This window comes from Triticum urartu, chromosome 1A (genome assembly GCF_056163025.1).
Source record: "Triticum urartu cultivar PI428250 chromosome 1A, HENAU_Tu73, whole genome shotgun sequence".
NCBI lineage: Eukaryota > Viridiplantae > Streptophyta > Magnoliopsida > Poales > Poaceae > Triticum > Triticum urartu.
The window spans coordinates 353,335,064-353,407,152 of NC_141873.1; the positions used below are offsets into that span (position 1 = coordinate 353,335,064).

A 72,089-nucleotide genomic window follows, 5' to 3' on the forward strand; every position below is an offset into this window, starting at 1 on the left:
TACCAAAAAGAAACGGTTTGCATTCCACCAACATACACTTGATAAGGATCACAAGGTGAGTGTTCTAAGAAAAATAGGATAGCCCCCCAGCATTGTGCATTAAAGAGAATTTGCATTTGAATACAAAAAGCACAAGATGGGATCACCACTTTCACTATATCTATACAAACACTAGACAAGCTCAAGGAAATAACAAGATCCACAAGTGGTATGGAATACAATGGGAGTTGACACAATCCTAGGCACGAGATAAGGCAAATAAAAGCAAAGGCCAATGTAAAGATGATCAATAATTTCTACCACACATAAGTGAGTACTAATTGTCAAAAGACAAGAAGTATTTGGAAATGATTCCCGTTGGTAGATAGCAAGGATAACCAACATCATCTTCACACCGAACACAAGCAAAGTGCAACTTGTAGAGCTAACATGCCACCTAAGAACAAGATAATTTACAATATCAATCCTAGGTGACAATATCTCAAATGTACACATTTTCTAGGCTTGTAATATGCACATAGCATATTACTCCCCCATAATGCGATACCAATAAAAACTTAACAAGAGGCAATAAGAGAATCCAACAAGAGATAATTAATGGACTATTTAGAATTTGAATTTCTTATGAGAAGACATACCACATAGCGACTAGATAATCTTGAAATATCAATACTAGATGGTATTACTCATGTACACACATTTATAGGATAGTGAGGTGCACAAAGCACATCACTCCCCCATAATGGGATATTCCATTAATCTCTCACAAGAGCCAACTAAGATACAAACAAGATGCACAAAGGCCCAACGTATGACACACATGTACATGAAGTGCAAACCAACACACACATACTTGATTGCTCAAGATAATCAAGTTGGAAGCACAACATATACAAACACATGCAAGGAACAAAACCAAACATGCAAGGGGGTAAGTAACTTTCAAGTAAACAATTTAAGCACGAGTTACCGCAAGGAGGAACATTGGATATAAGATAGAAACTTGATACCCCAAATGACTTGGCTTGAGACAATAAGAATGATGAAGTCCCCTTAATTCTTCATAATGGAGCCAAGTCTCCAAAGACCTCCAACAACACCTATTGATCAAGTATGAGCTAGTTGGTCCCCAACCAAGTTGGGTCCTAAGAGGTTAGTCACAATAGGCTTGGCTACCCAAATGGTTCTTTTCTTGACACCACTTTGAGCACCAACAAATTTGGCAAACACATTGCTAACCTTATCCTTCCAAAGAGAATAGATATCATCAATTAGAATAGGGTTGGATAAGGTACCATTTGTGCATGAAGAAGCGACGTGACCTTTTTCACGACATAGGTAGCAACGTCTACTCTTTACTTTCTTCTCACTTGATTTCTCAACTTGAGAAGCATTAGCTTCAGTCTTCTTGGGAAGAGGCTTTTATTCAACTTGAGGTTGAGCATGAGAATGAACTTGTGGCCTCATCCCTTGTTGCTTGTCATTAATGGCCTTCTTCTTCAAAGGGCAAGATCTAACATGATGCCCTTCAATTTTGCACTTGAAGCAAATGATCTTGGTCGAATTCTTGACTCATTTTTGGCCCGTCTTCTTGTTGCTCTTGGACTTCTTCTTCTTATTGGAGTTGAATCCAAGTCCACCTTTGTCATTGGGCGATTTTTGCACACTCAAGATATTGTTGAGTGTGGCATTCCCTTCATGACACTTTTCCAACTCTTTCTTCAAAGAAGTGACTTGGGCCTTGAGCTCTTTGATTTCCTCTACATGGTTAGTCTCAACACAAGCACTAGAGGAAGTATAAGCTTCATCTTTAGAACAACAAGGCAAGGAAAGCAATTCATCACAAGATGTACCAATGTTATGCATGGATGAATCGCGAGGACTAGCACAAGGCAATATAGCATTTTGAATAAAAGTAGTGCTAGTATCCACATGAGGCTCACTAGATGTTACCTTAGCAAGCATGGCCTCATGAGATAACTTTAGAACATTATGGGATACTAGAAGATCATCATGAGAGCTTGTGAGCTTTACATGATTTTCTTCCAACATCTCATAAATGCTAGATAGCAACTCAAGTTGAGCCTTTAGCTCAACATTCTCCTTCAATATGGATGCTTCACAAGAGATAGAGTTAGTAGCACAAGAATCATCATTACCAACAAGAGGAGAAGGCAACTTGGCAAGCTCTTTTGAATATGAAGCTTTAAGTTGAGCATGAGACTCGGTGAGTTTGATGAGCTCACTCTTAATGACCCTTGAGCCATTTTCGAGGTGCTCAAAGTCCTCAAGGAGTTTAGCATGCGCAACTTCAAGCTCCTCATTTTTAGTTTCAAAATCATTGGCCACCTCAAGAGCTCTATCACGAGATTCCCTCACTCTAGATAGTTCTAGAGCAAAAGTCTCCTCAAGAGATTCCTTGGTGGTTTGTTCAAGTTCAAGAGCTTGAGAGAGGTCCTCAATATCATTAGCATAATCACGCTCATGACCTTCCATTTTATCAATGGTGACCTCATGCTCCTCAAGACGAGATTCAAACTCATCAATATATTTCTTGCCTTCAATGGCAATAGACATGATTTCCATGAAGTTGGAACGAGCAAGTTTATTTTTGTGAAGAGCTTTAAAAATCATTCCCCCCTTAGTTTTTAAGGAGGCAACATTATCATTCTCTTCATCATTATCCTCATCATCATTAGCATCAACATCAGCATCACGAGACATATTGGAGTACAAAGTAGGAGATACCTTTGACGCCTTAGCCATGAGGCAAAAAGCAATAGATGATGATGTAGGATCCCTTGAGGCACCATTAAACACCACATCATGTTCCATGGAGTGTTGTGTTTCCTCTACATTGTTAGCACAACAACTCGAGGAAATACAAGCATTTTTATCATGGCAACAAGACATAGCAAGCATATCATCATGAGATTTAGTCAAGCAATTTGTACATGATATGCAAGGACTATCAACACAAGCATGTGAAAACATTTGGAATGCTCGAAGTGCTAGAGTCCAAAGATGAAGCATCGCAACAAGAAAGTGATGAAGGATTATCAAAACTAAGCCCACTATCATCATTGCAATGAACACCACTACTCACCATGTCATTACCTTGTGGCAAACCACATGAAGGTGAAGTAGAAGAAGTTGAGAACACAACACGGCCGGAGGTGGAGGGAGAACAATCATCCCCACAAAACTTGGACACGCCATATTGATCTTGAAGCTTTGTCCACAACTCATGAGCATCCCAGAAAGGCATGAGTTGAAATATAACTACATTGCTCAAAGCATCGAAAAGCACATTAGAAGCTTGAGCATTGAGATAAGAGTTTTTCTCATCCTCTAAAGACAATCTTTGGGGATCCTTTGGAGGAGAAAAACCCATATCTACAATTCGCTCTAAATTTGGGTCCATAACCCTAAAGAGATTAAGCATGCGAATTACCCAAACATCAAAATTTATGCCATCAAAACTAAGAGTGTGAGAGAATCCTAATCCCCTAGTCGACATCTTTACTCTCTAGGCGGTTAAGCCTAACAAAGAGAGACGAGGCTCTGATACCAATTGAAAGATCGTGGATGTCGCCTAGAGGGGGGTGAATAGGCATTTTAAAATAATTACGGTTTAGGCTTGAACAAATGCGGAATAAACCTAGTGGTTAATTTGTCAAGCACAAAACCTACAACAACTAGGCTCACCTATGTGCATCAACAACTTATGCTAAGCAAGATAAACTACTAGGTGATAGCAAGATATATGACAAGAAACAATATGGCTATCACAAAGTAAAGTGCATAAGTAAAGAGCTCGGGTAAGAGATAACTGAGGCACACGGAGACGACAATGTATCCTGAAGTTCACACCCTTGCGGATGCTAATCTCCGTTTGGAGCGGTGTGGAGGCACAATGCTCCCCAAGAAGCCACTAGGGCCACTGTAATCTCCTCACGCCCTCGCATAATGCAAGATGTCGTGATTCCACTAAGGGACCCTTGAGGGAGGTCATCGAACCCGTACAAATGGCAACCCTTGGGGGCGGTCACCGAACCCGTACACTTTGGCAACCCCTGGGGGCGGTCACCGGTACCCGTCAAATTGCTCGGGGCGATCTCCACAACCTAATTGGAGACCCCGACGCTTGCCCGGAGCTTTACACCACAATGATTGAGCTCCGAACACCACCAACTGTCTAGGGCGCCAAGGCACCCAAGAGGAACAAGCTCTAGGGTGCCCAAACACCCAAGAGTAATAAGCTTCTCAAACTTCACTTCCACGTATCACCGTGGAGAACTCAAACCGATGCACCAAATGCAATGGCAAGGGCACACGGAGTGCCCAAGTCCTTCTCTCCCAAATCCCACCAAAGCAACTAATGCTAGGGAGGTAAATGAGAGGAAGAACGAAATAAGAACACGAAGAACTCCAGGATCTAGATCCAAGCGGTTCCCCTCACTTAGAGGAGAAAGTGATTGGTGGAAACGTGGATCTAGATCTCCTCTCTCTTTTCCCTCAAGAACTAGCAAGAATCATTGGAGGGATTGAGAGTTAGCAAGCTCGCAGAAGGTCAAGAATGGGGGAAGAACACGAGCTAAAAAGGATAAGGTTCAATGGGGAAGAAGACCCCCTTTTATAGGTGGGGAAAAATCCAACCGTTATGCTCACAGCCCGCACCGAGCGGTACTACCGCTCCAAGGAGCGGTACTACTGCTAGGGCGGTAGTAGCCCTTTGAAACACAACAGCGAGGAGGCAAAAAAGCCAGAAGAACCGTCGGAGCGGTAGTACCGCTTGACATCACGGTACTACCGCTAGGGGTAGCAGTACTACTGCTAAGGGTAGCGGTACTACTGCTTGCGAGCGGTACTAAAAAATTACATCCGTGCCTACCACCGCTGGACTTGTGACGAGTTTTTGGTCCCGAGCAGAAGTAGCCACGGAAGTAGGCGCGGTAGTACTGCTCCAAGCGGTAGTACCGCTCCCAAGAGCGGTAGTACCGCTCCCAATGGTGGTAGTAAAAAGTTACTTCCGCTCCTACCCGCGATAGTACCGTTGCAGCCTTTTCAGAACACCAAAACTACCACAACTTCTGCAAACGGACTCCGAATTCGACGAAACCAAGTTTGCTGGAAAGCTAGCGACAAGGGCTAACACAATCTTGATAGAAATACCAATAATAAGCAAATGAGAAAAGGCCCAAAATAAAATGGTGAGAACCCTTCCTTAGATAAGACCGGTAAAACCTCCAACACCGAAGACATCATAGAAGACACATGCAAACTCCGTTTTTGATGAACTCAAGCTTGTCATCAAGATGACCATAAGATCTAAGACTCACAAAGAGAACCAAACAAGAACCAAGAAACATGATGCAAGTATGCAATGGTTTGAGCTCTCAATCAACGATATGATCAAGCTACTCACTTGAGAGCCCCCCTTGGTAGTACGGATATCGATCCTATAACCCGGTCTCCCAACTACCACCATGAGACCGGTAAAATAGAAAACCTATCAAGGGCAAACCTTTGCCTTGCACATGATCCACTTGAGCTAGATGATGACGATCTTGTCCTCCTCAAGATGGACCACCTTTCTTGATTGCGTTGTGTCGATGGAGACTAGATGATTGCTCCCCCATACTCCACTATGGGTGAGCCACTCTTCGGCACATCTTCACAAGTCCATTGACACCACAATGGATGGCAAGCTTCAAGCACTTGATCTCTTCGTGATGCTCCACTTGAACTTGCACACGGCAATCTTGATGACGATCACCACTTGATGTCATCCTTTCCATGGGTTGTATGATATCTTCCTCTTGACGCAAGCCCATGGACACGTACCTAACCCCACATAGACTCTCACATAGACCATGGGTTAGTACACAAAGTGCAATGGACAATGCTTACCATACCATGGGATCACTTGATCCCTCTCGGTACATCTTCTACGCTTTGTGAGTTGATCAACTTGATTCACTCTTGACTTAGTCTTGATCAACCTTGAATCTTTCCAACTCTCTTCGTTTGGATGATGTCTTGAAGGTAAACATGAATGATCACACAATCTTCTTCTTCAAGACATGCTTGCAATAAGCTCAACACTCACATGACCAATCTTTGGATAATTCCTTAATAGCACCTTGGTCAACCCATAAACTCCTTGAAACCAACACATGGACTTCAAGAAATGCCTATGGAAAAATCCTTCAAATATAACTCAATGCAACCATTAGTCCATAGAGAATGTCATCAATTACCAAAACCACACATGGGGGCACCGCATGTCCTTTCACTCGCTCCATTGTTCCGGAGAATGGAGTCTTAGTCATCTTGCCCATGAGGCATGGTTCGCAAGCATCAAGTGATTCATAATCAAATGATTCCAAAAGTCCATTAGCATGGAGTTTCTTCATGCACTTTACACCAATATGACCTAAACGGTAGTGCCACAAATAAGTTGCACTATCATTATTAAATTTGCATCTTTTGGTTTCAATATTATGAATACGTGTATCACTATGATCGAGATCCAACGAACCATTTTCGTTGGGTGTGTAATCATATAAGGTTTTATTCATGTAAACAGAACAACAATTTATTATCTTACTTAAATGAATAACCGTATTGCAATAAACATGATAAAAGCATATTCATGCTCAATGCAAACACGAAATAACACTTATTTAGGTTAAACACTAATCCCGAAAGTATAGGGAGTGTGCGATGATGATCATATCAATCTTGGAACCACTTCCAACACACATAGTTACTTCACCTGTAACTAGTCTATGTTCATTCTACAACTCCCGTTTCGAGTTACTACTCTTAGCAACTGAACCAGTATCAAATACTGAGGGGTTGCTACGAACATTAGTAAAATACACATCAATAATCTGTATATCAAATATACCTTTGTTCACTTTGCCATCCTTCTTATCCGCCAAATACTTGGGGCAGTTCCGCTTCCAGTGACCAGTCCCTTTGCAGTAGAAGCACTTAGTCTCAGGCTTAGGACCAGACTTGGGCTTCTTCACTTGAGCAGCAACTTGCTTGCCATTCTTCTTGAAGTTCCCCTTCTTCCCTTTGCCCTTTTCTTGAAACTAGTGGTCTTGTCTACCATCAACACTTGATATTTTTCTTGATTTCTACCTTCGTCGATTTCAGCATTACGAAGAGCTTGGGAATCATTTCTGTTATCCCCTGCATATCATAGTTCATCACGAAGTTCTACTAACTTGGTGATGGTGACTAGAGAATTCTGTCAATCACTATCTTATCTGGAAGATTAACTCCCACTTGATTCAAGCGATTGTAGTACCCAGACAATCTGAGCACATGCTCACCGCTTGAGCTATTCTCCTCCATCTTTTTAGCTATAGAACTTGTTGGAGACTTCATATCTCTCAACTCGGGTATTTGCTTGAAATATTAACTTCAACTCCTGGAACATCTCATATGGTCCATGACATTCAAAAAGTCTTTGAAGTCCCGATTCTAAGCCGTTAAGCATGGTGCACTAAACTATCAAGTAGTCATCATATTGAGCTAGCCAAACGTTCATAACGTCTGCATCTGCTCCTGCAATAGGTCTGTCACCTAGCGGTGCATCAAAGACATAATTCTTCTGTGCAGCAATGAGGATAATCCTTAGATCACGGATCCAATCCGCATCATTGCTACTAACATTTTTCAACATAATTTTTCTCTAGGAACACAAAAAACTGGGAGCAACATCGCGAGCTATTGATCTACAACATAGATATGCTAATACTACCAGGACTAAGTTCATGATAAATTAAAGTTCAATTAATCATATTACTTAAGAACTCCCACTTAGACAGACATCCCTCTAATCTTCTAAGTGATCACGTGATCCATATCAACTAAACCATGTCCGATCATCATGTGAGATGGAGTAGTTTCAATGGTGAACATCACTATGTTGATCATATCTACTATATGATTCATGCTCGACCTTTCGGTCTCCGTGTTCCGAGGCCATATCTGTTATATGCTAGGCTCGTCAAGTTCAACCTGAGTATTCCGCGTGTGCAACTGTTTTGCACCCGTTGTATTTGAACGTAGAGCCTATCACACCCGATCATCACGTCGTGTCTCGGCACGAAGAACTTTCGCAATGGTGCATACTAAGGGAGAACACTTATGCCTTGATAATTTAGTGAGAGATTATCTTATAAAGCTACCGCCGAACTAAGCAAAATATGATGTATAAAAGATAAACATCACATGCAATCAAAATATGTGACATGATATGGCCATCATCATCTTGTGCCTTTGATCTCCATCTCCAAAGCATCGTCATGATTTCCATCGTCACCGACATGACACCATGATCTCCATCATCTTGATCTATATCAATGTGTCGTCACATGGTCGTCTCGCCAACAATTGCTCTTGCAACTATTGCTATCGCATAGCGATAAAGTAAAGCAATTATTTGGCGCTTGCATCTTATGCAGTAGAGAGATAACCATAAGGCTTTTGCTAGTTGCCGATAACTTCAACAAAACATGATCATCTGATACAACAACTTATATCTTATCACGTCTTGACCATATCACATCACAACATGCCCTGCAAGACGTCCTCTACTTTGTTGTTGCAAGTTTTACGTGGCTGCTACGGTCTGAGCAAGAACCGTTCTTACCTATGCATCAAAACCACAACGATAGTTTGTCAAGTTGGTGTTGTTTTAACCTTTGCAAGGACCGAGCGTAGCCACACTCGGTTCAACTAAAGTTGGAGAAACTGACACCCGCCAGCCACCTGTGTGCAAAGCATGTCGGTAGAACCAGTCTCGCATAAGCGTACGCGTAATGTTGGTACGGGCCGCTTCATCCAACAATACCGCCGAACCAAAGTATGACATGCTGGTAAGCAGTATGACTTATATCGCCCACAACTCACTTGTGTTCTACTCGTGCACATAACATCAACGCATAAAACCTGGCTCGGATGCCACTGTTGGGGAACATAGTAATTTCAAAAAAATTCCTACGCACACGCAAGATCATGGTGATGCATAGCAACGAGAGGGGAGAGTGTTGTCTACGTACCCTCGTAGACCGAAAGCGGAAGCGTTAGCACAACGTGGTTGATGTGGTCGTACGTCTTCACGATTCGACCGATCAAGTACCGAACGCACGGCACCTTCGAGTTCTGCACACGTCCAACTCGATGACGTCCCTCGAAATCCGATCCAGCCGAGTGTTAAGGGAGAGTTTCGTCAGCACGACGGCGTGGTGACGATGATGATGTTCTACCGACGCAGGGCTTCGCCTAAGCACCGCTACGATATGATTGAGGTGGATTATGGTGGAGGGGGGCACCGCACACGGCTAAGAGATCAAGAGATCAATTATTGTGTCTATGGGGTGCCCCCTGGCCACGTATATAAAGGAGTGGAGGAGGGGAGGGGCCGGCCCTCTCTATGGCGCGCCCTGGGGAGTCCTACTCCCACCGGGAGTAGGATTCCCCACTTTCCTAGTAGAACTAGGAGCCCTTCCAAGTAGTATGAGTAGGAGGGAAGGAAAGGGAAGGGAAAATGAGAAGGAAGGGGGCGCCCCCCTCCCTAGTCCAATTCGGACCAGTCCATGGGGAGGGGTGCGGCCACCCTTTGAGGCCTTTCTCTCCTTTCCCGTATGGCCCATTAAGGCCCAATATGAATTCCCGTAACTCTCCGGTACCCCCGAAAATATTTGAATCACTCGGAACCTTTCCGATGTCCGAATATAGTCGTACAATATATCAATCTTTATGTCTCGACCATTTTGAGACTCCTCATCATGTCCCCGATCTCATCCGGGACTCCGAACTCCTTCGGTACATCAAAACACATAAACTCATAATATAACCGTCATCGAACTTTAAGCGTGCGGACCCTACGGGTTCAAGAACTATGTAGACATGACCGAGACACGTCTCCGGTCAATAACCAATAGCGGAACCTGGATGCTCATATTGGCTCCCACATATTCTACGAAGATCTTTATCGGTCTGACCGCATATCAACATACGTTGTTCCCTTTGTCATCGGTATGTTACTTGCCCGAGATTCGATCGTCGGTATCTCAATACCTAGTTCAATCTCTTTACCGGCAAGTCTCTTTACTCGTTCCGTAATACATCATCCCACAACTAACTCATTAGTTGCAATGCTTGCAAGGCTTAAGTGATGTGCATTACCGAGAGGGCCCAGAGATACCTCTCCGACAATCGGAGTGACAAATCCTAATCTCGAAATACGCCAACCCAACATGTACCTTCAGAGACACCTGTAGAGCACATTTATAATCACCCAGTTACGTTGTGACGTTTGGTAGCACACAAAGTGTTCCTACGGTAAATGGGAGTTGCATAATCTCATAGTCATAGGAACATGTATAAGTCATGAAGAAAGCAATAACAACATACTAAACGATCAAGTGCTATGCTAATGGAATGGGTCAAGTCAATCACATCATTCTCTAATGATGTGACCCCGTTAATCAAATGACAACACATGTCTATGGCTAGGAAACTTAACCATCTTTGATTCAACGAGCTAGTCAAGTAGAGGCATACTAGTGACACTCTGTTTGTCTATGTATTCACACATGTATTATGTTTCTAGTTAATACAATTCTAACATGAATAATAAACATTTATCATGAAATAAGGAAATAAATAATAACTTTATTATTGCCTCTAGGGCATATTTCCTTTAGAGGGGAATAGAGGTAGATAAGCATAGGGGTAGTTCATACTAGTTCATAGAAGTTCATAGGAGTTCATACATGCAAGATCGGAATGCATAAGGTAGATTTCAGGATTGGGGGATAGAGGAATAGGGGGAAAGGGGGTACACAACGGACTCCGGCTGACCGCGGCGGCCGTCACCGGCGTGCGGAGCGGCTGGTCGAGCCGCTGGCCTTCTTCTTCATCGCTGTGCCGGCCGGCGGGTCGTCCTCATCGTCCTCGGCGGAGTCGAGGTTGATCTACCAGGTTGGAAGGACTGGCTCCGGCGCCCTAGCTGGCATGTGCACCGCCTCTTCTTCCTCCTCCTTAGGCTCCCCGCCGATGACCGCCGGCGGCGCGATAGCCGTCTCCCAGTACACTGCGGCACGGTGGTCATTAGGAGCCCAGTAGGTCTTGTACTTGCACCACTTCTTCCTATGTTTAGGGTCGTCGGAGACAGCCTGATTCATGGCCCAGCGAATGATGTCAACTTCCATCACGCCCTTCGCTGGGTCAGGAATCAGCGTCTTCAGCTCTTCTTTAGTGGCCTTCATGACCACGGCATTCGATTCGTTCTGCATGTCAGCCATGGAGCCGAAGTTCGAGCACACCTCCATGGTGTTCTCGAACTTGGTCCGGTCACCAGCCGTCCACCCGAGGAAGAAGGCCCTCCAGCCGATACCCCAAGGGAAAGGGTTGGCATTGGAGCTGGAGCTAGAGCTCATGGCGATGGGGAGGAGGAAGGTTGACCATGAGAGAAGAGAGGGGGTGGGTAAATAGTGGTGGGCAGGGCGAGTAAATATAGGGGGATGGAGAGGAGGAGAAGAGTGACAGTCATGCCGTTTTAACTACAAGCTCTTGAATTAGCCATGAACTCTGTGCAATGCCTGACTCCATGACTTGTGTGCAGATCGAGGACACGAAGGTGCTCCCGACTGTTGACAGCAAGGGCAAGCAGCCCCTTCACCCAATGCCCGACGAGGTTGAGCTGCCGCCCACCGCCGAGGACAACCTGAAGATGCGTGAGGGTGGCGACGACGAGGGCATGGAGGAGCCCCCAGCAACAAGCGTCGCAACTACGGCCACTACCATCAGGAGGATGGCCCAACTCACTTCTGCAAGGTCATCCTTGCACCGAAGCTTGAGTGCATCCCCATGCCCCTGGACTTCACCAAGCACTTCGTCGAGATGTCGACGGAGTTCAAGCTCAGGAACAACACCGGCTGCTCCTGGAAGGTGACGGTCAAGCTGATGAACGGCAGGGTGACCCTGGATCAGGGTTGGGCCACCTATGCAGTCGTTCATCAGATCAAGATCGGCTACATGGTGACGTTCAAGCTCCTCACTCCCGACACCCTCAAGGTCATCATCTTCGACGACGATGGCATTGAGGTCGTCAACAAGTGCGGGAAGCACGACGACGCCTTCGCCGCCAAGGAGTAGGGTCGGGCCACCTCTTTCGAGCGTACTATCGAATTATGCTATTTGATGGTTTATGCGTTGAACTGTTATATCTGTGGTACTGCTTATATCTGAATTATGCTAGTTGATGCTCTGTTTATAGTCTGTTGTGCTTATGATGTGTGCTGCCGAAGTGTGGTGGTAACCTCACCAACTAGCCAAAGAGGTTACCACACATCAGGCCTTGCATACAACCAAACACCATGCCTTGGGTTTGTGGACTAACATGCAGGCAACCAAACTGTAACACCCCGGATGTAATTTACCTTATTTGTACTCCAACTCTTGCCGTTTCCGGCACTAAGTTATTTTATTTCCTCATTGTCGGGTTTTGTCTCCGTGTGTTTTTGTCTTTGTCATGCATCTCATATCATGTCATCATGTGCAATGCATTTGCATACGTGTTCGTCTCATGCATCCAAGCATTTTCCCCGTTGTCCGTTTTGCATTCCGGCGCTCCTATGTCCTCCGGTGTCCCTTTCTACCTCTTTTCGTGTGCGGATGTTAAACGTTTTCAGATTGGACCAAGACTTGTCATGCGGCCTTGGTTTACTACCGATAGACCGCCTGTCAAGTTTCGTGCCATTTGGACTTCGTTTGATACTCAACGGTTAACCGAGGGACCGAAAAGGCCTCGTGTGTGTTGCAGCCCAACACCTCTCCAAAGTGTCCCAAAACCCACCTAAACCTCCTCCATCATCTAGATCATTCGATCACGATCGCGTGGCCAAAAACCGCACCTCATTTGGAGTTTCCTAGCTCCCTCTACCTCTATAAATAGATCACCCTAAAACTTTCGGATCTTCCCCTACCCTAACCCTAATTTTCGCTCCTCCGTGCACCGGATGTGTCCGGCCCACGCCAAACAACGTCCGCCGCCGCCGCCAGCCAATCAGGGGCCGACACCTGTCCCGCCGCGCGCCCACTTCGCCGTGCCGCCGCCCCGCCCGCTCAGCCCGCGGGAGGCCCCCGCGGCCCGTTGCTACAGCGCCGCCCGACGCCGCTTCGTTCCCGACGCCGCTCCGCCGCCTGCCGGCGTCGCTCCGCCTCGCCGCCGCAGAACCGGCCGCCGAAACCCGCACGCGGAGAACTCCTCCACCGGCGCCGCTCCGTCTCCGGCGACCGAGCCCGCCGCCGCCTGCCATCGCCGCGTCGGCGCCGCCTCCTCGCCGACCTCACCGCCATCTTCCTCTCCCTCTCCGGCCACAGGAGCCAGGTCCGGCGACGACCTCCTCTGTCCGGCCAAGCTCCGGCGACGATGAACTCCGGCGACCCCGATCCGCTACAGTGTCGATCCCGATCCAGATCTAAAATCCTCGGTTGACTTTTTCTCCCTGAAACCTTAACTTTTTGCATACTTTGACATGCCATAACTTCCTCATCGTAGCTCCGATTCGTGCGTGTAGCATATCAAAATGTTCGCCTCGACGAGTACATCATTTCATCTCATTGCATCATTTTCATTTGAGCTCATCTTGATGCCTGTAATGCTGTTGGAAGAGGGCTATGTGATGTTCGTTTCAGATCTGTTTCAGCAAATGCACTTTTGTCATTTTTGCCATGATTAATGTGTGCATGCTATGATCCTAAGCTCTACGTGTGTTTTGAAATATGCCATGACATCTTTACAGGGGTGTATGCCATGTATTTTTTATGATCTTTGTGGTGACTAGCACATGCATGCAAAGTAGCTTACTCAATGATGCTGATTTCAGGGACTTGGAATTTCACCAAGTCCTTGTCCTGTTATTGTTTTTATGCCATATGTTCATGTTGTTTCCTAGTGATCCTTGCATCTTTTGGGCATGATCAGTAAGGATGTTTTGTAGATATTGTGGTGCTCTATGCATCCGTGTCTTTGTTTGCAATTATGGAGCACCCTAACTTGAGTCAATCGAGCTCTACTTTTGCTATAAAGTGTTCCTGGCAGATTGTTAACATGTTTTGCAATTTTGCCGAGCTTGTTGTTGTTGATTCCGTGCATGCTATGTTGTTGTTCTTACCATGTCTAGCTTCTATGCCATGTCTACTTGCTGTGTGTATGCTTATATTATCATGCCATGCTTTGTAGTGAGTGCATCGAGCTCGTAAACATGCCTACTTGTTAACTGTTTTGCATGCTCTAGTTTTTCACTAAGTCTGAATCTGTTTATGTTTTTGCTATGTTCACATGCTTGCAATTGTATTTTCTGATCCCTTTTGGCTCATGGTCACTAAGGGACTTTTGTTATATGCTTTGAGTAGCTTCATGCCATGCCTTGATTTGCCATGATATGTTCCTGTAACTTGTAGTTATCGTGCTCTAAACATTGCTTCCTGATGATAAATTCCTGACTTGTTAATTTCACAAAGTTTGAAACCTGTTATCTTTTGCACTTTTGCCATGCTTGTTTGAACCTGTTAATGAGTGAATTAGCTGTAGCTCAGTGTTCATATTTTGTCAAGCATCATGAGTGGATCCCTGCCATATATTTTGTTGTCATGTTGGAGTGTTGTAGCTTGTTGTTCTTGATGCATTTAGGCGGTCTCATGCTAATTATCGCAGACCGGTGCCATATTTGTTTTGCTTGCCATTTCCAAACCGTGCATCCGATTCCGGTGATCTTTATATCGATTTCAACCAAAATCAACTCCTCTTTCCAGTGGCACTCTTGGATTTCCAAGTTGAGGCCAGGTTCATTCATTTCTTTCCAAATCTTGCATATGCATCACATACCGCATCCCGCATATCATACCATGTTTGCATCATGTTGCTTGAGCATTGCACATGGTTGATTGTGTTCCTTTTGCTTGTTTTTCTTGCTTTGGGTAGAGCCGGGAGACGAGTACGTGATCGAGGAGCTCGTTGAGTATGCTTACGAGGATAAAGGCAACTCTGAGAACTTTGCAGGCAAGATGATCATACCCTCGAAATCACTTCTATCTTTGCTTGCTAGATGCTCGCTCTTTTGCTATGCCTATGCTATGATACCTACCACTTGCTTCTCATGCCCCCCATATTGCCATGTCAAACCTCTAACCCACCATGTCCTAGCAAACCGTTGTTTGGCTATGTTACCGCTTTGCTCAGCCCCTCTTATAGCGTTGCTAGTTGCAGGTGAAGATTGGAGATCGTTCCTTGTTGGACCTTGTTTATTGTTGGGATATCACCATATTATCTTGTTTATCATAATGCACCTATATACTTGGTAAAGGGTGGAAGGCTCGGCCTTATGCCTGGTGTTTTGTTCCACTCTTGCCGCCCTAGTTTCCGTCATACCGGTGTTATGTTCCCGGATTTTGCGTTCCTTACACGGTTGGGTTATAATGGGGACCCCTTGACAGTTCGCCTTGAATAAAACTCCTCCAGCAATGCCCAACCTTGGTTTTACCATTTGCCACCTAGCCTCTTTTTCCCTTGGGTTTCCGGAGCCCAAGGGTCATCTTTATTTAAACCCCCCCAGGCCAGTGCTCCTCTGAGTGTTGGTCCAAACTGAGCTGCCTGTGGGGCCACCTCGGGGAAACTTGAGGGTTGGTTTTACTCGTAGCTAGTATCATCTGAGTGTGCCCTGAGAACGAGATATGTGCAGCTCCTATCGGGATTTGTCGGCACATTCGGGCGGTGTTGCTGACTTGTTTTACCATTGTCGACGATGTCTTGTAACCGGGATGCCGAGTCTGATCGGATTGTCTTGGGAGAAGGAATATCCTTCGTTGACCATGAGAGCTTGTGATGGGCTAAGTTGGGACACCCCTGCAGGGATTTGAACTTTCGAAAGCCGTGCCCACGGTTATGGGCAGATGGGAATTTGTTAATGTCCGGTTGTAGAAGACTTGAACTTAACTTAATTAAAATGAATCAACTGAGTGTGTAACCGTGATGGTCTCTTCTCGGTGGAGTCCGGGAAGTGAACACGGTGTTGGAGTAATGTTTGACGTAGGTTGTTCTAGGATCACTTCTTGATCATAGTTCATCGACCGTGCCTTTGCTTTCTCTTCTCGCTCTCCTTTGCGTATGTTAGCCACCATACATGCTAGTCGCTTGCTGCAGCTCCACATCATACCTTTTACCCTACCTATAAGCTTAAATAGTCTTGATCGCGAGGGTGTGAGATTGCTGAGTCCCCATGACTCACAGATTCCTTCCAAAACCAGATGCAGGGACCGATGATGCCATTCCAGGTGATTCGACAGAGCTCAAGTGGGAGTTCGATGAGGACTGAGGACATTACTACGTGTCTTTCCCAGATGATCAGTAGTGGTGCCCAGTTGGGGCGATCAGGGACTATGTTGCATTTGGGGTTTATCTTCATTTTGGTTCTGTAGTCGGACCTTGAGTGTATTTGGATGAATGTAATGCTATTTATGTATTTGTGTGACGTGGCGAGTGTAAGCCAACTATGTTACTCTATTTCCCTCATTGTATTACATGGGTTGTTTGCGAAGATTACCTCACTTGCGACATTGCTTTCAATGCGGTTATGCCTCTAAGTCGTGCTTCGACACCTAGGAGATATAGCCGCATCGAGGGCGTTACAAGTTGGTAATCAGATCCTTCCCCGACCTTAGGAGCCCCCTGCTTGATCGAATTCTTGGCGTTGTTGAGTCTAGAAAAATGTTTTGAGTCATTTAGGAATTATATATATCAGAGAGTAGGACTTCGTTTTACTCCTCAGTCCCTTTGTCGCTCTGGTGAGACATCCTGACATAGAGTTTTGACTCTTCTCTTCTCAAATTTCACTAAAAAAAATTTAGGATCACGCGGGTATCTTGGAATCGTTCCGATGGTTTTGTGACGAGAACATTGTTCTTGGTGCCTCCTGACATTTAGGGGTTGTGGCAGTGTCCCGGGGAGTTGAGCTCCGAGGTGTTGTCGTCACAATTTTATCGTTGATTTCTGGAATACCTGAGTTTCGCTGACATCAAAAATCTCTTTTATGCAGTTGTTGGTGAGATAACCTCGATGCCACCCAGTACTGGGGCGCGAGTTTGGGAGTATTTCCATAACTCGTATAACAGATGCTTTTCGAAGGTTGAGGTAGATGATTTCCAAATGTTTCTTGGTTATGTGTTGAAGGATGGATACAGCTGGATGTAGGATTTGCTAGCTTTGGGTGAGATATTATGCTTCCCCTGTATCCCCAACACCTGATTGCATAACCGGAAAGGTTCGGGAGTTTCATAGGTGGGAATTCTTGTGGCTCTAGTATTTCTTCCGCGGATATTTGGTTTGCGATTGGGTAATCCTCACCAAGTATATGTTCTTGTCCGTACCTTGTTGTTTTATTCTTCTACCTCTATCTAAGTGGCTTCACAATTTATGGAAATGTGACCATTTCAATTGGAATGCATTCGTTCATTTTGTTCGGATGTGAAGACTTTATGTTGCAATTTCAATCCGTTTGGTTCAACTTAAATATTTGTCTGTCAAGATGCTAATGGATGTCACCCTCTTCAGGATGGCTCCTCCAACACGCACGACTCCGAATCCTGATCCGCCACCACCACCTCCACCTCCGGAAGCATGGCAAGCTGTGATGGCCACTACCAATGCAAACACGCAGATGCTTTTGCAAATCTTGCAAGAGCACAACCAAGGGAATCATGGCCAGGGCAACAATCAAAATCAGTTTGCTACACTAAACCAGTTCCTCGCTAATCAGCCAAAGACCTTCAGCAACTATGTTGAGGCAACAGATGCTGATGATTGGCTCGTGGATATCTGCAAGCATTTCAAGTGAAGCAACGTCAGGCCTGAGGACTTTTTCAAGTTTGCCTCGTTCCAACTCAAAGACCAAGCTGCAGAATGGTTTCAGCAATACAAAGATTCCAGAGGAGGCCGTGTGATTACCTGGGATGAATTCCGTCAAGACTTCAAAGCTCATCGCATTCCTCAGAGTGTTGTTGAGAGCAAGCGTGATGAATTCCGCAACCTGAAGCAAGGCACTTTGTCTGTTTACCAGTACAACATCATGTTTCAGAAGCTCGCCCGTTTCGCTAAGCAAGACGTCCCTGACGAGAAGAGCATGATATACCAGTTCAGAGGTGGCCTCAGAGAAGAACTCCAACTAGCTCTCGTCCTTTTTGAGTCGAAGAAGTACGATGAGTTTTACAACATGGCAATGAAGCAAGAGGCTGCCCAACTGAAGTGCGATGCTTCCAAGAAGCGAGTCAGAGATGTGACTTCTTCTTCCTTAACTCAAGTGGTGCCTAAGCAGCAAAAGTATTGGCTGCCTCCTCCTCCGTTCTGTCGGCCTTATCAGCAGAAGAGCAAAGGTGGCAGTGGATCTTCCCACCCACCCAACCCAGGCTTTCAGAACAAGACTTCGTCTCAAGCTCCAAGATCAAGTGCTCCGTATCACTGTCCGCTTTCAGAGGTCACGTGCAACAAGTGCCAACAGAAGGGTCACTATGCCAAAAAATGCTTCAATCAGAGGCGTCTTCTTCCCCCTCCTCCTGTGAGATCTGCCAGTACCGCAGTGGTCCAGCATAACCCCAAGCATGCCAAGGTCAACATGATGAATGCAGCTTAGGCAGAGGACTCGTCAGATGTCATCATGGGTAACATTCATGTTAATGATATTCCAGCAAAAGTTCTTTTTGACTCTGGTGCATCACATTCTTTCATGTCATTCCCATTTGCATCGGAGAACAATTTTGGCACTAAGGCATTACCTAAAGCATTGCAAGTTGTTTCTCCGGCTAAGCGTCTGAGTTCTAGCATGATGGTCCCGGATATTTCTATCATGATGGGTGATTTCAAGTTTCTGGCTTCTCCAATGGTCCTTGGTAACTCGGATATCGATCTTATTCTTGGAATGGACTGGCTTTCTAAGCACAAGGCTCAGCTTGATTGTGCGGCCAGACAGATTCAATTGACACATTCGTCTGAGGATGTAATCGTCTTTGCCGCTCGTGATAATACCATCCGTCTGTTTTCCCTCAATGAGAAGGGCGAGCTGGATGCCATCTCGCAAATTCCAGTCGTTTGCGAATATCAAGATGTCTTTCCAGAAGAGCTTCCAGGAATGCCTCCGCACCGGCCAGTTTAATTCGTCATCGATCTTGAGCCTGGCACGGAACCTATTTGCAAACGTCCTTACAAGCTTGGACCTGAAGAGTTGAAGGAGCTGAAGAAACAACTCGATGAACAAGAGTGTATGGGTCTCATCCGACCTAGTTCTTCTCCGTCGGGTTATGGAGTTCTTTTTGTGAAGAAGAAGGATGGAACAGAACAACTCTGTGTCGACTACTGTCCATTGAACAAGAAGACCATAAAGAACAAGTACCCACTTCCCAACATCAATGAGCTGTTTAAACAACTCAAAGGTGCTCAAGTATTCTCCAAGCTTGATCTCCACATTTCGTGAAGAGGATATCCCCAAGACATCATTCAGAACAAGCTTTGGTTCATATGAATACACTGTCATGTCTTTCGGCCTTGTCAATGATCCAACTTTCTCTCGCATGATGAACTTCATCTTCAACGCCTACACAAATGACTTCGCCTTGGTCTACCTCGATGACATTTTGGTCTTTTCCAAGAACAAGGAGGACCATGCCAAGCACTTGCGTTTGGTGCTGGATAAGCTCAGAGAACATCAGTTCTATGCGAAGTTTTCTAAGTGCGAGTTTTGGCTCAATGAGGTTCTCTACCTTGGGCATATCATTCCTGCCAAGGGCATAGCGGTTAATCCTGAGAAGGTGTCTGCAATTGTGAATTGGGAACCACCTCAGAATGTGAAGCAACTCCGCAGGTTCCTTGGGCTCGCAAGCTATTTGAAGGAAATATGCCCTAGAGGCAATAATAAAGTTATTATTTATTTCCTTATATCATGATAAATGTTTATTATTCATGCTAGAATTGTATTAACCGGAAACATAATACTTGTGTGAATACATAGACAAACCAAACGTCAGTAGTATGCCTCTACTTGACTAGCTCGTTAATCGAAGATGGTTATGTTTCCTAACCATAGACATGTGTTGTCATTTGATTAATGGGATCACATCATTAGGAGAATGATGTGATTGACATGACCCATTCCATTAGCTTAGCACCCAATCATTTAGTATGTTGCTATTGCTTTCTTCATGACTTATACATGTTCCTATGACTATGAGATTATGCAACTCCCATTTGCCGGAGGAACACTTTGTGTGCTACCAAACGTCACAACGTAACTGGGTGATTATAAAGGAGCTCTACAGGTGTCTCCAAAGGTAAATGTTGGGTTGGCGTATTTCGAGATTAGGATTTGTCACTCCGATTGTCGGAGAGGTATCTTTGGGCCCTCTCGGTAATGCACATCACATAAGCCTTGCAAGCATTGCAACTAATGAGTTAGTTGCGAGATGATGTATTACGAAACGAGTAAAGAGACTTGCCCGTAACGAGATTGAACTAGGTATTGAGATACCGACGATCGAATCTCGGGCAAGTAACATACCGATGACAAAGGGAACAACGTATGTTGTTATGCGGTCTGACCGATAAAGGTCTTCATAGAATATGTAGGAGCCAATATGAGCATCCAGGTTACGCTATTGGTTATTGACCGGAGACGTGTTTCGGTCATGTCTACATTGTTCTCGAACCCGTAGGGTCCGCACGCTTAAGGTTTCGATGACAATTATACTACGAGTTTATGCATTTTGATGTACCGAAGTTTGTTCGGAGTCCCGGATGTGATCACGGACATGACGAGGAGTCTCGAAATGGTCGAGACATAAAGATTGATATATTGGAAGCCTATATTTGGATATCGCAAGTGTTCCGGGTGAAATCGGGATTTTACCGGAGTACCGGGAGGTTACTTGAACCCCTCGGGAGGTATATGGGCCTTAGTGGGCTTTAGTGGAAGAGAGGAGAGGTGGCCAGGGCTGGGCCATGCGCCCCTCCCCCCTAGTCCAAATAGGACAAGGAGAGGGGGGCGGCGCCCCCCCCCCTTCCTTCTCTCTCTCCTCTTTCCCCCTCCCGAATCCTATTCCAACTAGGAAAGGGGGGAATCCTACTCCCGGTGGGAGTAGGACTCCTCCTGGCGCGCCCTCCTCCTGGCCGGCCACACCCCCCCCCTTGATCCTTTATATACAGGGGCAGGGGGCACCCCTAGACACACAAGTTGATCTTCGTGATCGTTCTCTTAGCCGTGTGCGGTGCCCCCTTCCACCATAATCCTTGATAATATTGTAGCGGTGCTTAGGCGAAGCCCTGCGACGGTAGAACATCAAGATCGTCACCACGCCGTCGTGCTGACGGAACTCTTCCCCGACACTTTGCTGGATCGGAGTCCGGGGATCGTCATCGAGCTGAACGTGTGCTAGAACTCGGAGGTGCCGTAGTTTCGGTGCTTGATCGGTCGGGCCGTGAAGACGTACGACTACATCAACCGCGTTGTGCTTACGCTTCCGCTGTCGGTCTACAAGGGTACGTAGATCACACTCTCCCCTCTCGTTGCTATGCATCACCATGATCTTGCGTGTGCGTAGGAATTTTTTTGAAATTACTATGTTCCCCAACACTATTATCGAAGGTTCGTTGAGAACTTTTCAAAGATCGCGAAGCCTCTTTCCAACCTTCTCCAGAAGCACGTGAAGTACATCTAGTCTCCTGAATGTGACATCACTTTCAACACCCTAAAAGAGAAATTAGTCACTGCTTCAGTTCTGACTCCTCCTGATGAATCCAAACCGTTCGAGGTCTTCTGTGATGCTTCCCTTCAAGGTCTTGGTGCAGTGTTGATGCAAGAGAAGAAAGTTGTGGCTTATACCTCTCGCCAGTTGAAGCCCAACGAAAAGAACTACCCCACTCATGACCTCGAGTTGGCGGCAGTTGTTCATGCTCTTTTAACTTGGAGACATCTCTTATTGGGACGAAAAGTGGACATCTTCACTGATCATAAGAGTCTCAAGTACATCTTCACTCAGCCTAATCTCAACCTCAGGCAGACTCGTTGGGTCGAAATGATTCAAGAGTATAATCCGAGTATCGAATATACTCCAGGAAAGGCCAATGTAATTGCTGACGCATTGAGCAGGAAGGCTTACTGCAACAGTCTGATTCTCAAGCCTTACCAACCCGAGCTTTGTGAAGCTTTCGGCAAACTCAATCTTCAAGTTGTCCCTCAAGGTTTCCTCGCCAACCTCCAAGTCTCTCCTACTTTGGAAGATCAGATTTGCGAGGCTCAACTTCTTGACGATGTGGTGAAGAAAGTGAAAATTGGGATTGCTAAGAGTCAACCCAAGTATAAGTGCTATCGTCTTGATGACAAGGATACTCTATTCTTCGAGGATCGCATTGTTGTGCCTAAAGGTGACCTTCATAAAGTCATTATGAACGAGGCTCACAATTCACTCCTCTCTATTCACCCTGGAAGTACAAAGATGTACCATGACCTCAAGCAGTCGTATTGGTGGACTCGAATGAAGCGCGAGATTGCTCAGTTCGTGAATGAATGTGATGTCTGCAAAAGAGTGAAGGCAGAACACCAACGACCAGCTGGTCTCCTCCAACCTCTTGCCATTCCAGAATGGAAGTTTGACCACATTGAGATGGACTTCATGACTGGATTTCCAAAGTCCAAGCGTGGCAATGATGCTATCTTCGTTGTCATCGACAAACTCACTAAAGTGGCTCATTTTCTTCCTATCAAAGAATCTATCACAGCAGCTCAGTTGGAAGAGCTATATACCTCCAGGATTGTCTCTCTACACAGCATTCCACGGTTGATATCTTCAGATCGTGGCAGCATCTTTACCTCCAAGTTTTGGGATTCTTTTCAGAAGGCCATGGGCACCAACATTCGCTTCAGCACAGCTTTTCATCCTCAAACCAGTGGCCAAGTCGACCGAGTAAATCAGATTCTTGAAGATATGCTCAGGGCTTGTGTCATATCTTTCGGTATGAAGTGGGAAGATTGTCTTCCATATGCTGAGTTCTCTTACAACAACAGCTTCCAAGCGAGTTCAGAGACAGGTGAACGTCAACTTCTTAACTGGTCAGAGACAGGTGAACGTCAACTTCTTGGAAATGACTTGATCACAGAGGTAGAAGAAATGTGCAAATTCATTCGTGATAATCTCAAAGTCGCACAATCGCGCCAGAAGAGTTACTATGATAGCAAGCATCGTGACTTGGCTTTCGAGATCGGAGACCATGTCTACCTCCGCGTCTCTCCAATGAAAGGTACTCGTCGCTTCGGTATCAAAGGGAAGCTTGCCCCTAGATACGTGGGTCCTTTCAAGATCATCAGCAAGAGAGGCGATCTCGCCTATCAACTTGAGCTTCCCTCCAACTTGGCAAACGTGCACGACGTGTTTCACGTGTCTCAACTCCGCAAGTGCTTCAAGACTCCTGACCGCACCGTCAACTTCGAAGACATTGATCTCCAAGAAGACCTGTCTTATCGTGAGCACCCAGTTGCTATTCTTGAAGAAACTGAGCGCAAGACTCGCAACAAGTCTATCAAATTCCTCAAAGTCAAGTGGTCACATCATTCCGACCGTGAAGCCACCTGGGAACGCGAGGATCACCTCCGTTCTGAGTACCCAGAGTTTTCCCAGTCCTAGATCTCGGGACGGGATCCTTTCGTAGTGGTGGAGTGTTGTAACACCCCGGATGTAATTTACCTTATTTGTACTCCAACTCTTGCCGTTTCCGACACTAAGTTATTTTATTTCCTCGTTGTCGGGTTTTGTCTCTGTGTGTTTTTGTTTTTGTCATGCATCTCATATCATGTCATCATGTGCATTGCATTTGCATACGTGTTTGTCTCATGCATCCGAGCATTTTCCCCGTTGTCCGTTTTGCATTCCGGCGCTCCTATGTCCTCCGGTGTCCCTTTCTACCTCTTTTCGTGTGCGGGTGTTAAACGTTTTCAGATTGGACCAAGACTTGTCATGCGGCCTTGGTTTACTACCGGTAGACCGCCTGTCAAGTTTCGTGCCATTTGGACTTCGTTTGATACTCCAACGGTTAACCGAGGGACCAAAAAGGCCTCGTGTGTGTTGCAGCCCAACACCTCTCCAAAGTGGCCCAAAACCCACCTAAACATCCTCCATCATCTAGATCGTTCGATCACGATCGCGTGGCCGAAAACCGCACCTCATTTAGAGTTTCCTAGCTCCCTCTACCTCTATAAATAGATCACCCCAAAAATTTCGGATCTTCCCCTACCCTAACCCTAATTTTCACTCCTCCGCGCACCGGACGTGTCCGGCCCGCGCCGGACAATGTCCGCCGCCACCGCCAGCCAATCAGGGGCCGACACCTGTCCCGCCGCGCGCCCGCTTCGCCACACCGCCGCCCGGCCCGCTCAGCCCGCGGGAGGCCCCCGCGGCCCGTTGCTACAGCGCCGCCCGACGCCGCTTCGTTCCCGACGCCGCTCCGCCGCCTGTCGGCGTCGCTCCGCCTCGCCGCCGCAGATCCGGCCGCCGGAACCCGCCCGCGGCGAACTCCTCCACCGGCGCCGCTCCGTCTCCGGCGACCGAGCCCGCCGCCACTTGCCATCGCCGCGTCGGTGCCGCCTCCTCGCCGACCTCGCCGACCTCGCCGCAAACTTCATCTCCCTCTCCGGCCACTGGAGCCAGGTCCGGCGACGACCTCCTCCGGCCGGCCAAGCTCCAGCGACGACGAACTCCGGCGACCCCGATCCGCTACAGTGTTGATCCCGATCCAGATCTAAAATCCTCGGTTGACATTTTCTCCCCGAAACCTTAACTTTTTGCAAATTTGACATGTCATAACTTCCTCATCATAGCTCCGATTCGTGCGTGTAGCATATCAAAATGTTCTTCTCGACGAGTACATCATTTCATCTCATTGCATCAGTTTCATTTGAGCTCATCTTGATGCCTGTAATGCTGTTGGAAGAGGACTATGTGATGTTAGTTTCAGATCTGTTTCAGCAAATGCATTTTTGTCATTTTTGCCATGATTAATGTGTGCATGTTATGATCCTGAGCTCTACGTGTGTTTTGAAATATGTCATGCCATCTTTACAAGGGTGTATGCCATATATTTTTTGTGATCTTTGTGGTGACTAGCACAAGCATGCAAAGTAGCTTACTCAATGATGCTGATTTCAGGGACTTAGAATTTCACTAAGTCCTTATCCTGTTATTGTTTTTATGTCATATGTTCATGTTGTTTCCTAGTGATCCTTGCATCTTTTGGGCATGATCGATAAGGATGTTTTGTAGATATTGTGGTGCTCTATCCATCCATGTCTTTGTTTGCAATTATGGAGCACCCTAGCTTGAGTCAATCGAGCTCTACTTTTGCTATAAAATGTTCCTGGCAGATTGTTAACATGTTTTGCAATTTTGCCGAGCTTGTTGTTGTTGATTCCGTGCATGCTATGTTGTTGTTCTTGCCATGTCTAGCTTCTATGCCATGTCTACTTGCTGCGTGTATGCTTATATTATCATGCCATGCTTTGTAGTGAGTGCATCGAGCTCATAAACATGCCTACTTGTTAACTGTTTTGCATGCTCCAGTTTTTCACTAAGTCTGAATCTGTTTATGTTTTTGCTATGTTCACATGCTTGCAATTGTATTTTCTGATCCTTTTTGGCTCATGGTCACTAAGGGACTTTTGTTATAGCTTTGAGTAGCTTCATGCCATGCCTTGATTTTCCATGATATGTTCCTGTAACTTGTAGTTATCGTGCTCTAAACATTGCTTCCTGATGATAAATTCCTGACTTGTTAATTTCACAAAGTTTGAAACCTGTTATCTTTTGCACTTTTGCCATGCTTGTTTGAACCTGTTAATGAGTGAATTAGCCGTAGCTCAGTGTTCATCTTTTGTCAATCATCATGAGTGGATCCCTTCCATGTATTTGGTTGTCATGTTGGAGTGTTGTAGCTTATTGTTCTTGATGCATTTAGGCGGTCTCGTGCTAATTATCGCAGACCGGTACCATATTTGTTTTGCTTGTCATTTCCAAACCGTGCATCCGATTCCGGTGATCTTTATATTGATTTCAACCGAAATCAACTCCTATTTCCAGTGGCACTCTTGGATTTCCATGTTGAGGCCAGATTCATTCATTCCTTTCTAAATCTTGCATATGCATCACATACCGCATCCCCGCATATCATACCATGTTTGCATCATGTTGCTTGAGCATTGCACGTGGTTGATTGTGTTCCTTTTGCTTGTTGTTCTTGTTTTGGGTAGAGCCGGGAGACGAGTACGTGATCAAGGAGCCTGTTGAGTGCACTTACGAGGATCTAAGGCAACTCTAAGAACTTTGCAGGCAAGATGATCATACCCTCGAAATCACTTCTATCTTTGCTTGCTAGATGCTCGCTCTTTTGCTATGCCTATGCTACGATACCTACCACTTGCTTCTCATGCCCCCCATATTGCCATGTCAAACCTCTAACCCACCATGTCCTAGCAAACCGTTGTTTGGCTATGTTACCGCTTTGCTCAGCCCCTCTTATAGCGTTGCTAGTTGTAGGTGAAGATTGGAGATCGTTCCTTGTTGGAACTTGTTTATTGTTGGGATATCACCATATTATCTTGTTTATCTTAATGCACATATATACTTGGTAAAGGGTGGAAGGCTCAGCCTTATGCCTGGTGTTTTGTTCCACTCTTGCCGCCTTAGTTTCCGTCATATCTGTGTTATGTTCCCGGATTTTGCGCTCCTTACACGGTTGGGTTATAATGGGGACCCCTTGACAGTTCGCCTTGAATAAAACTCCTCCAGCAATGCCCAACCTTAGTTTTACCATTTGCCACCTAGCCTTTTTTCCCTTGGGTTTCTAGAGCCCAAGGGTCATCTTTATTTAACCCCCCCCCCTGGGGCTAGTGCTCCTCTGAGTGTTGGTCCAAACTGAGCTGCCTGCGGGCCCACCTCGGGGAAACTTGAGGGTTGGTTTTACTCGTAGCTAGTATCATCTGAGTGTGCCCTGAGAACGAGATATGTGCAGCTCCTATCAGGATTTGTCGGCACATTCAGGCGGTGTTGCTGGACTTGTTTTACCATTGTCGAGGATGTCTTGTAACCGGGATGCCGAGTCTGATCGGATTGTCTTGGGAGAAGGAATATCCTTCGTTGACCGTGAGAGCTTGTGATGGGCTAAGTTGGGACACTCCTGCAGGGATTTGAACTTTTGAAATTCATGCCCGCGGTTATGGGTAGATGGGAATTTGTTAATGTCCGGTTCTAGAAGACTTGAACTTAACTTAATTAAAATGAATCAACTGAGTGTGTAACCGTGATGGTCTCTTCTCGACGGAGTCCGGGAAGTGAACACGGTGTTGGAGTAATGTTTGACGTAGGTTGTTCTAGGATCACTTCTTGATCATAGTTCATTGACCGTGCCTTTGCTTTCGCTTCTCGCTCTCCTTTGCGTATGTTAGCCACCATACATGCTAGTCGCTTGCTGCAGCTCCACATCATATCTTTTACCCTACCTATAAGCTTAAATAGTCTTGATCGCGAGGGTGTGAGATTGTTGAGTCCCCATGACTCACAGATTCCTTCCAAAATCAAATGCAGGGACCGATGATGCCATTCCAGGTGATTCGACAAAGCTCAAGTGGGATTTCGATGAGGACTCGGGACGTTACTACGTGTCTTTCCCAGATGATCAGTAGTGGTGTCCAGTTGGGGCGATCGGGGACTATGTTGCATTTGGGGTTTATCTTCATTTTGGTCCCGTAGTCGGACCTTGAGTGTATTTGGATGAATGTAATGCTATTTATGTATTTGTGTGACGTGGCGAGTGTAAGCCAACTATGTTACTCTATTTTCCTCATTGTATTACATGGGTTGTTTGCGAAGATTACCTCACTTGCGACATTGCTTTTAATGCGGTTATGCCTCTAAGTCGTGCTTCGACACGTAGGAGATATAGCCGCATCGAGGGTGTTACACAAAAACCAGGCAGTGTGGTTCAGCCCATGCAGGTAAGAGGGCATGCAGGCAACCAAACAACATGCATATGGTGCATTTGAAGTTGCATTTGCATAGCCAGGCTGAGTAGAGAAGTGTATGCGATGCAGGCACTGTTGCACACGGCAACCAAACATGCCCTATAAAGCCTAATTTGGATGTAAAACAGGTGATAGCGGTTGGGGCTTGGTACTTAGAGCAACTTCAATGGGGCGACCCATTTCGTCTGCGGCCGTCTGTTTGGGTCGGCACGGCCAAAAAAGCCGGCCCAACGCGCCGACCCAAACGGACGCGCGTCCGCTTTCGTCCGCCTGCCGATCCATTCCTGATCCATTTTTGAGCCTGATTTGCATCGGCGCGGATACAAGACGGACACGCACGCTCGTCCTTTTTTCTCACCGGGCCCGCTGGTCGGTGGCACATTGGATTCACACCCTCGCTCGCCTGCTACGTCGCCGACCATTTTTTCAGATAAAAATGGATACGTAGATAATTCTAGCATACACAGATAAAAAGAAAAGACCACCACTCGTCGATTTCTGACTCCGACTCGGTAATGTCCTTCTCCGATGTCTGAATGTAGGCGCCAGCATACGCCTCGTCTTCAAAGTCCCAACCCGTCGTTTCTCGTAGCTTCAGTCTCAATTGAGCTGCCTGCTTCCGCGAACGCTTGTCCTCCCAATAGGCGGCTCGCTCCCTCCTCCTCGCGTCCCTCTCCGATCTTAATTGCTTGTAGAACTGGCGCTCGTCGACGATGTCCTGCGGGAAGCCTCCGCGCCACACCATCAAGGCTTCCACGTCCTTCTCTACGATGGCGAGGCGACGCTGCCGCCTCTGGTGGACACGATGATCCTCGTCGGTGAAAAGCCGCGGGAGAGGCGCCAGATCCTGCACCCGCTGGCTCGACACGTTGGCAAAATTCATGCCCCGACGAGGCCTCAGGAGGCGCCACGCTGCCGCGTCGTGCGCGCGGGCCGCCTCCTCTGCGGTGTCGAAGGTGCCGAGGACGAGACGTTTCTCGCGAAACCAGATCTCAGCGGAGAAGGCGCCGGAGCGGCGCTCGCGGACTCCGCGAAAATCCGAAGCGCGCAGGCGGCGGATCGACATGGTGGCGCAGAGGTGGCGAGAGTGGGCGGCCGACAGAGTGTGGAGGGAGCGCCTTCTTTATAGCGAGCGCCGGCCGCGGCGCGCGCGCGAACCTTTCCCGCGCGCTAGGCCGCTTTCCCCCCCGCGCGCGAACCTTTCCCGCGCGCTGGAGCGCCAAAATCAGGACGACGGCATGATGTTAAACGCGCGCGGTCATGAAAATAGGTCGGCCCGTTGGGCGCACTGCCGACCCAAAACTAAAAGAGGACGGACGGAGGGCGGGCGGCCGATCCAAACGGATAAAAAGCGAACAAAAACGTCGTTCGTTTGGGTCGGCCTGTTAGAGTTGCGCCGTGAGCTCACCCATGATGGATCACCGTCACCTCCCTCGAGATGGCCTATTTCGATCCTGGCAATTGCAAATAATTTTCATTAAGCCAACTTAAAAATCCATGGTGTACAGGAACATAAATGAAGCAAACCGAAACCCAAGTTTGTGAAGCTAAGACTAGTCACAGTGGGTAGTAACTTAGAGTAGTAACATGCGTATGTTACTACTTTATGCTACTACCTCCACAGTGGGTAGTAACATATATGTTGTGTCATGCATCACTTCATTTATTAGGTTATAGACTCATCTTTCCTTAATATGTGTGATGTTACAGTAACTAGCTATGTTATCACATTCCTCTTTTTCTTCATTAATTATAAGCCACATCATCTATTTTGCTTAGATAAGTGTAATGTTATCATTTATGTTACTCCCACTGTGGATAGTCTAAACGTGGATGCCTCTTATCATATGGATGTGTGTGCAGGAGCCATTGCAGCTGTTCTTAGAGACAGTAATGATAATTTTTTGGTGGCATAATGTCGGTTTATACCTTACACAGCATATGTTGATTTTTTGACTGCATTAGCTCAATCAGACTCACTTGAGATAAGTATGCAAAGTGGAATAGCAACCAAACGCGCGTCGTCAGCCACACGGGCCCGGCTTCTGTTCGTGTGGGGAGAGCTTCCAGCGTCTCGTGATGGGGGCACAAGACGAGGGTAGCCGGCGGCCGCCGCCACCAGGGCCCGCCCCTGGCCAGTCCGCGGCAACCGCGGGCACGGCGCCGCCGCCCATCACCCCAGCCCAGTTCCTCTCCTGGAAGCAGCGGAAGGTCGATCTGCCTCTTTTCTTTCCCTATCTAAGAAGTTCCTTTACCAGTCCCCATCGATTTTTGACTGAGCTTTCCTGTGATTTCTTCTCCGTCCAGCGGCTAGCTAAGTGCGCTGTGATCTCATGGTGGTTTCCCTTGGCTAGACCATGGAAATCACTCGTGATTTGTGGGCTTCTCTCTGGATGCACGCCCGTATGTGCGATTATGTGCCTTTTGTTCGTTTGGGTGCCATGTGTAGTATGTTTTAGAATTGGAATAATGGTTTGTGAGTTCTGTGTTTGATTGCCGTCAGCAGGGCTTGTACACTACACGAACAGGGGAGAATAAAGATAACGAATACAATCACATCATGAATCGCCCATGTGAGAGGCATCTCGTATGATGCAAGCGGCTTTATGTAGGGTTTCGATGACCTATTCTCTGTCAGTTGGAGATAGTTACTCCATTTAATCCCAAATATAAGTAGTTTTAGATTCCAAAGGTGCCGTCAATATAAATTCCTTTAAAAATATAAATGTAGACCATTGGCCAACATAGACAATAAAATTTTGATACCACTAGATCCATAATCAAATATAAATTATTTTTTGCGAATCAATCAAATATAAATTACTAATACGTAATTTATTGTATTCGATGGAATTGACAATTGATGGTCAAAATGTCACATTGAAAACAATGTCAATGTCCCAACTACCTTGCATTTGGGATCATGAGTATATGTGCAACTACCTACTGAGCACTGTGTCTACTTATTTCAGATGCAACACTGTGAATGGCCGCAGCCAGAGTGATGATACACCTATTTTATTTAAGCACTATGTCAGCACATTACTTTGCTAAACGTCTCTCCAAGAACATGATTGTACATGCCCTTAGATGATAATACTTTTCTTCATCATCTCGAATAGACTTACTTGAGTGGTTAACTGCAACTTTGTGAACTTTTTAGTGTCTATGGACAACGGATATCAGATTCTTGTGGGTAATATGTTTCCCTTTTCTTGTATATGTTCTAGGCTATTTGTCGGACGAATGATGCCACACTTTTTTTATTCTGGTCCCTGGGAGCCTCCTGAGATACACATGCTGTTTTTGTTAAATTCTAGATTACCTCTTACCTTGTCCATGGTCTGGGTAATTGCCATGGATGTGTTGTGTTTCTGCCTTTGAATTGTTTATCTTTTTAATTCTTAGAGAGCACCTGTTCTCTAATTGTGTGGTTGTACAGGTCCAGTTTTCATGCATAGTTTACTCATAAAGTTACACCTGCTATTCAGGATAGGCAGAACTGCATTGCTTGAGCATTTTATTTTGCTTTCAATGTTCTGCAATCTGGTTATTAAGAGAGGTTAGAGAGTTTCAATATTTATAATCTGTTCTTGGAGAGATAATTCAACCTTTTGTTCTTTATATCGTTTTTTTTGCAAAACGCAACCTGTAATGATTGGTTCCTTTTTGTTTTTATGTTGGTGGAAACTTTGAGCTTATTTTGGATGTTGCTTGCTCAATAAAAACAAGCTGCGCTTTTATATACTTTTGTCCTATTTGAAAATGAGATTTAGTAACGCAAACTGTGTCTTATAGAAGTTTGATAGTTGCATGCTATTCCAAATGCCAAAGATCATGCAAAACGGTTGTTGCTAGAATCTAAATGACGTGTGATGTGTGGTTACCATAGTTTCACCTTATTGTTTTTGGTTATAACTATTGCTGCATAACTCTTTAAAAGAATGTGCCGTGAATGTTTTTGATCATTACATGTGGGTATTCATGTGAAATTAAAATAATGACATTGTTGAACATAAGCCAACATTTGTGTTCTCCTTTGTTATTACCAGATCAATTCTGACTTTCTGAGTTCCCTTTCTGGACACGTGCTCTTTGGATAACAAAGCACATGTTGCAATCTGACTGAATAACATGGGAGGGCCCATGTGTGATGTTAAGTCATGATAGTCTGATTTATATCTTGAAAACAGGATGGTCTGTCTAATCCATCTTTATAAATGGTCGGTTGTTACAGTAAATTGTGTTTTGGACTGTCACTAAGCTATTTTGCATGCTGCAATTTGCTCAAAACATCAAGCTGTGAGCCTGGGATTTATATGGAATCTGTATACTTGGTTATTTTTTGTTTTCTGATTTCAATGGCAAGAACTGTTTCCTTTTGTGTCCTGAATAAGACTAACATTGATCTAATAACATCTTTGTTTGGTCTGAACTTCAGGATGCAGAAGAAGCTGCAGAGAAAGCTGAAGCAGCTCAGAAGCGAGCCGCGGATATAGCTTCAGGTGCAGTGCAAATGAATGGCCGAGAGCTGTTCCAGCATGAACCCTGGGTGTTTGACAACAACATTTACTGAGACGACCAAATCCTGCAGAAACACAGAGCATATGTGTATGCCATGTTCACTGTCAGAATCCCACACCATAAGAGTTTGTACAAGCCATTTGAGCTCTGTTTTATGGAACCCGTACATTGTTTTGCTACTGATAAATGGGAACAAAGACAGTTCTCTACAAATTTTTTTCGTACTTTTCACATTTCAGAGCATCCAGATTTCGTGGAATGCTGAATATAGTGCATCATCCCGTTATAGCTCTTTCTCTCCCTGTTTAAGGGCTTGCGGCTATGATTACTTTCTCGGTGCCTCGATATAACTGCATATGGTAGCTGTTGGCAGTAAAAAGAATAATCATTACTACAAATTACTCTTATTTCCCTTTTCCTAGTACCAAACAGCCAGTTAGCATATAACACTATTAGTTTGTTTGAAAAAAACTTGGTGAAAGAGGGGTGTTTGTATTGCAGCTTCATCGAGCCAAATGGTCCTGCGATCATCGTCATCCGAGCAATTCAAAAACACCACAATGGTTCACTGAAGAAGTATTTATGATGGGACAAAGATATCTGGAAGTGCTTACTGACTAGTGAATTTGAGATACTGGAAGTGGTTGGTCACAAATGAGCGAGAGATATTGGAAGATGATGTACTACGTGTTTGCTTTTCAGAAAAAACATGTTTCTTAAAGGGCCCATGTGCTTGGAAACTTGTTACATGCGAGATTTGCCAGAATTCAACGTGTGCAAAGCCACCTGGTACCATCTCTTTTCCCTCCATTGTACTTGGAACATTACACTGGTCGATTTGATGGGCAAGGCCACTGGGCACACCTATTTATATCTGCATACTCTATGTATTTGCCAGAATCCAACGTGTGGAAAGCCACCTGGTACCATCTCTTTTTCCTCCATGTAGTGAAGCAAACAAAGCTGTAGACTGTAGTTTTCTTAGCTTATGTTTCCATCTCTATTCACCAAAGCAATTCTGGTTTGGTTGTGCCTTAGGGATGGGCAGCATAGGGGAAAACAGTTCATCAACTTCTGGAAAGAACTCCACCGAAAGCTGCTGAACCCGTACAATGTGTCCTGATGATACTAAGGCTAGACTCTGTTTCTGGAACGATAAACAAAGGTTCAAAATCTGTACAGGAAAGGGAAAGACTACTACAGTACAATAAACTTGTGCGTCTGGAAGAAAATGCTTTAAGTTCAGAATCAAAGTCTCTTGGTCTCCGAAAGAAAATCACACAAGCGATGCTCCTGCGCTATGGAGGATTCGACAAATGTTTTTCTATTCAACATAAAGTTGTTCACTGTTGTCTGTGATACATTTTTCACTGTCATTCTTTGTGCGACAACATACCATAGCGCTCTCAAAACATGGCCAGTTTTCAGTGGTCTTGTTTTCCAAATCTCTTAAGTGAACTCAAATTTGACAAGTTAGGTACAATCAGTTTCTGATTAAATGTTAGCGTTGATCCTGCTATACATCGTTCTTTCCATGTTTAAGGGCTTGTGGGTATGGTATATGATTGTGATGGCATGAGTGGATGTTCGTTAGGGATGCCTCACTTGTAAGTTGTAACATAGAGTAGATGCAATATTTGTTTTTTTAGAAGAATAATTGATTCTTGAAACATCTATTTGTAGTGTGATGTGATTCTCTCACTTGTAGTTATGACTTCAAGTGAATAAACAATTGCAATTTTTTTGGCACTCCATAACAAGCTTTGCACAAAATTGTGAAATGGGAGGTTAGGCACAAAGAAGAATGAGCAATGCTATACGGACAACAGTGTACAGACAATTTGTGGAGGACGTGTCGCCGGAGCCTTTCATCGTGTCCGCTGTGTACAGGAGGACCATTGGATCGGTTGTCGTTCAAGAATTGTCCCGTGAATTGTCGTCCGCAAAGGAGTTCCGAAGAAGAATAGTGCTCTGCTCGGCTGCTAAGTTGTGCATTTTGACTTAACTACGATAGGAAATCAGTGGACTTGTTGCCTTTCAATTCCAGGGTGAAGGGATTTGGACAGTTAGGCCACATGAAAACTGAATTGTTTTTTGGGAGACAAAATGAAATCTATTGGAGTTTGTTAATAGTATTCAGATGTTAAAACACAAATGCGCCCCATGGGGCTGCACAAAAACGAGGTAACGACCCTCAAGAAAAATCCTTCATTATACTCTTCTTTCCCCTTTCCTTGTGTCAAAGTCAGTTTGTTTGGAGAGAAAACATTTGCAGCTTCCTCGAGCCAAATGTTTCTGCATCATCGTAATTCAAGCAGTTTGAACTCCTAATCAACAAGTACTACATGTGGTCTGTGAGCGAGAGATACTGGATGTGCTTAGTGACCAGTGAACAAGAGATACTGGAAGCTAATGTACCTCAAACTTTTCATAGGAACATTGTTTTTTCAAGGAGCCACATGTGCTTGGCAACTTGTTATGAGATTTTAAGATTCTGGTGTGTGCAAAACCACTCGGTAGGAGTATCTATCCACTTAAACTACTTTCTTCTACCACCATTGTACTTGGAACATAAAACGGTTGATGCAATAAGTAAGGCCAAACCTACTTCAAGGTATATACTTCAGGGCAGAGGGACCTGATTAGTGGCCTCTGCCCTGAATTTCTCCCTGGTGGGGTCATCTGCCTCCAATATGCAGATGACACCATCCTCTTCTTGGAGGACAATCTAGATAAGGCCAGTAACATGAAAACTATCCTTCAATGCTTTGAACAAGTGTCAGGCATGAGGATCAATTATAGTAAAAGTGAGCTCATTACCTTAGGAATGGATGCAGATAGATCTGCTAATTTTGCTGACACTTTTAGCTGTGTTATAGGGAAGCTCCCTATAAAATACTTAGGAGTCCCTCTCCACTATGATAAGCTGAGGAGAGAGGACGTCCAGCCTATTATAGATAAGATCCTTAAGAGGATGGCTGGCTGGAGAGGGAAACTCCTATCTTATGCTGCTAGGCTTACTCTTATTAAAGCCTGCCTCTCTAGTATACCTGTTTACCTTCTCTCCTTCTTCAAATTCCCTAAATGGGCGCTTGACTTGATTAACACTCAGTTAGCTCATTGCCTTTGGAATGATTTCGAGGGGAATAGGAAACTGCACCTGGCCAACTGGCACCTAGTGTGTATGAAAAAAGAGCATGGGGGTTTGGGGGTGCCCAACCTCAGGGATGTAAACCTATGTCTCTTGGGGAACTGGGTCAAAAGGTATATTATGGATGAAGGCAAGATCTGGAGGAACATAGTTGACAAGAAGTATATCAAGAACTCCCCAAACATCTTTGCTAGTAAAACTCCTAACCCTTCAAAGTTCTGGTAAGGAGTGCTCTGGGCTTGTAAAGCCCTGAAATTTGGATATAGATGGCAGGTAGGTGATGGGAAGAAAATCAATTTCTGGGAAGATACATGGTTTGGTACCTCCCCCTTTCTGTCCAATTCTGGCCTCTTTACACTATCTGTGATCAACATTGTGTTACCCTCTCTGATGTATGGGATGGTAACACCATTAAACTGACCTTTAGGAGGACTTTTACTGATAAAATGCTAGATTCCTGGATGTGCATTGAGCAGATCCTTCGTAGTGTCTCTTATAATGGGGATGATGATGCGCTCATTTGGCAATATGCCTCTAAGGGAATATATACTACTACCTCCTTGTACAACATCATCAACTTCAGGGGGGTTCAACCCATTTATATTCCTTCTGTCTGGTCCATTGTCTCCCCACCCAGAGTGCAAATTTTTCTCTGGCTCCTGGCCCATAACAAATTAATGACCAGAGATAATTTGGATAAGAGAAACATGAGGAAAACTTTGATCTGTGAATTTTGCACTGAGAATGAGAGCATTGACCACCTCTTCTTTGGGTGCGCTGTAGCTCAAAGCATCTGGAAGGATGTGTCTGCTTTCTTTAACATTCCTGTAGGGCAGGACTACCTTTCTGTAGCTAGATTTTGGCCTGCTAGCAAAAAACAATGTGCTTTGAATTCCATCTGTGCTTGTATATTGTGGGGCATCTGGAAAACTAGAAATGCACATGTGTTTAAAAATGCTATCTGGTCTGATATTAAACAGGTTTGGAGACGTATCCTCTTGATGATCAAGAATTGGATGATCCTGTTCAAAAAGGATTACCTCCCCCAGATCGAGGCATTCGTCCAGTGGGTCTCAGAGAAGCTCAAGAACCCCTTCCAGCTTTCGATGGGGTGACACGCCTGGACCCCGCTGGGGTGCTTGACATGCTCTCCCTGGGTGAAGCTGATGCATCGAGGAGCCCTCCACCTGCTGGGAACAAGAAGCTGTCTGTGCTCAGCCCGACAACCCCGCTGGAGCTGCTGCTGCTGCCGCCATCCCCTGAACCTTCCCCTTTGAAGAAGGCCAGGTTCAAGACAGCAGATCCGGAGAAGTTGATCTCTGCCGCCTAAGTCTCCTGTCATACGGAGTTCTGATAAAAAAATAGGGGACAATGCTCTGTAATAGGGATAACTTTCATTTTCCCCTTTGCTCATGCTTTTAGAGCAATTTTGGGATGTTTTTCCGCTGCTGTGTAGTAGCATGTTGGACCTTTATGTTTTTTCTCTCTTGTGAACCTTATGGTTTCATATATATATGGAACCGGGAGGGCTTTGCCCCCTCCTGTTGCTCTAAAAAACCTCCCATGTAGTGAAGCAAACAGAGCTGTAGATATTGTTTTCTTACCCCCAATCTATATTCACTGAAGCTTTAGATCTTTGAGCAATGGAAATTGCAATTCCTATCCTGGTATGGTTGTGCCTTAGGGATGAGGGGCGTTGGGAAAAACAACTCATCAACTTCAAGGAAGAACTCCACCAGAAAATGGCACCACGTAACCAGTTGCTTCAAGGTGCCTGTGTGGACGTAGTAAATTCCCAATGGGATGTTGGCCAGGATAGCGATGTAGCTCTGCCATTGTCTTTTGAAAAGAAAAGAAAGAGAACATGCATTGCACGGTATAACCATCTTAATCTTAATATAAGTTATTTAACCCTAGAAGCCAAAAAATTCATGGATGACTTCTAAACCAGTCAATAGTGAGTCCAAATGCATAACATATCGGCAGACCACACCGCCCACTGAACAATTTTCCCTGGATCTGTTCTAAAGCCCCAACAAAATCGCAAAAGTTACAAGTGCAACAGGGCAAGAGGGGAAAAACTTTCAGGTTATCGTTCTGAAAAGAACTTCCAAGTGACCCTGAGAGACATCCACAAATCACACAGCAATACAAATACATGTTTCAAGAATCAAATATCACATCTACCCTATGGTATTGTGACTGACCAAAGAATGACAACTGATGAACTGAACAACATATAACAAAACAAGGTAGAATATGATCTGCAATATATTTCAGACATGGTTGTTAAACACAGATACGACATATGGTTTCAAACAATGTCGACACCAACAAACAGAGAAATCCAAAACTTAGAACTTTTAAGCAACGCAACACCTGTGACATTCTTAGCTTATAGTAGTGAAGAAAAACAATCAACTCCTCAATTGACACAGTAGGTACGTCATCACCAATCGTGGATGCCATTATACGGAATCTGTATACTTAGTTGTTTTTTGTTTGATGATCTTAATGGCAAGAACTGTTTCCTTTTGTGTCCTGAATAAGACTAACATTGATCTTAATAGCATCTTTGTTTGGTCTGAACTTCAGGATGCAGAAGAAGCTGCAGACAAAGCTGAAGCGGCTCGGAAGTGAGCCGCAAATATAGCTTCAGGTGCAGTGCAAATGAATGGCTGAGAGTTGTTCCACATGAACCCTGGGAGTTCGACAATAACATTTACTAAGACGATAGATCTGCAGAAATATACAAAGCACTCATATATGATATGTTCACTGTCAAAACCCCACACCATAAGAGTTTGCACAAACCGTTCGAGCTCTGTTTTATGGAACGCTTGCATTATTTTGCTACTGATTAATGGGAACAAATACAGTGCTCTACAATAGAAAAATCCGTACACGATGCCATAGAGCACATACAATGTTTGGTTATCCAGACATCTATTTGTTGCTGGTTAGTAACTAAAGCAGGCACTCGAAAAAGAGCCTGGTTTTGGTGGTCTTGTCTATTAGTCTCTTAGCGAACTTGTCGTGTTACGTACAATCAGTTTCTGACTAAATGTTAAGTGTTAATCCCGCTATAGCTCTTTCTCTCCCTGTTTAAGGGCTTGTGACTATTATTTACTTTCTCTGTGCCTCGACATAGCTTCATATGGCAATTGTTGGCCGTAAAACCATTGGTGCTGATTACTCTTCTTTCCCTTTTCCTAGTAGCAAACAGCCAGTTACTAGCATATAACAGTATTAGTGTTGATGATCCAATAAGGATATTAGGCAAGAAATCAAAAAGCAAGCATCATGGGAGAAATCCTCTTTCAGTATTTGATCATTCTGACCTTTTCCGCGACAAGGGTCATAGCGAACTTTTAACTTGTAATCGACTAGCACTACAAGTGTGTAGTAAGTGAGAGATTCTGGAAGTGCATACTGACTAGTGAATGAGAGGATACTGGAAGTGGTTGGTCACCAGTGAGCGAGAGATACTATTGAAAGATAATGTACATGTTTGCTTTTCAGAAGAAAAAAAACATGTTTTCTTAAAGGGGCCATGTGCTTGGAAACTTGTAATGAAATTGCCAGATTTCAACGAGTGCAAAGCCACCTGGTACCATCTCTTTTCCCTCCATTGTACTTGGAAAATTACAATGGTTGATTCGATGGGTGCCACTGGGCACACCTATTTATATCTGGATACACCATAGATGAGTGGTGACAGATATCCCATGTAGTGAAGCAAACAAAACTGTAGATTGTCATTTTCTTAGCTTCTGTTTCCATCTCTATTCACCAAAGCAATCCTGGTTTGGCTGTGCCTTAGGGATGAACGGCATCGGGAAGAATGATTCATCAACTTCTGGAAAGAACTCCAGCATGCTAATCTGAAGTCATACAATGGGACCTGGTGAAACCTAGGCGAGACTCTGTTTCTGGCATGATAATTCAGAATTTGTACAGCCGAAAGGAAAGAAACGTACAAGTGTAGCGCCTGTGTTATGGAGGATTCAACAAATGTTTTTGCATTTCAACATAATTTTATTCACTAATGTGATATGTTTTTCGCTGTCATTCTTTGTACGAACATCTTACCATAGCAAGCTCTCAAAAGATGGCCAGTTTTTAGTGGTTTTGTTTCCAAATTTCCTAATGAACTAAAATTTGTCAAGTTAGGTACAATCAGTTTCTGTTAGCATTAATCCTTCTATACTTCTTTCTTTCCATGTTTAAGGGCTTGCGGGCATGGTATATGATTGTGATGGCATGAGTCGATGTTTGTTAGGGATGCCTCACTTGTAAGTTGTAACATAGAGTAGATGCAATATTTGATTCTCGAACCATCTATTTGTATTGCAATGCGATTCTCTCACTGTAATTATGAATGAAACTGAATGAACTATTACAATTTTTTCGGCACCCCATGACAAGCCTTGCACAAAATTGTGCAATAGGACGTTAGGCACATAGAAGAATAGTGCTCTGGTCTGCTGCTAAGTTGTGCATTTTGACTTACTATGACAGGAAATCTGTGAACTTGTTGCCTTCCAATTCCAGGGTGAAGGGAGTTAGACAGTTAGAGCATATAAAAAAAATGGAAGACAACATGAGAGCTACTGGAGTTCACTAATAGTAGATGTTAAAACAAGAATGCACGAAAGGAAGGAAAAATATTTACTAGCAACATTAGCCATATGTAACTATAATGGCACACAGAAACTAGGCAGAAACTATGTCAACCATATGTTGGCTCCTATGTCTGCAGCAAGATTGTGGTGCATTCGTGTTTTAAACTTATCCTATTAATGAATTGTTATTACAGTGGCTCTACTGTCTTGCATAAAGAAAATAAAGCAAACATGTATCGTATGGCCTAACTGTCTACTTCTCCCTGGAAGGCAACAAGTACACAATAGTCCGAACTTCTAAACTAACCACGAGCGAGTCCAACTACTTTTCGTATCAGCAGAGTACACTATCCTCTCAGTGCCAGACCGAGTTATTTACCCAAAACCACCACACTTGGGGCTAGGGTAACCACTTAGTACCACATTGAAGGCAGGGCACAAAAACCCACCGTTTTTGTGCCTAACTAATAACACGAAGCACTGATAGTCGAATAACCTCACGAAAACAGCCAAACTGACCGGTTGGGCCCACATGTAAGGCTGACGTGGCATGCCTATGTGGAAGTTTTGCTGAGATGGACCTAGGTCCCACCTGTCATCCACCCACTGCCTTCTTCCTCATCTCTTCGACAGGTCACGCACACAGGAGCGGCAGGGAAGTTGCAGACGAGCTCGCCGGCGGCGGCCAGGAGCGGTGCAGGCCACCATGCTCCCGTAAGAGAAAAAGGAGGCCACCACGCTCCAGTGGTGGAGAGGTGCTCCTCCGCGTCGCACTCCCTACTCGGACGGAAGAGAAAAAAGGGAGGGCAGGTGCGTGGCTGCGGCGACCGGGTTGCTGAACGGCGGCGGCGGTCGGAGTTGGCGGCGTGGAGCTCCGCGGTGGCGCTCCTGAGTGGGAGCAAGGAGGCGGGGTCGCGCGACAGGGGGGCGCACGATGCGGGCGCGGAGTCGCACGGCCTGCTGCCAGCGCTGCTCCTGCCCTATGCGTCCCTGCCTCCTTCCTTCGTTCCTTGCCGCGCAGCCATTGACGGCAAAGTAAGAAATTTCGGCACCTCCATCTTGCTGTCCATGCCGAGCGGGGCCGTACACTGAGCTCGGGAGAGATCCCGCCCCGGCCATGTCCGCGTCCACCGGAGGAAGAGCGGCCACTTCCACGACGCGGCCCGCGGACACGAGCTGGTCTCCCGGAGGAGCTCGCCGGCAGCAGCCAGGAGTGGTGCTGGCCAGGCATTACCGCTGCACATGTCCTCTGTGGCGGCGGCGCCGGTGATGTCCGTGTCCAGTGCTCGCCCACAACCTGTTCGATCAAATGCCCACAGAGGAAAAGAGAGAGAAACAAAAAAGAATAGGTGAAAAAAAATAAACACTTTAGTCATTGACATGTGGGACCTAGGTCCAACTCAGCAAAATTTCCACATAGGCATTCCACGTCAGCCTTACAGGTGGGCCCAACCAGCCAGTTTGACTGTTTTCGCGAGGTTATCCGACTATCAGTACTCCGCGTTACGCATTAGGCACATTTTCGGTGGTTTTTTGTGCCCTGCCTTCAATGTGGTACTAAGTAGTTACCCTAGTCCCAAGTGTGATGGTTTTGGGTAAATAACTCTGCCAGACCACCCGCCAGGCACCTTTCTGTGAGACCTGTAATTGAGCCCCAACAAAATTGCAATAGTTCATTCAGCTATATTCATAGCCATTCGCAAAAAGGAAATCAGAAAAAATCATAGCTACAAGTGGGAGAAGGCGAAAGGTGAAAAACTTTCAGTTGATCATTCTAAAAAGGAATTTCAATTGACCTCTGAGGGATATCAACATAAACGCATGTTTCAAGACTCTCATCAAATGGTTCTTAGTGAAAGAGGGATGTTTGTATTTGCATCTTCATCAAGCCAAATGATTTTGCCATTATCGTCATTCAAGTAGGTTAATACCATCACAGTGGTTCGCTGGTCAACTATCGATGACACGACAAGGATAGGCATCTGACTACCCTGACCTTTTAACTCCTAATCAACAATTACTACATGTGGTCTCTGAGTGAGAGATACTGGATGTACTTAATGACTAGTGAGCCAGAGATATCATGTACTTTTAGCTTTTCAGAGGAACATTATTTTTTCTAGGAGCCATGTGCTTGGCAACCTGTAATGAGATTGTAATATTTCAGTGTGCAAATCCACTTGGTAGAACCTATCCACTTGAACTACCTTCTTTTACGACCATTGTACTTGAAACATTAAAATGGTTGTTGATGCAATCAGTAATGCAGACCTACTTATTCAAGCTTTTCCTTTCTAGTATATATAACATAGACATGAGTGGTGACACTTCCCATGCAAAGAAGCAAACAGAGCTATAGATATTGTTTCCTTACCCCAATCTATATTCACCAAAGCTTCAGATCTTTGAGCGATAGACATTGCAATTGCTATCCTAGTATGGATGTGCCTTAGGCCGCGCTTGGCATGGATGTAATTTTAAACAGAGGTTGCGCTTACCCCAATCCATATTCACCAAAGCTTATAGATGTATTTTACCAGCCACAAGAGATTTCCGGCAGGAAACGAGACGATGTACAGAGATGTGTATCGTATACCGGTTGGATACAAGCGTAGGAGGGAAAACCGGCGTAAATATTACGGATGTAAAACGGCAGCCCAAGCACCTGGAACAAATCCACCCGACTATACCTTACCATACCATGTTTTACGGAGGTGTTTAGGGCCAGTTCTTCTGGGCGATTCTACCAGAATCACCCCCCTTCCCAGCTTCTCCTAGAATCACCACTCTATATGTTTTTACAATCCTAGCTAATTAAACCTTAACTAGATAGGATTGTAAAAAAATTATGAAGTGACGATTCTGGAAGAAGCTGGGGAGGGAGGTGATTCTGGGAGAATCGCTGAAAAGAACTGGCCCTTAGAAGGAAACCGACAATCCAAGCGGGGCCTTAGGGGTGAGGGGTGTCGGGAAAAACAACTCATCAACTTCAAGGAAAAACTCCACCAAAAAATGGCACCACGTAACCAGTTTCTTCAGAGATGCAAGACTCCACATGAAAGTAGTCAATTCCCAATGGGGTGTGGGCCAGGATAAAGAGACAGGTGAGGTTCTGTTCGAGACATGATGGTATTGTGACTGACCAAAGAATGACAACCGATGAACTGAAGAACATATAACAAAACAAGGTAGAATATGATCTGAAATGTATTCAGACATGATGTTTATACCCAGATAAGAGACACGGTTTCAAACAATGGCGACACGGACGAACATAGAAATCCAAAACTTAGACCATTTAAGCAACACCCCTGACATTCTTAGCTTATACTCCCTCCGTTCTAAAATAGATGACCCAACTTTATACTAACTTTGTACAAAGTTGAGTCATCTATTTTGGAACGGAGGGAGTAGCAGATTTTTATACTTCTAACATGTCGGCGGAACATTGTTTTTTCGAGGTGGCTACTTTGTTATGAGATTGTAAGATTTCAGTATGTGTAAATCCACTCGGTGGTATCTATCTGCTCAAACTACATTCTTTTACCACCGTTGTACTAGTAGGAACATTAAAATGGTTGATGCAATAAGTGATGCCAAACCTACTTCTCCAAGGCATCATACATTTTTCCTTTCTATATATACCATGGACATGAGTGGTGACACTTCCCATGCAGTGAAGCAAACAGAGCTGTAGATATTGTTTTCTTACCCCCAATCTATATTCATTGAAGCTTCAGATCTTTGAGCAATGGAAATTGTAATTGCTATCCTGGTATAGTTGTGCCTTAGGGATGAGGGGCGTCGGGAAAAAAAATCCACCACATATGGGAACCATGCAACCGGTAGCTTCGAAGTCACAGGTGAGGCAAAGGAAGTGGGTTTTCTCGCGAGGAGAAACCAAGATCAGTATAAAAAACTGGGGAAAACTGGAAGGAATTGGGTTCAAGGACTGGAAGGAATTGGGTTCAAGAAGAGGAACATGAGAGACCACAGAACAAAAGAGCTTGGAAAAAGTAGCCACCTGGAATGATTTCTTACTAAAGAACAGTAGTAAGATATAGGTATCTCTCAACTTATCCCTACACTAGGTGCCCACTGCAACTACACACCATGCATCATCCGAATCAGTTCACTGGAGTATACTGAAGGAAGGAAAACATTTACCCATGTGCAACTATAATTGTACACAGAAACAGCAATACTCTCCTATGTTTGAAGCACCCTGTGGTGCATTCCTGTTTTCAACATCTCAATTAATGAATTATTATACTACAGTCTACAAACAGCTCATACATTTTACGGTATAACCCTCTTACTAAGTCATTTAACCCTGGGAGGGAACAGGGCTGCATATTTTTCATGAATAACTTCTAAACTAGTCACAAGTGAGTCTAAATGCATTATGTATCAGTAAAGCACACCACAGCTAAACAATTTCCAGTGAGACCTGTAACAGAGCCCTATCAAAATCGCAATACCTCATTCAGCTGCATTCATAGATACAATTGGGACAGGCAAGAGGGGAAGAACTCTTAGGTGACCATTCTAGAAAAGAACATTCAGGTGATCCCTGAGAGACATCCAATAATCAGTAATCACACCACAATATGCACATGTTTCAAGAATCAAATCTTGCATCTACTCCATGATATTGTGACTAATCAAACGATGACGACTGAACAGCATACCACAAACATATGACATGATAGGAAATGTATTTAACTTAAGACATTATCGTTACACAAAGATACGAGATATGGTTTCAAACAATGTTGACATCAACAAACAGAGAAATCCAAAACTTAGACCTTTTAAGCAACACCTCCGACATTCATAGCTTATAGCAGTAAAGAAAAACAAAACTTATATGAATTAAACAGATGCAGTTAGACCTATGACCTGCAGTGGGCATGAACAGTCATGACCAATGGTCTAGGTAGACATGCTCGCTCATTCCACCATACCAGCATCTGCACCCTCTTCCTCCTCTTCATCCTCATCATCACCAAGGGTTAGGTCCTCAATCAACTCCTCAATTGGCACAGTAGGGACATCGTTACCAATCGTGGATGCCATTTCTGACCTGTAGTCCTCGTTCTTGTACAAATTTATCCCAAACCTTAGTTCTGGATCGGACTCCAAATCACGAACAAACATATCATACTCATTTTCCCTCCTCTCTTCCTCGCCTTTGGCCTTGTTCCCAAGGTCTTCCTCAACAGGCAGCCTCTTCAGCTTCCATCTGCGTGTGCGTGGCCTCTTCTCGTAACTCTTCTTGACCAGAACCACTTCAGGCAAATTCTGGCGTAATAAAGCCTTGTCCATATCATCATCATTCATATTGGCACCATAGAGATCATACCCAAGGGCAAGGTCACCAGGGTTCAGACGGTGCCCAAGATGAGTTCGGACTGTAAACACAGTATCATTTTTCCCAAAATCAGACATCCGCGCGACCTGCGCATATGCCAGCTGATACCGAGATCCATCAATGGTGATCTCAGGTGACTCTGTCTCAATATCAAGCACCATGTACTGCACGAGCTGCTTGCTAGTCAGAGCGGCCTTGAAGTTGTACACCCGGTACTTCTTCTCCTCCAGATGGTGCACACGCAGAGTGAGGGGGTCAAGCAGGGCAATGGCATTGGTGACCTTGGTGCAGAGGACGAGCGGGCCTAGTCCACCAAGATCACGGGACGCCTTGGGGCTGAGAGCAATCAGGTCCTCACGGCATATGGGACAGATCTCGACCGAGAAAGTGTACTTGTAGTTATAGATAAAACTCTTTGTGTCATGAGAGACGAGCTGCTTGGCTGTGTTGGTCTGGATGGGAGCGACTGTACCAAGGAAGTCGACGAGGCGGGCAGCGTGCGAGCGCGAGCCGAAGAAGAAGTCGAGGCCGCCGGGAGCCGAGGCGACGCGGATGGCGAGCGCGGCCTGGCCATGCTTGATGAGGAGCTGCTCGAGGTAGAGGAAGGTGCGGCGGTGCGGGACGTGCTGGCGGAGCTGGACGACGGCGACCCACTGGTCGGGGTTGGCCTGGGCGCGGGCGCAGGAGTCGCAGAGGCGGTCGTGGACGACGAACTCGACGGGGTGGGTCTGCTCGAGGACGATGCCGTTGAGGACCTCGCGGCGGAGGCGGAGCTTGAGGCGGAGGCGCTTGGAGTGGGGCTCGGAGAAGACGAACTCGGCGCCGGAGAGCGAGACCTTGAGGCGGGCGAGCGGGTGCTTGAGGCGGCGGAGGAGGATCTGCAGGAGCTCGGGGGACTCCGGGCCGGCGCGGAGCCAGGAGCGCGGCGGCTGGAGGTAGGAGAAGCAGTCGGGGCAGTAGACGACGGCGGCGTTGCGTGGGACGCCCTCGGTGATGTCGACGCGCGCCCGGAGGCAGCGGGCGCACATGTTGGCCGGGTTGGGCTGCATGGAGACGCCGCAGATGCAGCAGAGCACCGTGCCCGCCGTCTGCGTCGGCACGAACATGCCGCTCCCGGCGGCCGGCGGGGCTGACCCCGGCATCATCTTGCGCGGGGAGGGCTGAATCGAATCGAATCGGCTGGGGTGGGGGCGGGGGGAGGAGGGGGCTCGATCGGATGGAGATATTTCGCTAGGGTTTTGTAGGCTTTGTAGGTGGGGAAGAGAGGAGAGGCGGCGGCGCTGTGGTCGCGGTGACGAAGGCGATTACGTTGTCCAACACCGCGTGGGCTTTTGGATCAACCAGGATGCTGAATGGGCCTTTTGGTTCTACTTACAAGCAAAGCAGCCCTAGCCGACGGGAATGGCGGTCTCTGGAGTGCTCCTATCTGACGCTTAAAGCGTCGAATGGGAAGTGAAACGCCCACACAGCCCTTGTATGGGCTGTCAAAAGGAAATAAAATTTTGCGAAAAATTAAAATGTTCAAGTATGCATAATTTAAAATGACATCGTGCATTTCAAAATTATTAATCGCTCATTGTGTATTTTAATTTTTTTTGTCCATTCATGTATTTTAAAAAATGTTCATACTGAAATTGAAAAATATTCATCATGTATTTGAAAGAATGTTCATTGCATATTTAAGAAAAATCATCACATATTTGAAAAATATTCATCATGAGTTTGAAAAAAAATACACATGGATTACAAAATGTAAGTGTTTTTTTTTAAGTTCAAAGATGAAAATAGTGTTCATACTCCTATGAATATATGTTTGTATACTATGGGGAAAATCCATCTATAAAAATTTACTCCCTCTGTAAACTAATATAAGAGCTTTTAGATCACTACTTTAGTATTCTAAACGCTCTTATATTAGTTTACGGAGGGAGTAGTATATATCTATAAGTGAAAAGAAAAAAGAAAAGGCAAAAATAGAAAACATGAAGAAATGCAAAAGGAAAACTAAAGAACATAGTCTAAGTCGGAAGAAACCGAGAACATAAAAAAATACTGGCAATAAACTCAAGTAATGGGCCCGGTCTGTGGAAGCAATTCCTACGCGCCATGCTAACGCAAAGGACGTCCAAACAGGATTTGTCAGGGCGTTGCCATGTCGCGTAGCAGCTAGTGCTCGACACATGACATATTCGAGTTCTTGTGGCATGTGCGGTTCACTGGATTCATGGGCATTGGTGGATGAGGAATTGGCTCAAAAACCTAGTAACAACAACTATGCAAAAACAGTGGCTCTTTACTCTCATGAACTCATTATCACATACTCTCTTCGTGAAGCTCTTAGACACTCTTTGGGCTATATGGACAGCATGTCGCAAGGATATCCACAAGATCATTTTTCAAAATCCCCAATCTATTCATTGTTCAACAGGTTCATCGATTTGTTGGACATGATGAAAGAAATTCCTTCGGTTCCTTCTCAAGGCTAGCCATCCATACCCGTGGTCAACAACCAATGCCTAAAAGCCCCGCCAATGAGCTATGCAAAAATACATGTCAACACAGGATGTTGAAAGGAAGTAGGGAGGGTCTACCGCTGAGGTTTGTAGAGATGCAGGTGGCACCTATTTGGGTAGCTCAGTTCTTGTTATAGGAGCAGTAGATGATCCTTCGATTTTGGAGGCAATAGCTGTAGGGAGGTCCTATCTCTAGCACAAAATCTCAACCTCCATAATTTTGTGGTTGCATCGGATGGAAAGGAGGTTATCGGAGCTATCCACAAAGGTTGTTGAGGCGAAATGGATCCATTATCTATAAAAAAAAATCTTCAAGCATCTTTATTTAATTGTGATTTACTTTTGAAGGTCATGCTGTCAATGTCGTAACATACAGTTTAGCCAAGTTTGCCCTTTCATTACGTTTAGGATGTCACGTTTGGTTTGGCCCATCCCATGACTAGAATTGTACCCACATTCTGGGCTTTTACCGAATAAAACTTGGGTTACCCCTAGAAAAAGTTAGTGCTCAGCATCCCTAAAAAAACTAGTGATCAGTTACGTTACGGAGAGGCGCCCAATAGCCCTATAGTGGGGGTGGTCCAACACACCCTTCACAATCGGGGAGCAACTATCTAACGGGCATCCTTTTGAGGCTTCCGCGGAGGTCATTTTTAGGCCCCTGGGAGCGCACCAAGTGGTGCCCCCAGCAGCCGCCACGTGTCGTGCATTGGGCGTGCCCTCAGGATTTCTGTTTTTTTCCTTTGTGTCACGCGTTTTTTCTGGCTTTCGATTTTTTCTTAATTTTCCATTTGACTTTTTAGAAGCACGGCATGTACTTCTATGACTAGTAATAATGTATGTGCAATGCACATTTATATTAGGTAGGATATTAGTTGCATGTTATATTAGGTAAGATATATCTGTTGCACATTGGTATTTGATAAGATATCAATTACTTTTTCGCGGGAATGGTAGGATAGTAATTACATGGCAGATTTTATGGGATAGCATTGAGTCAAAACATGTTTATAACCAATGGCAGTGGTGGGTAATTAGAGTGTTAAACGTGTTTGATGCTCAACATCAGAGCGATTTGAACATCTAGATAACATGATTTGACGATTGGGATGGTTTAGATCTGCCTCTTTGGATCTTTTTATATTGGTATAGATAAGCACATCAAGGAAAAGCACGTCCACAATTGTGTTTCCTCAAAAAAACGCAACATAAGCTTCCATGAAAAGCGTAATTGTGCTTCCCGGAAAGGAACAAGGACAATGTGCTTCCTAAAAAAAAAAGGCAGTGAGTATTGAAAAGGGAAAAGCAGAGCATATGCTCCCGCGAGTTGTGCTTCCCGAAAACGAAAAACCACAACATGTACTTCTCGAAAAAGGAAAAGTAGTCTGCCCAAAAAAATGAAAAAAATGACACAACCATGCTTTTGGGTTACGCTTTTTTAATTCTAGGTTTCGGTCTTTCTGGTTTCATTTTTTTAGGTTTTGTTTTTGTATTTCTAAGTTTTTTGTCAAAACCTATTAACGTGGGATGTATTTTCCAAGATCTCGGGGTGAAAAATCCAACAATGAAAACGGTTCATGATTTCGACATATGATTCAAGAGTTAAAACGTTTTGCGAAAACGAATATATATAAAAAAAGAACTCACAGGTTACGACAAGTGGTACAATGCGCCACTTGTCAACACGTGACCTTTTTTAGGGTAATCAACACATGACCTTTGTAATGGTTTGCAAGGGTACCACTTAATTAGTGATTTCATCACAATCAGGGTGAGGCTAAACTTTTCACACTTCCCTTATGGGCCTCTAAGATTTTCAGGAATTATTGAAAATATTAAATGGGCTAAAAGCCCAATAATACCTACTCTTTTGTATAAGCCTGTGAAATCCTTTTTTCAGAAAAAGAAAATAAGCCTGTGAAATCCTGTTCATTTTGTTCTTAAGAAAGGGAATGCTCTTCAACCTCGGAATCGTTTCCTTTAGACACGAGAAATAAACAACACCAGCGGTGAATGTTCAAAGAAAAACGCCAACGGTGCAACAAACACAAACGAATGGGTAAAAAGTCATGTTTACAGAAGTATATTCCAGTTTAAAGGTCAAATGGGTGTAGCAGCAACGCCACAAGCCCATTGCGTGTAGCAGCAACACACAGATTGCAATAGATGAAACTCAGGAACCCCTGGCGCAAACTTACGGTGTGGTGGCTATCCCGTTGCACAGAGCAAAAGGCTCCGAAGCATTCACATCAAAAGACTATTCTCAAAAAATATGCAAAGTGGATTGCATGTCACCGTATGGTTTCAGGGTAGAACCATCTCAAAAATGAATCACAGCTAAAGTTCATGACAGCGATGGACGTAAGCAGGCGTAGTTCCACTTGAGCCCTTTAAGAACATCCAGCTTGTCCGCCACTCCGATATTAGGCTTTGCCAGATTAAACATGTCATCTCTCAAGCTGCAATGCAAACGCGATTTGGTCCACAGGCCATCCACAATAATCAAGTAGAGAGGCCAGAAAGAGAATTTTTAGATGACTGACCTTGACCACTCGCCTGTTTCCTTCGCATGCACCTCAACAGCTTTGTATAATCTATCAAGGGTGTAGAGAGTCAATCCGAATTTACAGCTCGCCTCCTCGTCCTGTGAAGCAGGAAATTAAGGGAATCAATCACTAGTTGAAAGTTCCTGACAAACGAGCCCATTCATCTCATCAACAGAACATCACTTTCGTCTCAGTTTATTCGTCTTCAAAGTTCTGCCCCCCCTCATATTTTGGTGAACGGGCAATATTGTGCAGATTAAAAGCAACCGGCAAGTTTGATAGTCATAATAAGGAAACTAGTTACCCACCAACAGGCCAAATGTGACGTAAAACTTGAAATGGAATATGTGTACACGTCAAAATTAATGCGTAGAATAGACTAAACATCTATAGATAATATTACCATCTCATTAATCATGCATTTCTTGAACTCTTTAAGTCTTCGCTCTACTTCTATGAGTAGCTGCCACCGCTGATGACGTGCAATCCTTCCTCTTCCCTCTGCACCTTGGTCCTATATTATTGTGACAGTAAATGTTAGACATTTAAACTGCAATCCTATTAACTTTTCACACGCCTGTTCATGGTACGAATGGCAAATAGGACATGACCATGGTGCAAACCGCACAAGATGTATAGCACAAACATATTAGAAAGCAACATATGAATGTCTCGAAGACCTATAACCACTTGCGTCAGATGCCTTAGATGTATTGTAATCAAGAAGATAATGAACAGAATCTATATACATACATGCATAGCCCATGCTCGCACTAAAAACAGCAGGAGAAGCAGAAGACCAAATGCAGGCAGAGCTGCAAGAATAGCAAAGTTTATCTCATTTGCCTTGAGAATCTGATCCAGTTCCAGCATTGCCCTGTATAAGACCAATTCAATCATCTCTGGTGTAAATAAATAATATATAAATACAAAGAAATGCACATTTTATCATTATGCATGTAACTAATATTATCAGATATAATAGTACAACTTACTCCTGAAGATCCAGTTTTAGCTTCTGAACCTGAAATTTCCAAGATGGGTGAGAAAAAATGCAAGTTAACTTGAGTTGAATGCACAAGAAACGAAAAAAAAAACCTGAATAAGCATGGCTCGTGCTAATTCTCCACTGAACAGATTCTGAATTGGATGCATCGATTCCTTCTCATATCTGCATTTATGTACAATACAGCTCAATGCACAAATAAACAGGAACAATGTCGTCCTTTTTCACACATTACTCAGATGGTTCATAGAATATAAACAGCCAAGACAGCTTTGAAGGAAACAAACACCATATAAAGAACTAATCCATTGCGGGATGAGCCAAAACACATGTAAATTACTAGATATCAAGATATATAAGCAACATGCCTAAAGTATCTGTAAAGCATGCGACTCTCTGGATGCAATTGTAGATATATAAATTGTATTTGTATCGACCGCTTCTTAGGAGTCATGCTGAACAAATAGGTACTATCCCTAGCTTCCTGAAGTTTGTTTCTATCACTCACAGCAGAAACTCAAGTTCGATTGGGATTCTCAAAAATAGGTACTAAACATTTAAATGCAAATGTAAATAAGCATTAAATAAAAATCCACCGAGTGGAATTATTTGCTGCTATGACCAAGATTTTTCACATATTCCATATGACTTAAACTAGTTCAGATGGCTTTCTTACGCCCCCCATAAAATGCTTATCTTTTGTCAGCCCCAGTGCCAACACTATTTTAGTTGCACAAGGGAACTGAAAAGCGATTGAAGATGTCTTTATAAGGCAGAACAGGAAGGTGGACATGTAGTATTGCTCCAGAGTAAGCAACAAGAAATTACAATATTCAAGTGGCCATTGAACTTGCAACAACTGGCTGAAGATACAGGATGAATGAACAACAGTATGTATGGTTAAAAGTTCAGTCTTACCTTTTCATGACAATCTCCAGCAACTCCTGCAATGATGCATCTTGTGCTGGTTTTTCCTTTGAAGTTTGCTCACAAAAGGTAATTAACATCCTGTAACCAGCATGGTCAAATAATGCACAATGTGATTTGGTACTCTATTGCATTTCAGAACATAAAATGCGACGCTAAAGTTTTACATATTCAAGAAAATGCGAACAAATAGATTTTCACTGGGATAATTACGCCGCTCCAAAATGAAGCAATATTATTATAGCAAAATGAAAGTACATAAGGAACAGCACGTAGGCGTTTGGATGAACAAGGTTCTGTTTATATTACTACTCTCTCTCTTTAAAAATGTAGGGTGTACATAAATTGTACTATACTGACTTTGACCAACAATTACTCCATGAAATTAGATGTCGGTAGATTCATATTCAAATGTACTTGCTTATGATTGTGAATTGGTTAAGACAAGGCAGTTTATGTGACATAAAATTGATGTCGGTAGATCCATATTCAAATGTACTTGCTTATGATTATTGTGAATTGTGGTTCTGTTTCACATAACCACATATCAATGGAGAAATTATCAGTTGTCATAAACAATTGAATGCGTTTTACATTTAAAAATGGAGAGAGTAATGGGTGCGGATTGACAAATTGAGTTTGAGTTGGATTGGATTGCTAGACAAAGAACAGTATTGGGGACAAGTTTAGTTGGCCTATAAAAGGCTGCGTGTTGTTACTCATAAGAACAAACAAGAAGAGATCAGTCTATGATTACTATTTTTAACCGTAAGTCCTGTCTCATCTATGATCTGTTTCTCCCTATTCTAGTATCTCATCTCCTCAAAGTCATGCTATAATAGCTCTACTCTATTTCAAGAAAGAACCATGAGTATAATAATTCAGATTAGAGAATGACAGCATTGGGAACAACCTGTGCAATGATTCTTCGGTTAGTTGGACCTCTTCCCTTTCCATTACACGTTTATCTGTTCGCTTGAATGTCTCGAATAGCTCATCTCTAATGGAAATGATCTGCAATTGTCAAAACATAAAAGGCAGTCATGAAGTGAGCACAATAACTTGACTGATTTCCAAATTTATAGAAATGTAGACCAGCTTGTAGCAATGCTTTCTGGACTTCAACAGTTCCGCATAAAAATTGAACAGTATTTTGACAATTACAACACCGATGAAGGTGAATATTGACAAGCTTTGTGGCTTATATATGAATATATGCTCATCTACTAAAGCATCTTCATCTTAACATATACAAATGCTCCCGTAAGGAAAACATGAATTCACTTCCATCAATCTGTTACCACCATAAGCAAACACTACAGCCAGTAACGCACAAGGCGGCATGCTTCTTTTTTCAGTTATATGTGACAAACAAACCAATGCTTCTGGCAGGACCTCACACGATATCTTGCATAAGTAAATGTACAACCAGAACCAACCTGAAAAGCCTCTGCCTTCATTAAATACCTTGATTTGCCTTCAGTTAACTTACACTAGAATGCCATATAAGATAAATAATAGTAGAAGACATATAAAGAAAGTGTCTTACTGGTCTCTCAACATGTTCATCCCAGAATCCAGCAACTGACTCCTTAGCATCTTGAATCCAGTTGTCCATGTCAGAACTTCCCATCAAGCTACTATGGCGCAAAAGCCATAGGGAACATGCAGAGAGGCCAATTGCTCCACACGTGTAGGGTAACCAGTATATGGTCATATTTCTTGGCTTTTTATGACTTGAAAGCTATCCGCAAACAAAAACACGCTTCAGATAAATTACGTAATACTAAGCAGCATGTACTTTACATGGAGTGCCATACAAGCTACACATTATCGCTATGTTATCCACAGGATTAATTCAGATACCTCATGCTTGATATTTTCAATTCTGTCATTGGTACTATACTGGTATTGGTATAGCTGTAATCCTACCACCAATTTATAATAAGAAAGCATGTGTGACTGGCATATAGATATAGATAAGCACAAACGGGTAAATATAAAATACCGAAATTAAAACTTTAATACCCCTCCAACAACTCAGGTAACAGAAATCAAGAACCTGAGTTTTATGGCATAGAGGACGAAAGACATGCAGAAGGGTGGCAAACTGGCAACAATCCCCATGACTGGAGGGTAGCTTTTATATATATTTCAGCGAAATATTTCTAAAATCCACCTGCCTGTTTTATCTATTTCCTATTTATATATGTTAGTTATCTATTTCCTAATGATGGTTTCCATCTACTAGAGATGGCACCCCATGAAGAGAGGCACTTGTATCCTGATTTCTTTTAAGACGGACAGAAAAGGAAGGTTCATCCACATCTCTACTCTCACATCCCCCCTGAAGGAGCCGTCACTGCCAAGTTATCCCCTCAAATGTGTTAACCCTGTAATGGTCTAAGGTCATTGTGCTATGAGACTGGGAAGACGATGATCTCACATGTGTCATCGTTGAAATGAGTTACTTACCTGAGAGGAAACAAAACTATCTAGCTTCTGGAGGTTTTCATAGATCAGACTAATAGCATCTGTTGCTAAGGCCTCACTCCATTGTGGACTCTCAACATCAACCTCTGGCAATCTTTCGAAGATAAGTTGAGATGAGTTTTCGTCATGAGTGAATGGTAGAGTTTGCCCCTGAAGACATGTGTTTTAACTAATTAAACGACATAGCATCAAAGAGGCAAAACATGTTACAAATCCAAATATATGGACAACAGGCATTGCATACCTCACTAGCATTTGTAAGAGATACCTCCAATTTGGGGAAGACGGTGTTCAAAATAACAAATAGTGTATGTAGTGATTTATCTGAACTTTCAGTTAATCCTTCTCTGCATTTATCAACTTCAGAGTAAACCTATAGAAGAAGCAAGTCAGAGTTTAAGTTCATGTAAATGACAAGTCATGTAGCACAAAGCAACATTATTCAAATAAAGATAACTTTGAAATTTGACTACAGCGATACAACAGTTTCTTTTTGTTTCCTTTTTTTTGGAGAGCAGGAGCAAGGTTAATCACGAAGATGCTTTTTGACTGTTTTATTCTACTTCACATCAGCAGAAAGTTGAAACCATGGCGATATTGCTACTTTTTCACGATAAACACGTTAGAGTAGCAAACCTCAGCCAGAAAAGCAGCCAATCGATGTTGCATATTCGTCAGGACAGCAAGTTTTACTGAGACTATATCAGATGCAGAGCCTAAAAGGTACTCGGATGGACTCCCATTGCTCCTGAGTCTAGTTAGTGTTTGACATGTTGCTTCAAGGAAGGCCCTTGGACCTCTTTCAAACATCATAAAGTACATTTTATGTGAGTTTGTTCCCTGAAAAATTACCACAGGCAAAAGTAGGTAAGTAGCAAAATAATATTAACTTCTCTGCATACTAAAAAGGCAAAAAAAAGTTATCAATTGACTTAATACCTCAGCTTTGGACTTCCAATAAAGTAAGCTCTTCTGAATGCTATGCAAATCAGATAAAGTATGCTGCACGATATCTTCTAAGATGGCAAAAGCTTTGGGCATCTCACCAGAAACCCTGTTAATAACATATAGTCAAAAGCATTCCAGGTAATTCTTCACAAACAAGGAACACCGGACAGATAGCTAGATGACCAGATCTATGATGCGTTAGCTCAAGAGTAGTGGTGGGTCCTATATTTTGGGTCGAGTGACCAATTCCTGAACACGTTTCTACAAGTTCATCACAGGTCATCTCGTAACCTGTAACACTAAATCCGCACAAATCTACTCCGTTCTGTCAGCAGTCAACGAGAGCACAAAGTACAGCACTACTCCAGCAAAAGCCTGCGCGGCATTGGAATCACAGGCGCCGCGCTGATTCGAGTAGAGGTTCTCACCGGGCGGAGCTTGCGGCTTCATCGTAGATGGGGAGTGGGAGAGAAGGGCGGCGGCGGCGGCGGCGGCGTCTGCGGACCGCCAAGAGGCGGCGGAGGAGATCGGAGGCGGCGACGAGGAGGAGGGAGTTCGGTAGCGTAGGGAGACGGGCGACGAGGGAGTTCCATATGCGAGTGGGCTGTGCCGGAGCTGCGAGAGCGAGGTCAGCGGTCTCGGGCCGATCGCCTGAGTTAGGGCTCCGCGGCGGCGAGGTCGCCATAAGGATCGGGAAGATGTCCGGTTTGAAACTTTAGTCGGGTTCTGGGATGGGTTTGGAGTTGGACATATGGAAGCGCTTCAGACGAAGCACAGGACCGATGGGTCCTGCACAATGTGGAGGAAATCACAATTTCTTTCTGGTTGAAAAATCACAATCTAGTTATCGCGGAAATTGCAAATAGCGCCCGAATTTTGAATTACTATTTTTTGAATCTTTTCAGTTTTAAAAATATGAAAAGATTACACAAGTACTCCCTCCGTTCTTAAATATAGGTCTTTTTAAAGATTTCAGCAAGTGGCTAAATACGAAGCAAAATAAGTGAATCTACACTCTAGAATATGTCTAAAAAGACTCATATATCTAAAAGACTCCATTTGAAATGTCTAAAAAGACATATATTTAGAAACAGAGGGAGTATATTGAAACATATACTACAATTAAGAGCAAGTCCAATGGACCGATCCAAACGAACATCGATTTTGTTCTTTTTTGTCGGTTGTCCGCGCGTCCGTATCCGCTTTTTTGTATGGGGCGGTCGGTACGCCCAACGGGGCCAAGACGCATTTTATGCATGTCTGCGTCGGCATTCGGTCGAACACCTGGTGGGCGAGCTCCCGCGCCGCCTCAACGCGCGTCCCGCGCCCGCGAGCTTGCCTCCACGCCGCAGCTCGGCCTCTTCCCGCCCCGCGGCCGCTGCGCCCGCACGCTGCGATGCATGATTGGCCAGACTTGCTAGCAGTTCATACTCTGCCAGACACGAGCTGTGGTGCGTCGTCGTGACGGATGGGGCGGGCGTGCATGGGCAGGGCCCGGTCGGAGGGTGGAGCGGCAGCGCCAACACGCACGCACGTATATTTGGCAATGGCGTCCGCTGTGCCAGCACTGTACGTGATCTCCATGTCGCTGCCATGCCATGCCATGCTCATGCATGCACGCACGCACGGTCGCTCGCCTGCGAGACTCCTTTGTTTTTGTCCCTGGCTCTGGCTCTGGATGTGGGTGGCTGCACAAGGAAGGGAAGTCGCCCCGCGGCCGCCTGCACGCGCCAGCTCGCGTGCGCGCTCGCGCTCGCCGCGGCCGTCGCGCTAGCTCCCGCGCCGCCTGCCTGCCTCGCTCGCCAGACGCAGCTTGTCCCGCGCCCCGCATCCCGTGACGCCCTCCACGCGCCCGCTCACCGCGAACGCTCCCCTTGCCCGCCTCGCTGCAGCTCACCTCACCGCGCCGCAGCTCGCCCCTGCCCTCCGCGGCCGCCGCGCCCGGCTCGGCCGCATCCCCGCTCGCACGCGCGCGCACTCCGCAGCAGCCGCGCCCCGCTCGGCCACGCCCCCCCTCGACGAGGTCGCACAGGCGCGCCTGGAGCTCGGGCGACGACGTGGCCGGGCCGTCCATGTGCGGCGGCATGCACCAAGACGGGGAGGCCGGGCACGGCCAAGCGCGGAGCTAGGGAGGCGAGGCGCGGGGGCGGAGGCGCGGAGGGCAGGCCGGCGTTGCTCCAGTGGGGTGGGTGGGTGGGTGGGGGAGAAGAGAGAGGAAAAGGAGGAGAGAGACGGGATAGGACAGATGGGTGGATGGCAAGTGGGCCAGCCGGTACATGCAGCCGGACAGAGGGGGCGAAGAGGGCACAAACAACGTCCGCTTTGTGTCCGCTTTTGACCTAAATTTTTTCAGATTTGAGATCAAAATGGGTCCGAGCGGACACCAAATGGACAGCAGGCGAACGCCATGTCTGTTTGGGTCGCCCCGTTGGACTGAGTTTTGTGTCCGGATAATCCAAACAGACAAAATGGGTCGCCCCATTGAAGTTGCTCTAATTAAACAACAAAAGCGCCTTACATTAGTTACAGAGGGAGTACATGTTTTGTAAAATTTTATGATGAAATATGTTTGATATGACCAAGAAAGAAAAGGCATCTAGCCAGCCGCCATGAGCGTTTCCTTCTGTCGCCGTCCTCTAGCAGCTCCCCTTCGCTGACGACGTCGATCGTCGGCGGTGAGGGCGTCGCTCGATCCACGTGTGCGATCATGTAGCTTTTAAGTTTTCGGCCCTGGTTGCTTAGGTTTTTGGGTCGTTCATCGTCTTGATCTCGGTGCTGGTGACGGCGGCACTGATTAAAAAAGCTTCAAATCCTTTCCCGACAAGGTAATCGGACTATGGTTGGGGATGGATTTAGAAACTTGCATGTTCAAGCAAGAATGATGTGGCAACGACATCTTCATGGTGGACTTGTGCCTAGGGCTCCGTCGTTATGATGATGTTTGCTCGAGCGCCTGCATGGAGCTTGAGAGGTAGTCTAGGATGGCAAACTGTGGTCTACATCGGCGTCATCTGGAAGATTGTGGATCATGTCTGGTTTGGTGGTTCGTTGCTGCAGGTATGGTTTCCTCCTCCGACATCTTAGTTGTGCGGGGGTGCCCGATCTGGAGTTTGACAACGTGTTCAGGGTATTGCCCCAGTTTGATTTGAACGACAATAGTTTCGCATTTGTTTGGCCACTTTGGAGGTCCATAAAGTTGCATATCAGCGTTGGAGCCGCGTGAAGCTCGGTTGAGGAGATGATCTGTTATTTTTTCCTTTGGTGGATGTCGTGGTGGTGCCGAAGGCAAATGACGGACATTGATGTCAAGCTTAGAGGATTCTTCAATCTTTATTGTAATTTTCCTTCTTAGATGTGTTTCCTTTATGCAAAGCCTAGCGGGTCTATGTGGCTTATATTATAATCTTTATGATATAAATAAGATAAGACATGTATTATCATGAAAAAATATTTTGGTTTACTAAAGAAACATGAAGTCCTAGCACATGTACTATTCACTATAAAAGCATGTTTGGCATTGATCTGCTCTCTAAAATTCAGCTCCCCTCTAAAAATGCAAGCTAAATGAATAGCTTCACGATATGCAACTTCGCAAAAAACTAGAATTTGGGATATAACTCCTTGTTTCTTTGAAGCTCTTCAGGAATGCTCTCAAAACTCTAGAAGGCGGAATTGGGGAAAACTACCCACCACTGTCACCAGTAAATAGATAGGCATTTATTTTCCTCACGTCATCTAATCAAATAGATCCTTTCTATCAAATTTCTCATTCTTAAAGTTGGAGTTAGTTGAAAGCCAGATATGATTAGCTACAACTTCTATGTGAAACTATTTCAAAATGGATTTCAGGAGCGAAGCTGATATTTATGGAGCAAGAGCAGTCTAAACAAGCCTTTAAAGCCCATGCTTTTGTTTCTATGCAGCTCACATAAAAAAATTTATTTTATGGTGCAAATCTGCGTACATGAATTATACATCCCTATGTATATGCGTATTATTTTTAGGCCTTTTTGAATCATAAAATGTTAGTTTTTGATTTTTGTGAATTTTAGGGCTTCGTGGAGTTTGTGAGCCAATAAACTAATTGGTCTATGCGTCGTTAATCTATACCTACTAATAAAGAAAAAAATTCTGCTCTTTTTTAGAACGCCTATCTTTTCCTGAAATCAACCCGCTGTGCAGGCTTAAGTAGCAGAGACAAATTGTTTTTTTTCATTTTTTCTAAAACACTCTGTTTTTCTATTAGTTAACCCGCAGTCCATCTTTAAGTAATGGATGTTTTTTATTCAATCCATATCTTTTAAACTGTAACTCCAATTTTAACATGTTATATATAAATTTTGATTAAAAAATGTGTAAAATCTAAATATGATACGGTATTATTTTACCTAATAACCGTTTTAAAATTCTATTTAGGGTGTAACCTTAATCAATAGCGCATGATTTATCTTTTTTGGTACCAGCGTCGATCTGTGTTGCAAATGAATGTCTCAGCAAAATCAAACTGAAGATGAAAGAAACCATAAATAGTCACGTATGCATGCCTCGACAAAACCTTGCAGAAGAAAAAGGAAGCAGATTGTTCGTGATATGCAGAGAGAGACGTCGTAGGATTGATCACATTCAAATATGTTGTGGTTTTCTGAGCACTGAGTGTTGGGGAACGTAATATTTTAAAAAAAATTGCCTACGATCATGCAAGATCTATCTAGGAGAAGCATAACAACGAGTGGGGAGAGTGTGTCCACGTACCCTCGTAGACCGAAAGCAGAAGCATTTAGTAACGCGGTTGATGTAGTCGAACGTCTTCGCAATCCAACCGATCCAAGTACCCAACGCACGACACCTCCGCGATCTGCATACGTTCAGCTCGGTGACGTCCCTCAAACTCTTAATCCAATTGAGGCCGAAGGAGAGTTTCGTCAACACACGGCGTGGTGACCGTGATGATGAAGTTACCGGCGCAGGGCTTCGCCTAAGCACTACGACAATATCACCGAGGTGGAAAACTGTGGAGGGGGACACCGCACACGGCTAAAGATCAACTTGTGTATATATGGGATGCCCCTCCCCCGTATATAAAGGAGGGGAGGAGGAGGCCGGCTGGCCCTAAGGGGCGCGCCCAAGGGGGAATCCTACTCCATGTAGGAATCGTCCCCCCCTTTCCTAGTCCAAGTAGGAGAAGAAGGAAGGAGAGGGAGAGGGAGAGGGAAAGAGGGGCCGCGCCCCCCTCCCCCATTCCTATTCGGACTCCCCTTAGGTGGGCGCCACCTCCTGGCTGCTGCCCTCTCTTTCCCCTAATGCCCACTAAGGCCCATTACTTCCCCAGGGGGTTCCGGTAACCCCTCCGGCACTCCGATTTTATCCGAAACTACCCGGAACACTTTCGGTGTCCGAATGTAACCTTCCAATACATGAATCTTTATGTCTTGACCATCTCGAGACTCCTTGTCATGTCTGTGATCTCATCCGGGACTCCGAACAACCTTCAGTCATCAAATCACATAAACTCATAATACAAATCATCATCGAACGTTAAGCATGCGGACCCTACGGGTTCAAGAACTATGTAGACATGACCGAGACATATCTCCGGTCAATAACCAATAGCGGAACCTGGATGCTCATATTGGCTCCTACATATTCTATGAAGATCTTTATCGGTCAAACCGCATAACAACATACGTTGTTCCCTTTGTCATCGGTATGTTACTTGCCCGAGATTCGATCATCGGTATCATCATACCTAGTTCAATCTCGTTACTAGCAAGTCTCTTTACTCGTTTCGTAATGCATCATCCCGCAACTAAATCATTAGTCACATTGCTTGCAAGGCTTATAGTGATGTGCATTACCGAGAGGGCCCAGAGATACCACTCTGACAATCGGAGTGACAAATCCTAATCTCGACCTATGCCAACTCAACAAATACTATCGGAGACACCTGTAGAGCATCTTTATAATCACCCATTTATGTTGTGACGTTTGATAGCACACTAAGTGTTCCTCTGGTATTTGGGAGTTGCATAATCTCACAGTCATAGGAACATGTATAAGTCATGAAGAAAGCAATAGCAATAAACTAAACGATCATAGTGCTAAGCTAACGGATGGGTCTTGTCCATCACATCATTCTCTAATGATGTGATCCTGTTCATCAAATGACAACACATGTCTATGGCTAGGAAACTTAATCATCTTTGATTAACGAGCTAGTCTAGTAGAGGCATACTAGGGACACTCTGTTTGTCTATGTATTCACACATGTACTAAGTTTCCAGTTAATACAATTCTAGCATGAATAATAAACATTTATCATGATATAAGGAAATATAAATAACAACTTTATTATTGCCTCTAGGGCATATTTCCTTCAGTCTCCCACTTGCACTAGAGTCAATAATCTAGATTACATAATAATGATTCCAACACCCATGGAGTCTTGGTGCTCATCATGTTTTGCTCGTGAGAGAGGCTTAGTTAATGGGTCTGCAACATTCAGATCTGTATGTATCTTGCAAATCTCTATGTCTCCCTCCTTGACTTGATCACAGATGGAATTGAAGCGTCTCTTGATGTGCTTGGTTCTCTTGTGAAATCTAGATTCCTTTGCCAAGTCAATTGCACCAGTATTGTCACAAAAGATTTTCATTGGATCCGATGCACTAGGTATGACACCTAGATCGGATATGAACACCTTCATCCAGACTCCTTCATTTGCTGCTTCCGAAGCAGCTATGTACTCCGCTTCACACGTAGATCCCGCCACGACGCTCTTCTTGGAACTGCACCAACTTATAGCTCCTCCATTTAATATAAATATGTATCCGGTTCGTGACTTAGAGTCATCCGGATCAGTTCAAAGCTTGCATCGATGTAACCATTTACGACGAGCTCTTTGTCACCTCCATAAACGAGAAACATATCCTTAGTCCTTTTCAGGTATTTCAGGATGTTTTTGACTGCTGTCCAGTGATCCACTCCTGGATTACTTTGGTACCTCCCTGCTAAACTAATAGCAAGGCACACATCAGGATTGGTACACAACATTGCATACATGATAGAACCTATGGCTGAAGCATAGGGAATGACTTTCATTTTCTCTCTATCTTCTACAATGGTCGGGCATTGAGTCTGACTCAACTTCACACCTTGTAACACACGCAAGAACCCTTTCTTTGCTTGATCCATTTTGAACTTCTTCAAAACTTTATCAAGGTATGTGCTTTGTGAAAGTCCAATTAAGCGTCTTGATCTATCTCTATAGATCTTGATGCCCAATATATAAGCAGCTTCACCGAGGTCTTTCATTGAAAAATTCTTATTCAAGTATCCTTTTATGCTCTCCAGAAATTCAGTATCATTTCTGATCAACAATATGTCATCCACATATAATATCAGAAATTCTACAGAGCTCCCACTCACTTTCTTGTAAATACAGGCTTCTCCAAAAGTCTGTATAAAACCATATGCTTTGATCACACTATCAAAGCGTATATTCCAACTCCGAGATGCTTGCACTTGTCCATAAATGGATCGCTGGAGCTTGCACACTTTGTTAGCACATTTTGGATCGACAAAACCTTCTGGTTGCATCATATACAACTCTTATTTAAGATATCCATTAAGGAATGCAGTTTTGACATCCATTTGCCAAATTTCATAATCATAAAATGCGGTAATTGTTAACATGATTCGGACAGACTTAAGCATCGCTACGGGTGAGAAGGTCTCATCGTAGTCAACTCCTTGAACTTGTCGATAACCTTTCGCAACAAGTCGTGCTTTGTAGACAGTAACATTACCGTCAGCGTCAGTCTTCTTCTTGAAGATCCATTTATTCACTATGGCTTGTCGATCATCGGGCAAGTCAACCAAAGTCCACACTTTGTTCTCATACATGGATCCCATCTCAGATTTCATGGCCTCAAGCCATTTCGCGGAATCTGGGCTCATCATCGTTTCCTCATAGTTCGTAGGTTCGTCATGGTCAAGTAACATGACTTTCAAAATAGGATTACCGTACCACTCTGGTGCGGATCTTACTCTGGTTGACCTATAAAGTTCGGTAGTAACTTGATTAGAAGTTTCATGATCATCATCATTAGCTTCCTCACTAATTGGTGTAGGAATCACTGGAACTGATTTCTGTGATGAACTACTTTCCAATAAGGGAGCATGTATAATTACCTCCTCAAGTTCTACTTTCCCCCCACTTACTTCTTTCGAGAGAAACTCCTTCTCTTGAAAGGATCCATTCTTAGCAACGAATATCTTGCCTTCGGATCTGTGACAGAAGGTGTACCCAACAGTCTCCTTTGGGTATCCTATGAAGACACATTTCTTCGATTTGGGTTCGAGCTTATCAGGTTGAAGCTTTTTCACATAAGCATCGCAGCCCCAAACTTTAAGAAATGACAACTTGGGTTTCTTGCCAAACCACAGTTCATATGGTGTCGTCTCAATGGATTTAGATGGTGCCCTATTTAACATGAATGCAACCGTATCTAAAGCATAACCCCAAAACGATAGCGGTAAATCAGTAAGAGACATCATAGATTGCACCATATCTAATAAAGTGCGATTACGATGTTCGGACACACCACTACGTTGTGGTGTTCTGGGTGGCGTGAGTTGCGAAACTATTCCGCACTATTTCAAATGAAGACCAAACTCATAACTCAAATATTCACCTCCACGATCAGATTGTAGAAACTTTATTTTCTTGTTACGATGATTTTCCACTTCACTCTGTAATTCTTTAAACTTTTCAAATGTTTCAGACTTATGTTTCATCAAGTAGATATACCCATATCTGCTCAAATCATCTGTGAAGGTCAGAAAATAACGATACCCGCCGCGAGCATCAACACTCATCGGACCGCATACATCAGTATGTATTATTTCCAATAAGTCTATTGCTCGCTCCATTGTTCCAGAGAACGGAGTCTTAGTCATGTTGCCCATGAGGCATGGTTTGTAAGCATCAAGTGATTCATAATCAAGTGATTCCAAAAGCCCATCAGCATGAAGTTTCTTCATGCGCTTTACACCAATATGACCTAAACGGCAGTGCCACAAATAAGTTGCACTATCATTATTAAAATTATATCTTTTGGCTTCAATACTATGAATATGTGTATCACTACTATCGAGATTCAACAAAAATAGACCACTCATTAAGGTTGCATGACCATAAAAGATATTACTCATATAAATAAAACAACCATTATTCTCTGATTTAAAGGAATAACCGTCTTGCATCAAACAAGATCCAGATATAATGTTCATACTTAACGCTGACACCAAATAACAATTAATCGGGTCTAAAACTAATCTCGAAGGTAGATGTAGAGGTAGCGTGCCGACGGTGATCACATCGACTTTGGAACCATTTCCCATGCGCATCGTCACCTCGTCCTTAGCCAATCTTCGCTTAATCCATAGCCCCTGTCTCGAGTTGCAAATGTGAGCAACAGAACCAGTATCAAATACCCATGTGCTACGAGCATTAGTAAGGTACACATCAATAACATGTATATCAAATATACCTTTCACTTTGCCATCCTTTTTATCCGCCAAATACTTGGGGCAGTTTCGCTTCTAGTGACCAGTCCTTTTGTAGTAGAAGCACTCAGTCTCAGGCTTAGGTCCAGACTTGGGCTTCTTCACTTGAGCAACAACTTGCTTGCCATTCTTCTTGAAGTTCCCCTTCTTCCCTTTTCCCTTTTCTTGAAACTAGTGGTCTTGTTAACAATCAACACTTGATGCTCCTTCTTGATTTCTACCTCCGCAGCCTTTAGCATCGCGAAGAGCTCGGGAATTGTCTTATCCATCCCTTGCATATTATAGTTCATCACGAAGCTTTTGTAGCTTGGTGGCAGTGATTGAAGAACTCTGTCAATGACACTATCAACCGGAAGATTAACTCCCAGCTGAGTCAAGTGATTGTGGTACCCAGACATTCTGAGTATATGTTCACTGACAGAACTATTCTACTCCATTTTGCAGCTGTAGAACTTATTGGAGACTTCATATCTCTCAATCCGGGCATTTGCTTGAAATGTTAACTTCAACTCTTGGAACATCTCATATGCTCCATGACGTTCAAAACATCGTTGAAGTCCCGGTTCTAAGACGTAAAGCACGGCACACTGAACTATCGAGTAGTCATCAGCTTTGCCCTGCCAGACATTCATAACGTCCGGAGTTGCTCCTACAGCGGGTTTGGCACCTAGCGGTGCTTCCAGGACGTAATTTTTCTGTGCAGCAATGAGGATAATCCACAAATTACGGACTGATAACCCACAAGTATAGGGGATCGCAACAGTTTTTGAGGGTAGAGTATTCAACCCAAATTTATTGATTCAACACAAGGGGAGCCAAAGAATATTCTCAAGTATTAGCAGCTGAGTTGTCAATTCAACCACACCTGGAAACTTAATATCTGCAGCAAAGTGTTTAGTAGTAAAGTAATATGATAGTAGTGATAACGGTAACAAAAGGTAACAGTAGTAAAAGTAATGTTTTTGGTATTTTGTAGTGATGATAGCAATAACAACGGAAAAGTAAATAAGCGGAGAACAATATATGGAAAGCTCGTAGGCAATGGATCGGTGATGGAGAATTACGCCGGATGCGGTTCATCATATAATAGTCATAACCTAGGGTGACACAGAACTAGCTCCGGTTCATTGATATAATGTAGGCATGTATTCCGAATATAGTCATACGTGCTTATGGAAAAGAACTTGCATAACATTTTTTGTCCTACCCTCCTATGGCAGCGGGGTCCTTACGGAAACTAAGGGATATTAAGGCCTCCTTTTAATAGAGAACCGGAACAAAGCATTAACACATAGTGAATACATGAACTCCTCAAACTACGGTCATCACCGGTAAGTATCCCGATTATTGTCACTTCGGGGTTAACGGATCATAACATATAATAGGTGACTATAGACTTGCAAGATAGGATCAAGACATATATTGATGAAAACATAATAGGTTCAGATCTGAAATCATGGCACTCGGGCCCTAGTGACAAGCATTAAGCATAGCAAAGTCATTGCAACATCAATCTCAGAACATAGTGGACACTAGGGATCAAACCCTAACAAAACTAACTCGATTACATGATAGATCCCATCCAACCCATCACCGTCTAGCAAACCTACGATGGAATTACTCACGCACGGCGGTGAGCATCATGAAATTGGTGATGGAGGATGGTTGATGATGATGATGGCGACAGATTCCCCTCTCTGGAGCCCCGAACGGACTCCAGATCAGCCCTCCCGAGAGGTTTTAGGGCTTGGCGGCGGCTCCGTATCGTAAAATGCGATGATTTCTTCTCCCTTGATTTTTTTCTCCCCGAAACACAATATATGGAGTTGGAGTTGGAGTCGGAGAGGCAACAGGGGCCCACGAGGTAGGAGGGCGCGCCCTAGGGGGGCAGGCGTGCCCCCTACCCTCGTGGACAGGTGGTGGGCCCCATGGTCTTCATCTTTTGCAGGTATTTTTCATATTTTCTGAAAAGTTGCTCCGTGAAGTTTCAGGTCATTCTGAGAACGTTTGTTTCTGCACATAAATAACACCATGGTAATTCTGCTGAAAACAACGTTAGTCCGGGTTAGTTCCATTCAAATCATGCAAGTTAGAGTCCAAAACAAGGGCAAAAGTGTTTGGAAAAGTAGATACGACGAAGACGTATCAACTCCCCCAAGCTTAAACATTTGCTTGCCCTCAAGCAATTCAGTTGATAAACTGAAAGTGATAAAGAAAAACTTTTACAAACTCTGTTTGCTCTTGTTGTTGTAAATATGTAAAGCTAGCATTCAAGTTTTCAGCAAAGATTATAACTAACCACATTCGCAATAACGCATAGGTCTCAAGTTACTCATACCAATAGCATAATCAACTAGCAAGTCATAATAATAAATCTCGGATGACAACACTTTCTCAAAACAATCATAATATGATATAACAAGATGGTATCTCGCTAGCCCTTTCTGAGACCGCAAAACATAAATGCAGAGCACCTTTAAAGACCAAGGACTGACTAGACATTGTAATTCATGGTAAAAGAGATCCAGTCAAGTCATACCCAATGTAAACTAACAGTAATGAATGCAAATGACAGCGGTGCTCTCCAACTGGTGCTTTTTAATTAGAGGGGGATGACTCAACATAAAAGTAAATAGATAGGCCCTTCACAGAGGGAAGCAGGGATTTGTAGAGGTGCCAGAGCTCGGTTTTGAAATAGAGGTGAATACTATTTTGAGCGGTATTGTAACGCCCTCGATGCGGATATATCTCCCACGTGTCGAAGCACGACTTAGAGGCATAACCGCATTGAAAGCAATGTCGCAAGTGAGGTAATCTTCACACAACCCATGTAATACATAAGGGAAAGAGATACAAAGTTGGCTTACAATCGCCACTTCACACAATTACATGAATAAAGCATTACATCATCCAAATACAATCAGGGTCCGACTACGAAACCAAATAAAAAGAAGAACCCCAAATGCGACACGGTCCCCGATCGACCCCAACTGGGCTCCACTACTGATCAACTAGAACGAAACAACACAAAGGACAAGATCTTCATCGAGCTCCTCCCGAGCTTGGCTGCGTCATCTGCACGGCTCAACGGCCCCTGCAAGCTGGTTTTGGGAGTAAACTGTGAGCCACGGGGACTCAACAATCTCGCACCCTCGCGATCAAGACTATTTAAGCTTATGGGTAAGGTAAAGGTATGAGGTGGAGCTGCAGCAAGCGACTAGCATATATGGTGGCTAACATACGCAAATGAGAGCAAGAAGAGAAGGCAAAAGCACGGTCGAAAATCTATGATCAAGAAGTGATCCTAGAGCAACCTACGTCAAACATAACTCCAACACCGTGTTCACTTCCCGGACTCCGCCGGAAAGAGACCATCACGGTTACACACGCAGTTGATGCATTTTAATTAAGGTCAAACTTCAGGTTTTCTACAACCGGACGTTAACAAATTCCCATCTGCCCATAATCGCGGGCACGGCTTTTGAAAGTTCAAATCCCTGCAGGGGTGTCCCAACTTAGCCCATGACAAGCTCTCACGGTCAACGAAGGAATAGACCTCCTCCCGAGACATTCCGATCAGACTCGGTATCCCGGTTCTACAAGACATCCTCGACAATGGTAAAACAAGTTCAGCAAAGCCGCCCGATGCGCCGAAATCCTGATGGGAGCTGCACATATCTCATTCTCAGGGCAACACCGGATGAGACATCCTACGAGTAAAACCAGCCCTCAAGTTTCCCTGAGGTGGCCCCGTAGTCTACTCAGTTCGGACCAACACTTAGACAAGCACTGGCCCCGGGGGGGGGGGGGGGTTAAAATAAGATGACCCTTGGGCTGGCCTAACCCAAGGGAAAAAGGCTAGGTGGCGAATGATAAAACCAAGGTTGGGCCTTGCTAGAGGAGTTTTATTCAAAGCGAACTGTCAAGGGGTTCCCGTTATACCCAACCGCGTAAGGAACGCAAAATCCAGGAACATAACACCGATATGACGGAAACTAGGGCGGCAAGAGTGGAACAAAACACCAGGCATAAGGCCGAGCCTTCCACCCTTTACCAAGTATATAGATGCATTAATTAAATAAGATATATTGTGATATCCTAACAAGTAAACGTGTTCCAACAAGGAACACCATCTCCATGTTCCAACAAGGAACAAACTTCAATCTTCACCTGCAACTAACAACACTATAAGAGGGGCTGAGCAAAAGCGGTAACATAGCCAAACAACGGTTTGCTAGGACAAGGTGGGTTAGAGGCTTGGTTCAACAATATGGGAGGCATGATAAGCAAGTGGTAGGTATCGCAGCATAGGCATAGCAAAAGAGCGAGCAACTAAGCAAGCAAAGATAGGAGTGATTTCGAGGGTATGGTCATCTTGCCTGAAATCCCGCAAGGAAGAAGAATGAGTCCATGAAGAAGACAAACGAACGTAGACGAACGGGTCCTCACAAACGCGACGTTACCGGAACCAACCCGAAGAAGCAAACACCGGAAAAGAAGCACACAACATAGTAAACAACCAACACATGAACATGGTATGATATGCGGGATGCGGTATGCGATGTATATGCATGATTTGACAAAGAATGATTGAACCTGGCCTCAACTTGGAAAACCAAGTGTGCCACTGGAAAGATGGGATGAAATCGCTTGAAAACGATATAAAGAACGCCAGAATCGGAGTTACGGTTTGGAAATGGCAAGCGATTCAAATATGACACCGGTCTGCGATTTACAGCAAGTAGCCATCTAAATGCAACAAGATGAACATGCTACAGCACCCAAACATGACAACAAAATACATGGCAGGGATCCATTCATGATGCTTAACAAAAGACTAGCACTGAGCTACGGCCAATTCATCCATTAACAGGTTCAAACAAGCATGGCAAAAATGCATATGGTAAACAGATTTCAGACTTAGTGAAATTAACACTTGTCTGGAATTTCAGATCAGATAGCACTCTTTGGAGCAACAAAACTACATGCTACAGGACCTGAACATGGCAAAGTAAAACATGGCATGGAGCTACTAAAAAATCTTAACAAAAGTCCCTTAGTGACCTTGAGCCAAAAGGGATCAGAAAACACATTTGCAAGCATGTGAACATGGCAAAACGTAATCAGTTTCCAGACTTAGTGAAAACTGGAGCATGCTGAAAACAGATATCAAGTAGGCATGTTTACGAGCTCGATGCACTCACTACGGATCAAGTCATGATAATCTAAGCATACACCCATCAAGAATACACAAAATGCAAGCTAGACATGGCAAGAACAATAACATAGCATGCACGGATCAACTACAACATCCTCGGCAAAATCGCTAACAAGTAGACAATCTGCCCAGATTCACGAAATGACAAAAGTAGAGCTCGATTGACTCAAGCTAGGGTGCTCCATAATTGCAAACAAAGACATGGATGGACAGAGCACTACAAGCTTAACAAAACATCCTTACTGATCATCCTCAAAAGAGGCACGGATCACTAGGAAACAACATGAACATATGGCATAATGAGATAAACAGATCAAGGACTTAGTGGAAATGCTAAGTCCCTGAAATCAACATTACCAAGTGCCTCACTTGGCAAGCTTGTGCTAGTCACCACACACATCACAAAAACACATGGGTTTCACCTCTGGATAGATGTCAAAACCCTTAACAAAACACATGTAGAGCTCATGGGCATATCATGCACACAATAATCATGGCAAAAATGACAAATATCTAAATGGAGTAGCAGATCTGACAATTATCTCAAGTAGCACTCTTCTAAAAGCATTTCGGGCATCAAGATGAACTCAAATGAAAATGATGCAATGGAATGAAATGATGTGCTCTTTGAGGCGAACATTTTGATATGCTATATGCTCAAATCGGAGTTACGGATGCGGAGTTACGGCATGATGAATATGGGCATATGAAATGTGGGAAACTCGGGGACGGAGGGATGGGCCAGCGGGGACGGAGCTGGGCCGGCTTGGCGCTGCGCTGGGCCTTGGCCCACCTGGCCGGCGACGAGGTGGCCCTCCTCCTCCTCGATCCCGCCTGGATCGAGGGAGACAGGGGGCGGCGGCGCACGTCGGCGGAACGCCGGCGTCGGGGTGCGGCGTGGGGTCGCCGGAGGGCGCGAGGGAGGAGGCGAGCCCGGTGCGGGACGGAGGGGCGGCCGACGCTGGCGCGAGGAGCGGCGACCCGAGGCGGCGAACGGACGGGCGGCGACGTGGAAAGGCGGGGCGGCGCGCGGAGGCGAACGGCGGCGAAGGGCGGCGCCA

The 72,089-nt window shown here is 44.5% G+C and overlaps 4 protein-coding genes and 1 pseudogene across 4 annotated transcripts; 2 read left to right on the plus strand and 3 right to left on the minus strand.

The window, feature by feature from the left end:
* The first annotated feature begins 11,626 nt into the window (after positions 1-11,626).
* On the plus strand, positions 11,627-12,293 carry LOC147991196 (B3 domain-containing protein Os01g0905400-like; annotated as a pseudogene).
* Positions 12,294-28,590: 16,297 nt separating this feature from the next.
* Positions 28,591-29,202, minus strand: LOC147991197 (uncharacterized). Its single transcript, XM_087538565.1, has one exon. The coding sequence runs from the start codon at positions 29,200-29,202 to the stop codon at positions 28,591-28,593; it is 612 nt and encodes a 203-aa protein (XP_087394691.1).
* A 907-nt stretch (positions 29,203-30,109) lies between these two features.
* Positions 30,110-32,948, plus strand: LOC125511163 (zinc finger CCCH domain protein). Its single transcript, XM_048676470.2, has 2 exons — positions 30,110-30,347; positions 32,578-32,948. Exons 1-2 carry the CDS (start codon positions 30,216-30,218, stop codon positions 32,710-32,712), a joined length of 267 nt encoding a protein of 88 aa, XP_048532427.1. The 5' UTR covers positions 30,110-30,215; the 3' UTR covers positions 32,713-32,948.
* Positions 32,949-45,137: 12,189 nt separating this feature from the next.
* Positions 45,138-47,028, minus strand: NMD3 (nonsense-mediated mRNA decay NMD3 family protein). The gene has a single exon (XM_048676480.2). The coding sequence runs from the start codon at positions 46,953-46,955 to the stop codon at positions 45,390-45,392; it is 1,566 nt and encodes a 521-aa protein (XP_048532437.2). The 5' UTR covers positions 46,956-47,028; the 3' UTR covers positions 45,138-45,389.
* A 3,332-nt stretch (positions 47,029-50,360) lies between these two features.
* On the minus strand, positions 50,361-57,091 carry DGS1 (dgd1 suppressor 1). Its single transcript, XM_048676490.2, has 14 exons — positions 56,672-57,091; positions 56,235-56,349; positions 55,932-56,135; positions 55,540-55,668; positions 55,278-55,445; positions 54,352-54,546; positions 53,716-53,816; positions 52,794-52,883; positions 51,968-52,040; positions 51,865-51,893; positions 51,623-51,746; positions 51,273-51,383; positions 50,867-50,967; positions 50,361-50,782 (listed from the first exon to the last, which is right to left on the minus strand). Exons 1-14 carry the CDS (start codon positions 56,926-56,928, stop codon positions 50,668-50,670), a joined length of 1,812 nt encoding a protein of 603 aa, XP_048532447.2. The 5' UTR covers positions 56,929-57,091; the 3' UTR covers positions 50,361-50,667.
* Positions 57,092-72,089: the final 14,998 nt, after the last annotated feature.

Coding starts and splice junctions, on each gene's coding strand:
- DGS1 (XM_048676490.2), bottom strand. CDS start 56,928: ATGGCGACCTCGCCGCCGCGGAGCCCTAACTCAGGCGATCGGCCCGAG. Junction 56,136..56,234: donor ATTGGAAGTCCAAAGCTGAG/GTATTAAGTCAA, acceptor GTAATTTTTCAG/GGAACAAACTCACATAAAAT. Junction 55,669..55,931: donor TGGCTGCTTTTCTGGCTGAG/GTTTGCTACTCT, acceptor CTTCTTCTATAG/GTTTACTCTGAAGTTGATAA.
- LOC147991197 (XM_087538565.1), bottom strand. CDS start 29,202: ATGTCGATCCGCCGCCTGCGCGCTTCGGATTTTCGCGGAGTCCGCGAG.
- LOC125511163 (XM_048676470.2), top strand. CDS start 30,216: ATGGGGGCACAAGACGAGGGTAGCCGGCGGCCGCCGCCACCAGGGCCC. Junction 30,348..32,577: donor TCTCCTGGAAGCAGCGGAAG/GTCGATCTGCCT, acceptor TCTGAACTTCAG/GATGCAGAAGAAGCTGCAGA.
- NMD3 (XM_048676480.2), bottom strand. CDS start 46,955: ATGATGCCGGGGTCAGCCCCGCCGGCCGCCGGGAGCGGCATGTTCGTG.